This window comes from Pteropus medius, unplaced genomic scaffold (genome assembly GCF_902729225.1).
Source record: "Pteropus medius unplaced genomic scaffold, Ma_sr-lr_union100, whole genome shotgun sequence".
Taxonomy (NCBI): Eukaryota; Metazoa; Chordata; class Mammalia; order Chiroptera; family Pteropodidae; genus Pteropus; species Pteropus medius.
Window position 1 is genome coordinate 311,130 of NW_024349227.1, and position 72,089 is coordinate 383,218.

At 43.7% G+C, this 72,089-nt stretch overlaps 2 protein-coding genes across 6 annotated transcripts in view; one reads left to right on the forward strand and one right to left on the reverse strand.

The window, feature by feature from the left end:
• Positions 1-7,764: 7,764 nt before the first annotated feature.
• Positions 7,765-16,996, reverse strand: IL19 (interleukin 19). Of its 4 annotated transcripts, none has more exons than XM_039881722.1 (6): positions 16,865-16,996; positions 14,340-14,486; positions 14,134-14,199; positions 10,955-11,107; positions 9,906-9,980; positions 7,765-8,283 (listed from the first exon to the last, which is right to left on the reverse strand). In XM_039881722.1, the coding sequence occupies exons 2-6, from the start codon at positions 14,481-14,483 to the stop codon at positions 8,188-8,190; spliced, it is 534 nt and encodes a 177-aa protein (XP_039737656.1). In that variant the 5' UTR covers positions 14,484-14,486; positions 16,865-16,996; the 3' UTR covers positions 7,765-8,187. The 4 variants fall into 4 exon arrangements, with proteins under 4 accessions (XP_039737656.1, XP_039737655.1, XP_039737658.1 ...); XM_039881721.1 differs by lacking the exon at positions 16,865-16,996 and adding an exon at positions 16,749-16,787; XM_039881724.1 differs by lacking the exon at positions 16,865-16,996 and adding an exon at positions 14,573-14,740.
• A 52,859-nt stretch (positions 16,997-69,855) lies between these two features.
• Positions 69,856-72,089, forward strand: part of IL10 (interleukin 10) — a 4,627-nt gene continuing 2,393 nt past the window's right edge. The window contains exons 1-3 of one of the 2 annotated variants that reach the window (XM_039881888.1): positions 69,856-70,202; positions 71,009-71,068; positions 71,342-71,494. In XM_039881888.1, the coding sequence (XP_039737822.1) occupies positions 70,053-70,202; positions 71,009-71,068; positions 71,342-71,494 (363 nt within the window). In that variant the 5' untranslated portion in view covers positions 69,856-70,052. Of the gene's footprint in view, positions 70,218-71,008; positions 71,069-71,341; positions 71,495-72,089 lie in introns of both variants that reach the window. The other variant, XM_039881887.1, reaches the window with a different exon arrangement.

Consider the following 72,089-nt stretch of genomic DNA (forward strand, 5'->3'; position numbering starts at 1 on the left):
AGGTGTATCCCTTGGATGAGTTGTGTGTGACCTCCTGTTATAGTTGAACTTTCGTTGCTATTTGCAAATCAGTGGGAGGGATTAACCTTCAGGCTGATTTGTTATGAGAATCGGCCAGTGAGGGGCTGACCTTATAAAGCAGACTCACTTTAGCAGGACCCTGGTCCCTGCCCAGTCCACCCTCTGGGTGTGTCATTCTTGCTTGCAGCCCCAGGTGGTGCTCAAGCTCAGCCTAAGGCTGGCCACCAGGTGTGCTGGCCTAGGGGCCTCCTTGGAGAGACCCCATCACAAACCAAGTTCAGCAGCAGCCTGTGAAATTTCCAAGGGTCCCTGCCATGAGCCACCAAGCAACTGCATATAGGTGCCACTTGCATTGAGCTTAGAGTAGCCTAGAGAGGCCAAGCCATGAACAAAGGCCAGCTGCCACTAGCATGAGAGGTTCAGGACATGCTGAGGCCCGATCTTGCTTCTTTAGGTTTTGCAAACCTCTGAGACGTTTTAGGAAACTCCACAGCATGCGCCAAAGCAGGCCAATGGTCTGGAAAAGTTTCCAGAAGCAACTTGAGTGGGACCACAAGTTGGGGGAGTAGGGTCTCAGGTAATCACCTGGCTGAAGTAAATGGTGCAAGCCAGGTTGTTGGAGACTCAGTTATTGTGGTTGCCTGCTCCTGCATGCCAGAAGGGGCAAGCCTCCACAAAGAAATAATGAATTCTACCAGCACTCTGCCTGGGAGAAAGCTGCCCCTCCAGCCCTCTCCCTGAAACCAGGCAATTCAGTTTCTCCCTGTATGTTCCTGGCACCTTTCAAGCTGCTACTCCAGCACTGGAGCTCAGCACTGGAATTCCTTTTTAAGAGGAATTCCAGCCACCTTCTGTCTCGCTCAGCCACAATCTCTGATTGTTTTCACAGCCAGAGTTGTGGGTACCTCTCCTCCCAGAACTAGAATCCTGGGTTGGGGATCCTGGTGCAGGACTTGGACCCCTCGTTCTTCCAGGGGGACTGCCATAGCCGAGATATTCATCCTGATTTTTAACCACCAGTCAAGTGTTGAACCAGCCTATTCTATGTCTCCGCCCCTCCTACCAATCTCAAGACGACCTCTTTTATATGTCCTTAGTTGTAGAACTTCTGTTTAGCTAGACTTCACATGATTCTCAATGATGATTTTTCTGTATAGTTGTAATTTTGATGTGGTCATGAGAGACAGTAAGCATAGTTTTTACCTACTCTGCCATCTTGACCAGAAATCTCAATCCTTTCCTTTTAATTTCACAAATAAGCATGGAGATTCTCTGTGTGCAGGCACTGAGTTGAATGACCCAAGGAAGGGTACCAAAGTGGAAAAGACATGGTCTTTTGAGACCTCGGAGCATCATAGGAAAACAGACCCTCTAATGTAGGAATTCTTAACCTGGAAGAGGGTGAACGGGGGAAAAAAAATCCTTTTTCTTTTTTTTTTTACTAACCTCTAATCAAAATTTATCATTTTCTTCAATTATGATGATAGAGAACAAATACAAACCACAATAGTATTAGCAGTACCTGTGACTTTGTCACTGATAGAAATAAAATATTTTGTATCACATTACAGTTGTTTCAAACATCTCAAAATACCTTAATACTCATCACTACTTAGAAATGTCCATTGTTTGTAGGTCTGCTATTAGATCCCGTTAATTAATGTATTAATAAAGAATCAGTTAGTGTTATACTACCTTTTGTCATTTCCATATTTGATAGCTATATTTTAATAAAATTGGTTTCTTTTATAATTTTATGTATTTTATTTTATGCATTTAGAAACATTGTCCTGAGTAGGATCCATAGACCTTGCTGGTGTGCCAAAGGGGTCCATGGCACACAAGAGGTTAAGATTCCTGGCTCTAATGGCAGGCACAAAGGACCATGGGTCTGACACCATATCTTTCCAATTGTGACACAAGGCCTAAGGAGAATGAAGTTATTTATGAGGATGATGTGAGAGATTGTTTGTTATCAGGACTTTCTTAGAAAATTTAGAGTTTACATTCATCATAGATATGGTCGGGGGTGAGGTGTTGAGATTACTTCTGAGGGACAAGAAAGATATCTGGGCTGGTTTCTTGGAGAAAGTTTGGTCTGAGTAAGGCTTTGAAGAATTAATGGTTTTATGAGCTTTGGGGATAGAGAGACTATGGCAGGAGCAGAAGGACCCTTGCTCCTTACAGCCGAAAGAGCTAGAACAAAATTCCTGAGACCAGAGAGCATTTCTGAACCTGAGGGATGGTATCCCTATGCATGTTAGATGGGGCAGGGATGAAGAAGGTTGAAAAGGGTTAGTGCAGTGAACGGTGAACATCAATCTGAGGAAGCTGCACTCTGAGACTTTGTATTACTAAGAACCAATGACTGTTTTCCTTTGGTAACTTGCTCAGGATCTAGATCAACTTTGCATATGTCACAGGAGCTCAACAGACTTGCTTAAGGATATATTTCTCTAACCAAATTCAAAGCACTTTTTCATGTACTGTTTCCCTGAAGAGACTCCTATTAAACATCACTTCTAGCTACACAACATAATGCCATTGCCACAACACAACCACCCAGAGGTTACCACAGAGGGACGTTGTCTGCATTCTGCTTCAGGGGCATCTCATCTAGAGTTGCACTTCGCTCTTCTTGGGATAGGTGTGGGGGATGTTTTGGAGGTGTTGAGGAAGAGTAGATGAAATTGGTATTTCTTGCATTTTTTCTTCCCATGCATGAGGCTGCTGGATCACATTGTACCCAGGTGGGCTGGGCCCAGGTTAGCAAGATTGCCAAAGGGCTTTTAGCTCAGGAGAGGGGTGGGAGACACTGATCTTCAAGTTTCAGGATGTGGAGTTAAGGATTATAAGACAACAATCAGGAACCAAATCAAAACCAAAGCCAGAGGTGCCAGACAAAAGGGACAATATTTCTCACTATGGGCTAGAAAAAGAGACAGCAGCACAAGTGGTAGAGGATGCCAGTGGAGGATAAGAGGAAGCCCAAGAGATTCCTAAAGCCAAAAGACAAAGCCACAAGCTTCCTCCAAGAGGGTATTGCCTAGACAACTGGGATTGTCTTTGCTTCATTCATTTATTCATCCACTCATTTATTCAAGGAATATTTATTTGATGAGTGCAGACATTTACAAAGTAGCTGTCCCTAAGGAGCTCGATCTGGAAAGAAGAGATGAATGCCGAGATACTTCTGACTTGTTAAGAACTGGAAAACTACTCTGGGTCCCAGGGAGCTCCAACGGATGTGGGAATGAAGAGGAAGGAGCAGAAGGAAAACTGCTTTCTACCCTGGGAGTGAGGTGAAGATTCTGGGAAGTTAAATCTAGGCTGGGGTAAAGATAGGACAACAATAGAATATGACTACAGGCTTTTTTGTTGTTTGTAGCACCTACTGTGTGCCAGGCACTAAGTACTTCATAAAATATTAACTCATTCAATCCTCAGACAACCATATAAAATAGATTTGATTATTCTCTTCATTTTCCAAATAAGGAAACTAAGGCACAGAGTCTTCATTGAGTGTCTAGTGACCAGAAAGTGACCAGACAGAGGCATCCAAGCCAGGGGGATACTGAGTCACACTTATCTCTTGGAATGAAAGCTGGATTCTGAACCCTCTCCTGGGCCCAAGTACCTAGTTCAAACATAGAGCCTATGCAGAAGAGGCCTCTTCGCAACATTTTACTGACAGTGATTTCATACAGACGTCTGAGACTGAGGTAGTTGAGTGTCTTTCAGTAACAGAACTAGAAGAATGGATTATCTCTAGAACACACAAGAGCTCATAACAACTTTTTAAGATTTCATCATCCTCCAAACTCGTTGGCCAATTGTGATACACTGACCCTTGAACCTCCAGGAACAGTTTGCTTCTGCCACTTACTTTCAGCCATTCGTTCACAGCTGTGTGGGGGATATCAAGTGATTAGCGTGTGCCAGTGATTGGTAGGAATGAGTGAAGCAAGGTTTGGACAGAGTGAAGGCAAGAGTTCTACACTGGAATAAGTCTGTGACAAGTCTGTGAAAGGGGAAGAACAGATCTCAGGTGAGCCTCTCAGAGGGATGTTTGAATAGTGAGGAGAATTGGGAAGGCTGCCCAGAGTCTGGCTGACCACACAGAAATTGCAAGCACCATATCAGGGACTCAGCCGAGGGCCTCACAGAGATGCAGACCTAGAGGAAAGCGCCGTTGGCCTGGGCCACTGCCTTTTGCTTTGCCTCACTCACTAGTTTAAAAAATGTATAAGAGTAAGACTCTTATACATTTTAAAAAATGTATAAGAGTAAGACTTTCTCAAAATAACAGTGTTTTACAGGACATAAGATTAGAAAAGTTGAGAGTCTTCAAATAGTAGCAACCATCTATTTCAAAGAGCACCAACCATATATCTACTATAAATGGTATCTCGAATCGTCATAACAATTCCATGAAGCAGCTATCTCCTGCATCTGTACAGATGAAGATGCTGAGGCTCAGATTAAGTAAATGAACACAACTTCTGGGCAAGTGCTAAAAGGCAGCCCCCCTAGATATGTGTGGCTCAGCAATTTGCTCTAGAAGAAGGAAGGAAGACAGAGTGTCCACTAGGAGGAATTCAAACACAGCTGGGGCAGGAACGTCATGTAATGCACTCAGAAGCCAACTTCTATTTCTTTGCTTTGTGTTGGTCCATAAATTCCTGTGTAATTTCACAGGTTTGTTGCTAGTAAGTCCAGACCCCTTTCTGCTCACTTGGATTTAATTGCCTGCATTGCTGATTTCCAATGTAGTCACCTGGACCCTGGGGGTTATGTAGCCTAGGCCAGAGCAAAGTGAACTCTCCCAGCAGCAAGGGAAGAGACCACTGGAGCCAAGAAGATTGGACCTGGCCTCACTTTTAAGATCTGCAGTCCCTTATCCATGTGACCTTGGGCAAGTCCCCCCACCTCCCTGATCCTCAGATGCCTTGATGATCAAATGGAGATAAGACCTCCATCTCCCCCTCCCCTGGCCTCTGAGGCTTGAAGGAGATCATTTACATAAAGTGCTTGGCACAGTCCTGCACAAGCTATAGGTTCCCTCTTCTTGCACCCGTCTAGCTTCTGTGCACCCTTTTCGCACCTTCTTCTAGCAGTTGAAGGTGAGCGCTAAATTTCTCGAAGGGGCCTGCAAGGAGCTGATGGAGGACTGAGAAGGTATGGTTTGGGAGAAAATTTTAAACTTGGCTCCTTAGCAGCTATTTATTAAGCACCAGTTCTGTGAAAACAAAAACAGAAAACAACACCAACAAAAACAAAAACAAAAACAAAAACGCAACTCTATGGACTACAAAAGAGATAAGAAAGAGAGAGAGAAACTCCTTTTTCTTAAATATTTCCTCCTCCTCCTCTTCTACTGCTACATCTACAACCATTGATATAACAATATGTCTTTCATGCAAGTATAGCTCATTATGCCAGTAAGCCTCCCCTTCCAGTTTCCCATCATGCGAGATGTGCAGGCGACATTCCATCATGACTGAAGTCTCAGGCTTTGGAATAGGACACTCTGAGTTTGGAACTGTTAAAAGATAAACTAAGGCATATCAAAAATTTTATGAGTTTATTTGAGCAAAAATCAATTCGAATCAAGCAATGCCAAATCAGAAGGGGTTAGGAGTGCTCCACTAAAGGAGCCAGGGGAAAGACAGTCTCGAGAAGGCGCAGAAGCAGTGAAAGGATGTTATTTGGTTGGCTATAGCTTAAAGCCTCACTGATTGTTTGGGATTGGTTGTCCTTAGTGTTTCAATTTCATAACTTGAGGCATTTCCGAGCTTAGATTTTGGTTAGGCTGTCATGGCATTAGTCTCACTACAGTCTAATGACGTCCTTGTTTAATTAATTTAACTAATCCCCGTTCCACAACTAGGGCTGCATGACGCTAGGTGTGTCATTGAAACTTGCTAAGCTTTAGACTTCTTCATCTGTATAATTGGGTTGGTCAGTAGCCTTTACCTTAGAGGATTATTGTGAGGAGAGTAAAGGAGAAGGCAGAAGTAAAACTTTCACGTCAGTGCCTGGCACATAATGAGCGCTCAGCATGCACACATTGTCATCGACATTATGGATCATTCTGGAACCAGGTTGCCTCAATTGGAAGCCCCTGGCTCTGCTGCTTATGACCTGTGTGATTTCGGGTAGGTTACTTAACCTCTCTGTGGCCCTGTGTTCTCCCTAGGGTTTAATTATCTTATTGCCAGCATTCACTGAGGTGGCCTTTTTTACTTTATTTTACTGTCAGGACTTCTATAAAATTGTCATGAGATTTAAATGAAATATATGTATTCACATCATAATATATTATGCATAGTTCTTAGATTATTGTCCAGCACATAGAAAGCACTATATAAAAGTTTGCTATTATTATTGTTTTATTTTATTGAGGTCATTTTTTTCAAGAAATGTGATTTAACACCTACTAAGTGCCAGGCAGTGAGGAAACTAAACTATCCTCATCTTCATGGAGTTTACAGCGTGTGGAAACAGATAATAAACCAAATAGGATGCTGGGGAAGCAGGCGAGGGGTATAAGATGGGCTGAAGGTGGGAGTGCAGGTATTATAGTTAAACAGGATCTCTTCTGAGTAAGGCTTGAAGGAGATAGAGGTGTCTGTGGGAGGCACACCCCAAGGCAGTCATAAAAGACAGAAATGCTATGACAAACCTGGTTCTACCGTCATCCAGTTGGCTCAGGATGGATGTCCATCCAAGGTCATGCTGGAAAAGTTGAGTCCTCTGAATAGCCTATCAATCCCATTAAAGCATAACACTGGAGGGTTTTTTTTAAGCCTCGCCCCCTGCTGGGGTTACCAGCTGTGGGGAAGGAGTGCATGGAGGCACCTTCACCTTACCTGACACTCACAGCAACACTTTCAGACTGGTGTTATATCCCCTTTTTACAGAAGACACTGAGACTTAGAGACATAAGTAATTTGTTCAAAGCCACATAAGATTGGAACAAGGTCTGCCTGACTTCAGAGGTCCTACTCTGTCTACTAAAACACACTCTGTGAACTCTCTTGCTCAAGAAGGAATACAGGAAGGGTACTTCAGCCAGCCAGCCACAGTATAAAAATTGACTCAGGATAGTGCATATAAAGTGCTTATTTCAGCACCTGGTGTACAGCAGAGGCTGTGTCAATTGTTGTTGTCCTTAACCATCTGAGGAATGTCCATCCAGAATTTGGTACCCATTTTGGCATCTCTCCATTCTACCCAGGATACCCCGTGTCTGGGGCCGTACTCATTCAGCTTTGTCACATGACAACCATCCCTCTGTCAGAAACACCCTTCTCTAGCCCCACATATATACCCGTGGAGGATGAATTTAGGATCAGAGAAGATGTATGTAGAGTGGGAGCAGTAAGAAATAAATGACAGAAAGAAATAAAGACAGAGAAAGTCAGAGAGAGAGAAAAGGCAGAGATACAGAGAAAGGTGTTGGTGGTCAGAAGCCCTCTGTCCATCTTCCTGATCATTATATAAAGGACAGGGTGCTGGAGGGAGACCTTAGAGACCCAGTTCAAAACTCTTCTCTGCGTTATCTTGCTTTGGGACTCTGAATAAATTCTTCTCTCTCTCTAGACCTCAGTTTCCCCATCTATTTATATTCTTTAAGGCTCCATTCATTTCTAATAGTCGTCATTTAGGACTCCCTGACTAACCCTCCCTGAATCAGAAGACACTTCTGCTCATTGGAAAAACAGAGTTTATTCAGAAAAATCAGTACAATATGCACTACAGGATATCGCTCAGCTCATATCATAGACATGGGATAAACAAATTCACAATAAATTAGGGGGAAGCCAAACCTTTTTCTCCAGGATGGCCCACAGGCCCTTTCAATGGACATATTTCATTATAAATACGACAGTAGACTACTAGGTTTCTTTCAGGTATGATCAGACAGCCTGGGCCAAGCCAGTTGGACTTTTAGCTACAAGGCGAGATCTGCTCAAATATAGATTTTTCCCTACAATACCTCAGCTTCAGAGGAAAGAATTTCAAATCAACAGAGAGATGTCATCAAAAAGACCCTTATTTGCATAAAAATGGGCCTTCTCCATCTCTTTCCTCTTCAAAGTGGGCTGTCTCCTACTGGAAATCTCAGGGCTGTTTGCCCCTGGGTAATCAGGTTCGTTGTCATCAGGCAGTGGAAGCTCCTTGATGATTCTTGTGAACCCAGGCCAGAAAGACATCCAGCTCTCCCAGAGACTTGAGGGCAGCAGACTGGACTTCCAGCTGAAACCAGGGAAATTATCATAAGAACCTGTTTTTCTAGATTGCATAATCGTTTTCAAATCACTTTCCCCATGTTCCTGTCCCCATGAGGTGTTCTTTTTATTCATTGATTATATGTGCAGAGTGTACAAACCCCAAATTATTTTTTCAATGGGCAGCCCAAATTGTTTTTCATATACAAGTAGTTAAATCATGTCAGCCACTTATAAACAAAATTTTAAATTCTTCATTTTTTTGCCCTCTGTTTTTCTTTTTCTTAATTTTCACAGAAAAAAAAAAAACTTGCATTCCTGGAAAGTTCTTCTGCTTATTCTCCTTTTCACATTAGCTTTAACAGGGGTCCCCCAACCCCTAGGCTGCAGACCAGTACCAGCATAGCCTGTTAGGAACCAGGCCGCACAGCAGATGAGTGGCAGGCAAGGCCAGCAAGGGAAGCTTCATCTGTATTTACAGCCGCTCCCCAGCACTAGCATCACTGCCTCAGATCCACCTCAGATTATCAGGCATTAGATTCTCATAGAAGCACCAGTCCTTGGTGCCAAAAAAGGTTGGAGACCACTGCTTTAGAAGGTTTCGATCCCAGGGTAGGGAGAGAGTGTTGTCCCCATTTGACATATTGAAATATCAAAGCCCCTAAGGATCAGTGTCCTACCCAGTATCACATAGATGGTTGGCAACAAGGCTAGAATTAGAACCCAAGTCTCCCGCCTTACTCCACCTTTTCCTCAGCAGAGTAGAGGAGATGATAAGATTCAAAAGTCCTTTGGAACCAGACGGCATGGGATCAAGTCCCACCTTCACAACTTAGTTGCAGTATGAACTTAGTTAAGGTACTTAACCAGTTTGTCAAATGCAGATAATGGCTCATAGCAGTGTTGTGAAGAATAAATGTGTTAATACCTCTAGTGTGCTTAGAACAATACCTGGCTCATAGTAAGAACAATATGACTCTTGGCCATTGTTATAACAATATCCTGTAGAACCTCTCTACAAAGAAGCAGAGTTCTGAACAGACTCCCTACCTCCATGCTATTCAAAGAATTGGCATCATTTAGGAGTGTGGTCTAAATGAAGAATCACAGGCTTCATTCAGACCTTCTGACCCAGAATATGCATTTTAACAAAAATCTCCATGCAATGCATATAAGAAGCACTGTTTCTACCTCCACCTGTGTATGAGACGTGCATCTATGTCTACACGAGGAGCATGCTCTTCTGAACCACATAGAATGCTCATGACAATTACAGGCCACAGTGACATCTGGCAGGTAATGTGTTTCTTGCATAACCGCTTCTGAGTCACTGGAGATCTTTGCTCCTTCTGTATTACCCTCATCTGAAACAGTATGTGCTTTCCCTCGAAATTTAACACAGGTTAAGTCTAATATGCGAGGGCATTAGAAAATAGTGGAGGAATGATGGGGAAGAGGAACTCAGGAAGTCATCAAATGAGGTAAAACCAACACACTCTTTGCAGACACATGGAATTGGGAAGGTCTACAATAAATACCTGTTGAGTAAATGAGTGAATTTGAGTGGCAATGAGGCAGAAAGGCTGGCATATTCTCAATCAAGCTCCTACTTGTCATTTCCACCTTCCCCATCTTCTTCCCTGTCCTTACCTGATTATAGTTGTTGTGGATGATTCTGGTTGCATTGGTGGCTTCCTGCCCGCAATGACACAGTCTCTGCTCCTGCTGTGATAAAGTGAAGGCAGCACCGATCAGAGGACCTTTCCACCCTAGCCAGCACTTTCAACTACCTCTCTGCATTGAGTGACATTTCGCCTTCCTCCCAAGGTGAGAGTCAGGTGAATAAACTCAGACTGGAGCAGCAGGGGGACGTAGGGTCTGTTTGTAGAGTCACCCTGTGTTTGAGCAGGGCTTTTGCTTGTTCTAGGCTGACAGCCCACCAGACTGGAAGAGCCAGGAAAATACTGCCAAATCTGTCTTGTCACCACTCAGTGAATGTAGCACCCCGCAAGGTAGACACTCAACAAATATTTGTTAGGTTGTTAATTATATAATTGATTTGTGAATCTTAATGTAAGTGGGACAGGGATCATGACTTCTAACAATTTTAGAATTGGAGGCACAGAGAGGTAAAGTAACTTACCACAAAGTCACACAGGAAATCATTGGCAGGGATGGGGCTAGAGCCCAGGATTTCTCCTAGTCTAAGATTTCTTTGACTTATTTGAATTTGGTTTTATTTCTGATGTTTGATATTAATAGATAACAATGAATTCATAGGCTATCCTTAGGGATAGGCTATACCAGGGAACCACCCAGAGGTTGATTGGTATGGAAACCCCAAAGAGCCAGAAACAAAAAAACTAGGGGTGTGCCTATGGTAAGCCTGTAATCTTTGGCATACCCCTCTTACACGGCAGCCCTGGGATCACATAAGGAGTACTTTAACTAAGTGGTCACCCTAGGAGAATTATCCATGAGGAAACCTGGGTCTCGTGAGGTGTTGGTAGAGAGGAAGCCCTGGGCAGGGAATGACCACAGGAAGAGGTTCTTGACAGTTCTCCCTGTGGACAAGAAGGGCAGGGAATTTCCTTTGACTCCAGGAATGATTTCAGAAGGCCAACTGGGGCCAGCATATCCTGGGCTCTCCCTGGGGCAGACGGAGAACAGATGCTTGGAGTTTCAATATGGTGACTCACACATTGCTGCAGAGCCTTCTGCATGTAGAGGAAAGAGTTGGCAATGCTGCTGATTTTTCTCAAGATTTGGGGGTTCAGCTCCTGATGGTCCTTGAATACCCTGTCCACGTAAAATGCCAGAAGGTTCGTGGTCATGCAGCACACATCTAAGGGCTACAGACACAAATTAGAGAAAGACCCAAGACTCTTTTCTCTTATTATCTTAGAGACCAAAGCAGCCTATTTGCATAGAAGCAGGAAGAAGCGAGATAACTAAAAGTCACTTTTAAAATTCATATTGGTCTCAGAGTATTCATCTCCTCTTACCACATCAAAGCTACTTATGATGAAGACACTAAGGAGAGATTGCAGTTCACCCCTTTCTATTTATAGGGCCAGGAGATTAACAGTGGATGGAACCCAGTAGTAGACTAGAATTCTCTCTACAGCATCCCCAACATGTCATCACAAACTTCTGCTTTAACTCTTCTAGGAATCAATCATCTTCCTTTTGAAAGAACCAATGTCTGAGCAGCTTTCTTAAAAAGTACTCCCTTACATTATGCTGAAGTCTGCCTCTCTGTAATGTCTCCTATCCATCAACACGGATTTATTCAATGGCTATTTCATGTCAGGTGTGTGCTGGGCATATATTCTTTTTATTGCAATGACATTGTGTTTATCTTGGCCACCCTGCTTGGCTCTCCTCTAGGCTGTCCTTTTTAAACTGCAGGGAATCATTTAGATGGAGCTGAGATTAGTAGGAATGGAAACTGACAGCTGCGGAAATGCCTACATCTGGGCAACTCCACAGCTGGCAGAGTGTGGATCTCTCTAAGGGAGGGCTCCTGAATTCCCAGGGTAGAGCTCAGAGCAGCTGGCCAGGCTGAATTCCTTTCTAGCAGTTTGCACCCCACCCTGAGAGTCAGTGAGTTATCTTGCAGGAGACTTACAGCTTAGTTTGAAAGAGAAGGATATACGACAGGATAGTGCATTCATCTTTATTAGCATTAAAGCAGCAAAACCTCCTTGGCCCCATGGGTAGCTTTTCCTAGATAGCAAATTCTACTTGCAACACAAAAACCCTTCTCTTGTATTGTTCCTGCTGGTTATCTTAACCAAAAGGGCAAAAAATTGCACACCTTTGTTTTAATTGGGGAGAGAAGGAGGGAGGGGGGAATATAATAAAGACCTGCATCCTCATTGATTCCTTTCCTTATGCCACAGCTATTTCTAGACCTTGAAAGGACAAGAATCTGGAGACAGAGGAGTGAGATGTGACTAATCTTCACTCAACCTCTAACTAGTCATTCTCCCTCTCAAGGCATTAATTTGCTTATTTGAAAATGATGATTTTAGAATAAATGGTCATATACAGTTGGCTAGAACAGTATTTATTAAGAGGCTACATTGGTTTACCACAAATAAATCAGGTCCAATGCTACCTAGAAGAATTACCCTGTGCAGAGAAGCCCAAGGAAATACTGATATACCTTACACTCTGTCACATCAATACTTGAAAAACACTGAATCTTTCTAGAATTCTTACAGGGACTGGAGGAGCTCACTTTCAAAGGCAGTTCTCAGTTGCCCCCTCTATAAAGTGAATTGCCACCTCGTAAGCCAACTGTTTTGTAACACACATACTCTCATCAACTCTCATCAGGACAATTGGACTGATCTCCACAGCGGCTTCCCTGCCTTGAATTGTAAAGAACATCATCAGATTGTCTTTCTGAAAAGCATTGTGATCATACAGCCTTTGGCTCAAAAACCTACAGCGTTATTCACAGTGGCCAGGACATGGAAGCAACCAAGTGTCCTACAATAGATGATTGGATAAAGAAGCTGTGGTACATATATGCAATGGAATATTTCTCAGCCATAAGAAAAGATGAAATACTGCCATTTGCGACAACGTGGATGGACCTTGAGATAATCATGCTAAGCAAAATAAGCCAGACAGAAAAAGTTGAAAACCACATAATAGCAATTATATGTGGGATATAAACCTAAAAGCGACAAACAAACAAGACGAACAGAGACTCAAGGACATGGACTATAGACTAGTGGTTACCAGAGGGGAGGGAGAAATGGGGAGGGGAGGTACATGGGGTAGGGATCAATATGTGGTGACAGAAAAGAAATGGGCGGTGAACACACAATGCAATATATATATATATATATATATATATATATATATATAATATATATATATATATATATATATATATATATATATACATATATATATATATATATATATATATATATATATATATATATATATATATGCCTCACTGTTAAATTTATACCTGAAACTTACTAGATTGTGAACCAATGTCACCATAATAAAAATTAAAAAACAAAACAAAACAAAACAAACCCTGCAGGGACCCCCTGTTGGCTGTATAGAAGGCCAAGGCTCAGCCTGCCATTCAAGGTTCTTGGTAAAAAGATTCCAATGTATTTTTCTACCTCATCCTCTAACACCCACCTTCAGATCCCTCACACCACATTCATTATTTTATACACCCGTTATCCTATTCTCCTCAAACCTCTTTCTTTCTTTTATTCACTGACCTACAACCAACCCAGCTTTCAAGTCACTGCTCATTTTCTTGGCTTCCCCATGATTCCAAAATCACTCTAAGCCATAGAACATGTGGCACCTCAATCTCAAGGTAAATGATGCTTCTTTAATTTCTCCCAGGCACTTTTTTTTTTAAATTAAATGTATTGGGGCAACATTGGTTAATAACATTATATACATTTCAGGTGTACAACTTTATAGTACAACATCTGCATACTCTATTGAGTGCTCACCACTGGAAGTCTAGTGTCCTTCTGTCACCATATATTTGACCCCTTTAACCCTCTTTGCCTTCCCCTAACCCCCTTCCCATCTGATAACCACCATTCTGTTGTCTGTATCTATGGGGATATAAAACAAAAAGCAACAAACAAACAAAAAGAAAACCTCACAGATACAGACAACAGAATGGTGACTCCCAGAGGTTTCAAAGTCTCTGAGACACAGTGCACTCTAACACATCAGTTGATTAATGAGAGGGCAGGAGTGTTTAGAATACACTGGAGACTAGGAAAGAGAAGGGGACAGGGTGAGGATTTCTTTCTCAACCCAGGGCCACTTTATCATAAAAATAACAATACAGGAAAGAACAGACACAGCCCAGTACCTTAACGCTGCGCAGGATCTCCAATGTAGACAGGATGGTAACATTTTGGAAGATGTCCTTAGCTTGCTATGGAGGAAACATAAGTGATGAGTATTCCACGCCTTCCTGAGACATAAAGGATCATGAGAAGGAACTTGCTCTTTGGGTTAGGATGTAAGATGAGGCAAGCCCCCTTGCCTACACCTTCACCCAGAACCCATACTCACGATGGCTCCTTTGATTTCTCGGAAACTCTCTTCTATATGGTGCATGTCCATGGAAATCAGACATCTCCTGAGACCTCGGGTGTGCACTGAGCACAAGAAGAACATTGTGCCCAGGAACCAGAGGGAAACACGCTGTGCCTTCATGTTCTGCAGGAAAAGTGGAAGTCAGCTGCCCAGCCAAGAGTGGAGAGCAATGAAAGAGACCCCCGACTGAGCTCCCCTTTGGACCTCACAGGGCAGGCTGGGCAGCAACCAAGAGAACAGACTCAATGCCTGTGGAGTTCAGGGGTATGTGTCTCCTCCTCTGGTTTTCTTGAATCAATTATATGTGTCCTTTCCCCTCCCCCCATGTCCCCACCTCCACATAAGGAAGCACAATACTCTCAAGTCCCAGGGAGTATGTGTGTATATCACTCTATTATGACTCAACACAGCTCACTTTGTCAACGGGGGTTAAAAACATTGTTTTTAATCAATTAAATAAGAAAAACAGGGTTGGTAATCCACCCTAGGAATTAGGCAACAGATCTGAAAAACCATGAAAGCACGTTTGGCTTTTTCTATTTGCCCCTAAAATAGGCAACACCCTTTTATTACAAACCCCCACTGTGTATCTGCTTAAAATCATTTGTTTGAAGCCAATTATGAAGATGATGCCTTCTGGAGAAGATGAGAAAGGGAGGCACAAGACATCTCCTAATAACTAGCCACAGTGAAGAGGAAGAGGACGGCTACTCCTGCAGGGGGCAAGTTGGGGGCTTCCCCTGTGTCCTCCCACGGAGCCGAGGCGGGGGGAGGGGTTGGGGTGGGGTGGTGAGAAACATGTTTGCAGCTAGTCAGTCCCTGGGCAAGGCCAGACCCAGAGATCTTTGCTGTCTCTTCTAATTCTCTCACCCTTCCTGCTCGGTCCTTCTCTGCCTCCTTCATTTAAACACTTTAAACAGTAGCATAGAATACACATTGAGAAAAGTGCACAAAACGTAATTATGCAGCTCGTTGAGTCCTCTTTCTCTGACTTCTCCCGTCAGTAGCCCAAGTTTCACAAACAGGACTTACTTAGCCTTAAAGATAAGTCTTGTAATGTGCATAGACCAGCCCTCTGTCCAGCGTCCTCCGTGTGCCCACTGAGGACGTGTGTCCAGTGTGTGCATAGACCAGCCCTCTGTCCAGCGTCCTCCATGGTGCCCACTGAGCGCCCTCACCTCCAGCTGTGTGTGTGCTGAGGTTTGTGTAGTGTGCGTGGCAGTGGAGGAGAGGGAGGCACCGAATATAGGGTGTCAGCTGAGGAGGCTGCAGAGCACACGCACCCATACTTCCTACTTATAGTTCCAGTTGCTCTAACTATAATGCGTGTATGTGCAAGCGTGTGAGCCCCAACTGCCCCCTTTCTCACCACCACTCCCCAGATGTTTTGGGGGATCCTCAGGATCTTCTCCAGAAAACCAAGAAATAGCAAATCCTGTTTCATAAACCATTTTGCCTCATCTCTCTTTGACGCAGCATCACTCCCAGTGAGAGAGCAGGTGTATACTGGAACCTCAAGAACGTAGAGCCCACTGGCAGAAAAGTCTATAGAGTCCATCCAGAACTCTATCCTGCCTAAAGGCAACTGAGGAGCTTCTAGAAAGCCAAATGACTAGGAAGAGAGCACAGTTTTTCTTCTGACAAGATAACAGTTGGAAGCTTTGGGACATTGCCTGCTTGTCCTATGCCGGGACGAGACCGAGACATCTTGTGGAGGAGAAAGATGCCTTCCTTAGCTTGGTGAGGCGATTCCAGACATTTTGGCAGATTCAAATAACAGTAGTAGCTAACATTTATCACACATGCCACATGTGTCAGACACTGTGCCAAGAATTTTACATAATTATTTAATGCTCACAACTACCCTGTGATGTAACTTCTGTTTTTATCTCTACTTTACCAAAAAGGGAGCAGAGACTCATAGAAGTGAAGTAACCTGCCCACAGTTCATGGCCACCACATGGCAAAACCGGCGCTAGAAGGCAAGCAGGCTGGCCTTAGGCCTTCTCTCTTTACCTCCACACCATCCCACTGACAGCTCTACCCACTCTGGGATCTGAACTAGAGATCCAAGCTGATCCCCTTATATCACATGGAAAGGAATGCATTTCTGATTGGGTTGTCCGAATTGGTGGTGCTCAATTTAAAAAAAGATTTTTTAAAAGATATTTAACACTGCAAAGGATTTAAAAGAAGATAAATTATAAAGTGTCCTGCATAGTTCCTAGAATAAAAAGGTTATAGTCAATGTTACATTCTCTCCACTTCCTTTTCTTCTCTCCTTCCTTCTTTTCCATTCTCCGTCTCTTGTTATTGAGAATAAGGTACCAGAAAGTTCACCCTCTGTATGAAGCACCCCTCCGCATTTTACAAAATACCCAGTACCTGGGACATCATAGGCCATACACAATGGTGACAGGTCACCTCTCCGTAGCTGCGAAAGATGCAGGCTAGAATGAAGATGAATAAAAACCTCTGATGGAGGCTGGCATGAGGCTCACCTCTCCCTAGGTGCTTGAGTTGCTCCCGTGTCTTCTCTCTCGGTGCTCTTTCCACTTAGTAAGGGATGCAGGTCACTTTTATGCAGGTTGATGCATAAAAGAGGAAATGCTGTCAAGGACTACTGGGTGGGTTCACCTTTGGGAGATTGCTTTTCCCTTGTTTCCGTAGTATCTCATTTCTTTGTTTTCTTTTCTTTCTTGTGTGAGATATAGCTGATTAATCATTATTAAGAAATGCTTCTTTCTCTGGGTCTTGACATGCAGCTTCTAGGAAAAATAAACTCCCCATCATCATGCAAATGAGAATTTCTTGCAATTCTATATCCATACAAAAAAAATCCAAGTTAGGTCACTTTCCTAAGAGCTGTGGCATGCCACCAACTGTACCCGGAAGGCAGACTCAGGAAAGCACTCTCCTGACAGCCACACCCTGCAAGCAGCCAGGCCCATGAGACTCTCTGCAGGTGCCAGTGACTCCAGCATACTCTACCTGCCCAATGCCTCACACAGCAGTTGAGTACCTACCAGGTGTCAGGCACTAGCTAAATGCTTTACATGCATTATTTTGTATGACTTCATGGGAAACATTTTTTTTTTCTCAGAATGTAAGAATTTCTTTGGACATTATCTCATTCCTCTTTATCTTGTCCCTCGAGGGCCCTTTCATTCTCTATGAATGCAGAGAGAGAAAATGAGACTGGGAAGGAGAGGGGTTTGAGGACAGAGCTGGGAACAGAGCCTGGAATCCTTGTTCTTGGGCCAGAAGACCCATACCTAAATTACTTTTTTACACAAACTCTAAATCATTTCCTCCCCAAACACAAATTCTCAAAATAAACAGAGCTTGTTTTTAACAAATGAAGCAATTCTGGGATGGGATGCAATTACAAGAGATCCGACAGGCCCTTTGGGCAACAGGCTGGTCCAGGGGGCTGGAGAAGACTCTGCTCTGTAGCTACACTGGGGAGGCAGAGTCTCTCCTGGCAGGGAAGGAAAAACGGCAGGGAGGACTAGGGACTTTAAATGGAGGGAGGTGCAAAGGAAAGGAGCCCCAGGGTTTGGGGGGTCTAGCATCTTGAACAAAACGAAACAATTCATATTGAAGGAAGCAGTAGATCATAGTGGTCACAAGGTAGCTCTGGATTTAAACCCTGGCTCTCCTCCCTCTGTGAGACACCGGACAAGCTACTTAAGACCTTTCTGAAATGTCATAAAATAGGTAAAATAAAATGTGAGGATTTGAATGAGCTAATGGAGTTGATCCATAGTAAGTGCTCAATAAATATTATTTATTTGGATGTCGTGTGCCAGGCACCTGGAATGAGAGAGACATCTTGAGTTAAACATAAGCTCTCTATTCCTTCTGGGGACGGAAGAAAGAGCTACTCTTGAGTCCAGAAATACCTCCAGATCCCCACTCCTGCTTCCCCAGGGGAGCTGGGTGCTGTTTCCCCACCAGGGCCAGAGCTGCCTGGCTCATAGTTCACAGACTTTGGCCTAGCCCCACATGTGAGAGGATTGCATAATTGTCTGTGCTGACTCTCACCCCACCTCTATCCGCTTGAGCTCAGACTGTATGTTCTGACCCAGCTTTCGTTTCAGGGCAAAGATGTCATATTAAAAGGCTCGCAGAGGGAAGAAAAAATATGATGTGTTTATAGCTCCTATCCAGCATGCAGGGTATTGTGGTGGCTGGGACTATAGCTCTGGAGTCAGCCCAGCCTAGGCTGAATGCTTCTGCCCCCTATGGCTGTCAGGCTGAAAGCAAGTCAGTTTATCTGTGCCTCTGTTTATTCACCTGCAAAATGGTGCTAATCATGCTTACTGAATATTCACCAGGTAGGCATGATGTGTACATTAAATGATTAAGCCCTTAACACAGTGCCTGGCACGTAATGAGAGATTAGAAAGTGATAAACTTTGTTATTAATTTTACAGCCCCTAAATTGGGAAGAAAGGACAATAAAACGTGATTTCTCTTTATCTCAACTCTTGGTGCGTAACACTTACAATAAAAAATAAGAATAAAGATTGAGATAGAATGGCATCCTTTCCAGGACTGCAAACTATGGATTTGATCCTTACATGTTGGGTCATGTCTAACCTTAGAATTGGGTCTTCTAGAATCATTTGGCCCATCATTGGGATACCAGAGTTCTATTTTCCATTTGTTAAATGGGAAAGTAGAAAGAATATGAAGGAAGACCAGAGAGCCAGAATGAAGAAGGCTCTGAGTGACAGACATGTGCTGAACACAGTTCTCTCCCACTATCCACTCCAACATCATGAATCATTCATGGTGGTGCCAGGGCAATTTCCTCTCCATAAAAGAGTAGGGGCTGCCCACTCCTAAGTGCTAAGTCCTAGAGCTCAGACAAAAACTAAGCCAGGCATTGCACAACTCCAGAGGGCACCATGCCCACTGCTTTTTATGAGAATGAGACTCCATGGAATTGACTAAAGTGTGGCCCTACTGAGTGATCTGAATTAAGTAGATTAGTTCTATGTGAATAATTTCAGTTATATTAAAGGAAGAACCCATCATTGTGAGGATTATACAACACTAGAAAGTATCATAGAGAAAGGAGCTGTAAAAGAAAGAAATCTTCGTACTGATGGATGCCTATTTATTTGGGAAGTAAACAGGGACTTAAAAACAAACAAAAAAGTAATTATTTAAAGGTCTTGGTCAATATATCTGTATTGTAATTATATATTTGAAATTTTTATATAGCTTTGAAAATAAAGCAGAAAAAGGTAAATTTCCCAGTTTCGGGGAACCTTAAACCTAAAAAGTTTCTCCTCTATTTGAGATTCAGAAATGAGAGTCAGAAAAGAAAACAGAGAGAACCCAATTCAAAATTCTCATTACAGGAGTGGACAAGTGGTCCTGTGAACCACCCCTACCATCACGTAGTGAGGAAGTAGCGTGCTCTTCCCTAACCCCAACCTCCTGACTTCCAGCCCACTGCCCTTTCTCACCCCACACTGCCTTCTCATCTCAGGATCAGGTGGCGTGGAATGGAACATAAAGCTGTGGGGAACCTTAAGCCTGTTTAGCAGGGCGGGTGATGTAACTCTCCCAAGCCAAGCTGTTCTGACTTGCCTTCACCGAGGAAGTCAATGATCTGAGGAAATACAAACTGGCCGCTCCTGTACTGGTGGGGAGGGAAGGACAAACCCACCTGGAGTGCCTGTGCTACATCAACCTGGACTTCCCTTCTCTTTTTTCTCCCACGGGGCTCTCAGTCAAGGCCTGCTCAACTAGGGCCACAAATGCTCTTTGACAATCTTATGTCAATGGGTTCTGTGGCTCAAATGCCATAAAACAGCCCCTGGAGAGACAGGGGAAGGGGAGCTGGAGATAAGTAATGGAAAGAGTCCAAGCATTTGCCTGCCTCTCCTGGATCACTGACCCGGTCTCAGTTCCAAAGACCCATCCTCTCCCAGGCAGCCAGACTTCCTAAAATGCCAACCCAGTTTTGGTGCTCCCCAGCCTAAACTCCCAGCATGGCTCCCAGGGGCCTCCAGGATGAAGGCTAAGCCCCTTCCCATGGGAGTTCTAAACCCATCATAATCCAGACCTTGTCCATATCTCCAACCTCATCTCTCTTGACAAGCTCCCCACACCTAGAAAGAGCTGCCCTTCCTTTCCTGCCTTGCAAACACTTACCCAACTTTCAAGACTTAGCTGCAATGTGACTTCCTTTGTGAAGTCTCTCTTCCCTTCCCTCTGCCCCCCTCCCCTGTTTGAGGTGACTGCTGTTCCCTTTATATTCCCATCAGATGAATACAAGATACCCAATTGACTTCAAATTTCAGATAAACACATTTCAGTGCTTACCCATCTGGAATTCAAAGTAGATTGGTTATTCTGTATTTTTGTTTGTTAAGTCTGCCAACTCTACCCTAAACCCTCTACAGACTTTAATATCAGCCAGGGCCAGACCCAGCTTGTTTGTATGGCACCTATAGCTCATGGGTTGCTTCTTAAGAAAAGAAATTTTAAAATAGAAGTACAAATTTAAGGACAAAAGTGAGTATTTACTTAGAATGAGAAATAAATCACAACAAATTGCAAATTTTTCAAGGCTGACAAATATCACAAACATCACAAAATCCAGAAAAATAACTCAACATCTTTATAAATTAACTGCCTGGCACCTCTGTGTTTGCTCCTTCAATGACAGTGATTTTTTAACTAGTATTTTCTATAAAGAGAGTTTAAAAAATAATAAGTCAGTCTTTCCTCTGACATGGGTGTTCAAAATTGGGTTTTTGTTAGAATTCATAAATTATGCTACAGGTTTGCAGTCTACAAACACAGAAACTGATAAATTCTGATTCACAAGATTCTCATCAAAAGAGAAAATAGCATATGATTCATTTCTAATCATATATATTACATTAAGTAATCTTTCCATTTTGACTAGATTTTAATAAAAACCGAATCTGTGGCTTCCAATTTTTCATGTCTAATGCCTGGAAGAATCTTCGATGCACTTCCGTCCGGTTTCATACATTACGAACCTTGCTTTACTTCCACTGCCCACACACTTCCAGTAATCAGAGTCAGCACAGCACATAGAAGGAGTGTTTCTGGGTGCCATTCTTACACTAGATGAGTACCAAGATCCTAACCACACGCAGATGTGATTATAGTCCATGTAAATATAGTTCTCTAAAAGCCAAATGCATTCCAAGTCAACTATTCCTTAGCCAGATTCCCTAGATGCTGTGGCCTCTCTAATGTCACCTGACTTGAGAGCAAATGTGACAGAGGGGAGGTCAGAGTGAAAAAGGACACTAATCTTAATTGATTAAGGCTAACATACTTTACTTTTGTGAATTTTACAAGGACATATGACATGTCCAGGGACTTGAAAGGAGCCCACACTGGCGAGGGGCCCCAAATTTAAACTTTCTTAGCTAAACAGCAAATCCCCCCTGACCACAGACCCTACAATAATATATTGTATTTATTTGTATTTTCTAATTTAATTTTTATTTTTAATCAAAGATTTCCACGTGTATAATTTTAGAAGGCATATATAAGATGAAACACTGAGTTCAGTTGCTTCGGTCTGCCCTACCCTTCTATCCTATGACTTGTAAGCGATATTCAGCTTTCTCTTCTGCTATTAGCCCCATAACTCTAAAGAATCAGAAAAATGGAATCGGGTCCAAATGTTTTATGTTACCTTTCATTCCATTATCTTATGTTTCTCATGGGCACACACTCAAAATTCATAGGCAGAAGAAGCTGGACTAACGGCAAAGCTAAGAAGTATTGAGCACATATATCCACCCGGGTACTAAATGAAGAAGCACCTATATTCATTATCTCTTTTAATCTTCACACCTGCTCCAATAGGAAGACATGATTTTGTGTCTATTGTTGTAGACAAGGAAGCTGAGATGTAGAGCTGTCAAGTAGCTTGCCCAAGGGCACCCAGGGAGGATAGGATGCGATCTTGGTAGCCTGACTCCAGCACCATTATTTTTTACTCTATCAGACACAAGAGAGCGTCCAATCCAGCCTCCTCATTTCCAGGTCAGGAAACAGCAGAGAAGCAGAGAGAAATATCTTGCCCAAAGCCACACAACTGAATAGTGGTGGATCGAGGACCAGAAACCATATCTCTGAACTCTCAGTCTAGTGTTCTTTCCATCTGCACACACTTTGTCACCTCCTCAGACTTCAAACCTTCTTCCCACAAAAATAAAGACATTTCTTCCCTTCAAGCAAAGAAAAAGCAGAGCAGAAAATGGCATAGAGTATGGCTTGAAAGCACCCTTCCCAAACAACAAATCCAGGCACGTCAGCAGAAACTGTGATTCTTTGGAAATCGGATATGGTTTTTCCCTTATTGTTAAATGAACCATGACACTTGAAAAAGAGCTGCTCCCATGGGCACGAGGAACCTGGGAGAGCTCCACCGCAGGAGACCAGGGAGGAGCAGGAGGTCAGGCCGAAGGCTGCCAGCTTACTGTGTCATTATAGTAAGTGAGCAGCAGAGCAACAAGATGATGAAACCATCTTGCATCCAAGGTTTCCTAGAGGAAACCCCAACCAGTAGCAGTCTCTACTGGGGTGGCACCACCCCAGCTCTTGGGGTCTTGTCCATTTAGAAAGCTAGAGGCTTCACTGAGACTTCCTTTTCTGGACTTCTTTTTCTGGACTTTCTCCCCCTGGGTTGGCTAAGCCTCCCTCCTCTTCCGGGTACAGGTTCACTCAATCTGGCGTGCTGAGTAGGAGCCAGCTGTCGGCTTCTCTCAGTAATGAGCTAGAATTTTCAGCTTAGGGCTCAAACTTGAAGAAGTAGTAGTTCTTCCGGGGACGCTTCTCTGCCAGCCCCGCGGCATTCTTTGCCCCTCAGTCACCCCTCGACACTTGTGGACGTATTTGCGCTCTGTTCACTTTCACTTTGTGCCAGTTGGGGCATTCTGAAATCTCTCTCCCACCACGTTTGAAGCTTAAGGAGGACTGAGACTATGCCTTCCCCATTCCGACTAGTGACCAGATGGCTCCTTTGTGAAATCAACCTTTTAGTTTGAGAATCTAAGGTCAAGTTCTTGCCTGGATAGAAACTCCATGATGGCAAGGATCTTGCATATCATGTTAATAATTTTACTTCCAAAATGAAGTACATAGAAGGACTCCATAAATGTTTATTGAGTGGATAAAGGAATGACAGGGAATGAGACCTCCCAAAGGCATAAACAATTTCATAGTTCTTTAATGTTTCCACACACCCACCTGTACAGGGTTTTGGTGAGTTCAGCATGAACAGTTTGCCTGCTAAAATAGGTGCCTGGTTCTTTAGTTCCCCTTAGGTGAAGCCCTTCCATAGAAAAATCAGAGAGTTCAGACCCAGAGGGTTTGCATGCTTCTCTCCCAGTGTCCAAATCAATCAGATCCCAAGAAGGATTAGAGGCAGGCAACCCTGGCTGCTGAAGAGTTGAATTATATAGGCCTTTTTCTTTCAGTGTGTGCGCCTGTGTTGAGGATTAAACAAAATATGGTACCAAAAGGAAAAAAAATTTCTAAACATGACATTTTATTAATATTGAAGATTTATCACACAGAAAGAGAGAAAAAAATCAATTAGGCCAGTTATATCAAAGTAAAATTAATTATTTGCCTAATGCTCTTGAAACACAGTAACACTCGGGTACACTTTACATGCCACAGTAACTTGCTGTCCCTGAAGCTTTTCTTGTAACATGATTAATGTTTAAACACAGAAAAAAGTTAATCATACACAGCCTACGGATCCAAGAAGTCTGATTCATTCCTTTGAGAAACTGATGAAACATATAGAATGGCCCCCAAAAGTGCAAATATACAAAACCTTTCCTTCTGATGTTCATCTGTGGACCTTTAGGAGTCCATGAGTTCCAAACTAAAAACCTTAAAAGACTTGGACTTGGGCCTAATTTTGGCACTTGCTGGCTGTATATCTTTGGACAGGTCAACCTCTCTGTACCTCAGTTTCCTCATCTGGGGAAATACGGGTGATAATTCTTGCCCTGCCCTCCTGGGTGAAAAATGTGATGGGACTAAGAAGTACAAATTGATAGTTACAAAATAGTCACAAGGATGTCAAGTATAGCATGGGAAATATGGTCAATAATATTATAATAAATATGTAGATAGTGTCAGGTGGGTACCAGACTGACTAATCAGGGGATCCCGTCATAAATTACATAAATGTCTAACCATTATGCTGTACATCTGAAACTTATAAAATACTGAATGTCAACTGTAGTCGAAAAATAAAAATTTTTTTCAAAATTCTGTCTACATATGTGAGGGATGATTAAAATACAGGGAGGGGCATTCATCTAGAAATGAAGAGTTGCCTTTTTTCTCTACCTATTTACCTAAGAGCAGGTTACAGCACGCTCAGCGATGGAAGTCACAATGGAAGACACAGAAACAACAAAAAGGATCTGAAGCCAGAAGGGAGCTGCTCGCCTGGTCTTTCCGTTGTTTGTTCAGCCTAGTCCTGCCTGTAGAAGTGTCTTCTCAGGGCTGTGGGCGTCAATCATTCTTCCATAGGAAGAAGCAGGGGTGAATGTTTCCTGGCTCCCGTAGATCTACAGCCCCACAGTGACTGGCAAAGCCAAGTGATGCTGAGTTAGGGAATGAGCACTAGGCTTAGGGTGACCAAGTGTCCCGGGTGGCCCGGGATGGAGGAGTTTCCTAGGACATAGGACTTTCAGTACTAAAGATGGAAGAGTCCTGGGCAAACAGAGACAAGTTGGTCACTTCAAGTTGGACTGAGAAAGACGATCTGGGTTTTAGTCCTGGCTCTGCCACTTTAGTTGTGTAACCTTGGGCAAGTCTCATAAGGCTATCTTCTATTAGCCTCAGTTTTCTCATCTAGAACGTGGGGCAAAAGAAAATGAGATGATATGATATAGAGAACACCTTCTAGTTGAAGGGGGAAATTCAATAAATATTCTTTAACCTGAGAATATTCTTTAACTTGAGGCTGGCAGAGAAGCATCAGGAACACAACTCACTGAGAAGAGACTGTGCTTCCCTCTCCTCCCTCAATCCTCCTCACATTCACGAATACCATCTGTCCATCATTTCATACTCTTCAAACACTTTCACACATGGTATTGCTTTATACTCAAAATTCCACCTAAATAGGGAAGATGTTCTTATCTCCTTTTTCCAGATGGGAAACTGAGACTCGATGATTAGAGAATCATCATGCCGCCAGGAAGGGCTAAAACTCTAACCTAAGCACCTTAGCTCTTAGTCCAGGCCTCTTCCACCAAGACCACTCTCCTTTCCTCCCCCGTGGGACGGCTGCTAGAGCTCCTTCAACATGGGGGCCCAGGCTTCCGGAGATATCAAGTGGCAGTGACAGAGCGAGGACCAGGGGAAGACATCCCACCCTCAGCACACGTACTCGTGATCACTTCTCAGCACCACGAGATTCAGAGCTGAGCATATTCTTTCCTTCTCCTTTTACAGCTCTAACTACTTCATTCGGATGCTTCTTTTTATGAAAACATTTTTATTTAAGTATACTTAATATGCAATATTATATTAGTTAGTTTCAGGTGTACAATACAGTGATCTGACATTTTTATGCCTTACAATGTGATCTCCTCACTAATTATAGCGATCACCTGTCACCATGTAAACTTAGCACAACATCATTGACTATATTCTCCTTCGCCTTTGTCCCCCATCCCCCACCCTCTCCCCTCTGGCAGCCATCCCTTCGGTCTCTGTTTCCATGAGTCTGTTTTTATTTTGTTTTGTTTGTTCACTTTTACGTTTTTTTAGACTCTACGTATCAGTGAAACCATGCAATGTTTGTCCTTCTCTATCTGGTTTATTTCACTTAGCGCAATACCCTCTAGGTCTATCCGTGTTGTCACAAATGGCAAGATTTCATTCTTTTTTATTATTGCTATGTAATATTCCATAGTGTGTGTGTGTGTGTGTGTGTGTGTGTGTGTGTGTGTGTGTGTGTGTGTCACATCTTATTTATCCGTTCATTTATTGATGGACACCTAGGTCGCTCCCATATCTTGGCTTTTGTAAATAATGCTGCAATAAAAATGGGGGTGCACATATCTCTTCAAATTAGTGTTTTTGTTTTCTTTGGATAAACACCCAGCAGTAGAATTGCTGGGTTGGATTCTTCTTAAGTGAAGAAAAGCAGGGGCTTCATCCCCATGACTCGTGCTTTGAGAATTCTCTTTTAGGAAGCAGCCTGTGAGAACTTCAGGGCCCTGGGGGGCGGAGAAGGGGGTAGTAAGAAGAGCTGAAGCGCAGGCCACGCCCTCCATTCTTGTCCCTTGTCCTTCAGTTACATCTTCTCCCTTCCAGACAATGTATAGTGTTGTGTCTGTTTAATAATGCTTTCTCTTTTTTAACCATTGGAAAAGTAATCCTTTTTTTTTTGGTATAGAAAAATTATGGAGACTACAGAAAAATAGAAAGTAAGAAAAATGGTCACTCATAGTCATTCTATCCAGGAATAACCTTGGTGTCTTTTTTAACTCAGGATCACCTAAAGAAAAATGTTTAGAGGGTACACACAGTGACTTATAATCCTAGGCCCTAAACCCCACAAGGGTATTAATTCAAGCCCACTTTCGTCACATGTATTCAGTCAGCAAACACTCAACTAGGTGGTGCTGTGCTAGATTCTGGGGATATAATGTTGGGCAACGCAAGCAGTCTTGGTCCCCGACAGGCCTCACAGCAGTAGGGGAGGCATCGTTAACCAGCAGCTGTCCTCACATCACATCGAGATCTGGCCTCTGTGCTAACACTTCTACCACATTCTTTTATTTCATCTTTACAACTCTGCGAGGAAGTATTATTTTCAGCCACAGTACACAGATTGAGGGAACTTAGGTAAAAAGAGCTTAAATACTTTGACAAAACCGCAGCACTAATAAGGGAGGAACTGAGTCTGGACCCCCAGAGTCTGACTCTGGAGTGGGGTGAGGGTTATGACAGTGCTGCCCTCAGGAGCCCGTGTAGGATGACCTCACCTGGTCCACGGGTCAGGGAAAACCTCCCAAAGAAAGTGAGGTTTAACTAGAAACATGAAAGGGGTACTGGAAAAAAATCTGAATTTTCTTCCCCCAGACCAGCAACTAGACTCCAGCATCCACCCCAGGATTCTTGATGATATTTTCCCCCAGCTGTAGTTCTTCAAGGCCCTACATCTGCTGCCCTCACATGTCTTGCTCTTCAGCCCTTCTATTTGGGGGTGTTTCCCATTAACGCTTCTCAGTTCTCGTTTCACTCAAGCCTGGGACCCTGCCTTGTCTCCATCTCTCGGGGACATCTTGGAAATTCCCCCTCCCCCTTCGCCCCTCAAACTTTCAAGCTTAGTGCAGAACCCTGCTTTTCCCAGAACCAAATATCAATCACAGTTCAAGCTAAAAATGATTAAGTTCCCCCAAATTCCAGGTGGGGTGGGGCCAGAACATGATGAGGAGAAATCTGGGACTTTTCAGCTCCAGGCCACCTCAGAAAGGCAGGGCAAGAGCAAGGCCTGAGGGAACTTGAGGAACCTCCAAATTAAGGTGCAAACCAAGCCTCTACCCAAGGAGGATTAGCTTTTGTTCTAGTGGGTGTAATTTCCCTCCAGCTTTCCTTCAAATGACCCCAGGTTCAAAGGGAATAGGGAAGGTGGATGCTGATCCCAGGGTGGCAGATACCAGAGAAGTCTGTCACTGACTCGCTTCTGCCTCTCCTTAGCTCTGCCAGGCCTGGGAAAGCTCAGAAACACCTGGCAGGTAGCAATACCTGCATCCACCTGCTGCAGTGGAAGCCAATAGGAGAGAAGCTGATGGTGCCAGAGCAGGAAATAAGCTTTGTCAGAAGACACACCCAGACTCTGTTAGCCAGGAACACACTTCCTCTTCCAGAGGATTCCTCTTTCGGGAATTCTAACTTCAGGGAACTCCCAGAGCCGGAGGAAGGGGAGTAGCATCTGGGAGGGTGCCAAGGTTGTTCAATGTCCCATTCAATGGAAAAGGCTAGTGCAAAAGTAAAAATAATTTTTGACAAGGGCAGCTTTACCTCTGAAAACTGCAGAAGTCATCATTATCAAAGTACTAACAGCAGCAGCAAACATTTATAGTGTGCTCACTATGTGTAAGGCACTGTCTAAAATGCTTTATATACTTGAACTCATCTGATCTTGGGTCCAAGAGAAACTGCTTCACTGTGGCCCTTTACAGGTGCTGGGTCCTGCTTCTAATCTGGTATTTTGGTAGCATCATTTTAACTTACAAAATCTGTTTTATCATCACATCTATCATTGACTCAACATTACTGAGCATCTACTATGTACCCCACACTGGGAATACAAAAACACAACAGTCCCTTCCCTTAAAGAGCTAAGAATCTAGTGAGAAAGAGAGGCAAATAAGAAGGACAAATTATTACAGAGTGATAAGTGCTTTGAAGAAGAGAAATATGCAAGCTGTGGGGACACAGAGGAGAGGTAATTAATGCAAACTAAAGTTTGCAGGGATAAGGGATATCAGAGAAGGCTTCCAATTGGAGGTGACCTCTTGACTGAGTCTTCAAGGCTGCATAGGAGTCAAGGATAGGGAAGGAAAAGCATGCTAGATGGAGGCCTGGAGATGGCTGAGATGGCAAGACCTGGGAAACACATGTTGCTTAACGCAGGTAGAGTTTGGAAGCGGGGTGCAGGGGAGGGCGGCAGGAAAGTATGAAGCAAGATCATGAGATCCTCAGAGTTTGTGTCAGAGGAGCTTCACAGCGCCAGGCCCCAGCTGTCCTTCAAGCTACCCCAGATGATGTCATGTAGGATAAAGGCAAACTGTTCTTTCTAGGTCGAACCCAAATTTCAAATTCATGAGTGATTAAATGATTGTAATTATTTGAAGCCACTGTTTTGAGATGGTTTGTTTTTGATAACAGTTAATCAAAACCATCACTTTAAACATGGGGGCAGCTGAGGAGGAAGAGGAAGGCTAAGTGGAAAATAAGCATCAATGATGGGTGCCAATACTGTGATCTTCCCACACCCCATGTTTGGTTAGAAGTATACATTGCTTGGCTAACATCTAGAAGCTAATTATATCAGCGAATTACTATCACTATATGATTCTAGATGGTGCTAAAGGGCCTTTATGCTCCAAATACAGGGCACATTTCCAGAATCTGAATATAAGGAGAGGAATGGGGTAGGATACTAGTAACGCAAAGGGTAGAGACTAATAAAGTAATATCAACCTAAAGCAGGGGTTTCTAATACCTGGCCATAGACCTCCACCCTTTCCCGTGTCCTATCAATTATTTTAATCAATCACCTGGTTGAATAAAGTTTAGGATGCCATGTTCATCAAACTTGTTAAAGACATGGAACCTGGAAGGCTCGTGGGTATGTGGAATGACAGAAGGAATATCCTAAAATATTTTGACAACGTGGAACAATAAGCTTAATCCAACAAGATAAAATTTAGGAGGGATAAATATAAGACTTAATGTTCAAAAAAAAATTTACAAATATAGAAGGAAAACGACGTAGTCTAGCTACAGGATAAATGAGAATCACCTAAAAGTCCAGGTCTTGAGCTTAGATAGATGTAAGTTTACATTTTAGATACACCACTTAGTAACTGTGAGATTTGGAAAATTAATTAAAACTCTCTGAGCCTAGTCTTTCCTTGTAAGAGTTAGAGATAATTCATTTAATGGGTAGTTTCTGGCACAAACTAATGGCTCAATAAATGGCCAGCAAAAGATCTAAGTTGCTTGTAAAGGTATTGCCGAAACTATGGCAACCTCCAATTCTCTAGGAAAGAGCTGTCCAAGAGAACTTTCTCTGATGGCAGAAATGTTCTATCATCGGTGGCCACTAACCACATATGGCTATCGAGCTCTTGCAAGTGCTGCAACTGAGGAACTGAATTTTTAATTGTAATTGTAAATAATTTAAATTTAAATGACCACATGTGACTAGTGGTGACCATATTGGACAACCCGAGTTTAGATCGTATTTTTAAAAATGCTAAACTCTAAATCTAATTAGGATCTGGAGCAAAGGGACAATTTTCACTTGTTTTCTTTGTAAACTTCTGATTTGGTCGACTTTTTATTATAACTAAAGTCTTTAATTTGAAAAGATTTCACATATAAACCCACAAATTCTGTCAACATTATAAACATATCTGACGCTCCCAATGGTTTTCTCCTGCTCCACTGTAACCCTTCTCTCCTGTCCCTCTCCCTCATGTCCCTCCTCCCACATATGCTTTGGAAATATTTTCTCCCATTCTGTGGCTTGTCTTTACATTCTCTTAGCAGTTCCTTCCGAAGAGCAGAAGTTTTTAATTTTGGCGAAGTCTAATTCATCAACTTGTTCTTTTATGGATTGTACTTTTGGTGTCATATCTGTGGAATCTTTGCTTCAGCCAAGGTCACAAAAGATTTTTCCCTATGTTTTCCTTTAGAAGTTGTATAATTTTAAGTTGTACATTTAAGTCTATGATTCATTTTTGTATATGGTGTATGGTAAGGATCAAAGTTCACTTTTTAAAAGGGATATCCAATTTTTACAGCACAATTTGCTGAAAAAGACTATCTTTTCTTCACTGAATGCCTTTACATCTTTATCAATTATCCAAATGTGTGTAGGTCTATTTCTGGACTCCCTATCATGTTTCACTGACTTATTTATCTTTACACACTGTCTTGATTACTATAGCTTTGTAATATGTCTTGAAATCAGGAAGTGTTAACCCGGAAAATTTATTCTTTTTCGAAGTTGTTTTGGCCATTATTAGCCCTTTTAATTTCTATGAATTTTAAAATAAGCTTTTCTATTTCTACAAAAAGTGTCTTTTGGTATGATTGGTATTTGTTGAATCTATTATCAATTTTGGGATAATTGCTATATTAACAACACTGAGTCTTCTGACCCATGAACAAGGTATATTTCTTCACATATTTAGGTTTTGTTTAATTTCTCTCAGCAACGTTTTATAGTTTTTACTGCACCGTTTTTCATATATTTTATCAAACTTAAACATGTATTTCACATTTTTATTATAATTGTAAATAATTTAAATATCGTAAATAGTATTTGCTCAATTTCAGTTTCTGATTGCTTGTTGCTAGTATATAGAAACACAATTAATTTCGTATATTTAGAAATACAATCAATTTATTGTGTATTAATCTGGTATTTTGCAACCTTGCTTGACACACTTACTAGTTCATAGCCTTTTTGTAGATTCCCTAAAATTTTCTATGTAGACTATGAATAAAGACAGCTTTATTTCTTCCTTTACAATCTAGATGCGTTTTATTTCATTTATTTATTTAAAAAAAACTTTTTTTGCATTATTGCAGCTAATGCTGCAATCTAAAATCTCAAACACAATGTTAAACACAAGTAGTAAGAGTGAATATCCTTGTATTATTTTCGATATTAGGGAAAAAGTATTCGGTCTTTCTTTGTCAAGTATGACATTAGTTATAGGTTTTCCATAGATGCCCTTTAGCAGATTGAGGAAATTATTTTCTATTACAGTCATTAGGTGCTATAAACGTCCCCCTAAGTATTACTTTAGTAGCATTCCACAAATTCTGACACGTGGTGATTTTGTATTCATTTGGTTGGAAATATTTTCTAATGTCTCTTTTGATTTCTTCTTTGATCCGAGGGTTATTTAGAAGTGTATTATTTAATTTCCAAATACTTGGGGGTTTCCAAATAACTTTCTCCTACTGATTTCTTATTTAACTCCATTGTGATAAGAAAATGCGCACGCGCACGCACATGTGTGTGCGTGTGCGTGCGCGTGCGTGTGCGTGTGTATGAAATCTCCGTTTTACTTTTGACTGGTGTCAGTATAGCATATCTTTTGGCATTTTTTTGCATTCTTTTATTTTTAACTTATTTTTGTCTTTCAAGTGTATTTCTTATAGACAGCATATAGTTAGGTCTTATTTTTTTTAATCCAATCTGATAAACTCTGCTTTTTAATTGGGGCATTTAGGCCGTTTGCATTTGATGCGATTATTGGCATGATTAGCTTTAAGTCTACCCTTTGGCTATTTGTTTTCTATTTGTACCATCTGTTTTTTAATACTCTCCTCTTTTTCTGCCTTCTTTTGAATTCATTGAATTTGTTATTGTCATTATTATTATTATTATTCTATTTTATCTCCTCATTTGTCTTATTACATATAACTCTTTGTCTTTTTATTTCAGTGGTTGCCTTAGGGTCTAGTATACATCTTTAACTTATTACAGTCTACTTTCAAATTATATTATATTATTTCATATAAAGTGTAAAAGCTTACAGTAGTGTACTTCCATTTCTTCCCTCCCAGCCTTTATGCTGCTGTTACCATATTTTACCTAGATGTATGTTATCGCCTTCAAAATACATTACTGCTGTTTTTTAAAGTCATTTATTGTTTAAAGAGATTCTTTTTTTAAAAAAAAAACCAATACATTTACTTATATAATGCCATTTCCAGTGTTCTTTAATCCTTTGTGCACATTCAGATTTCTATCTGGTATCATTTTTCTTCTTCCAAAGAACTTTCTTTAACATGTTACATAGTGTGGGTCTGCTGGCAATGAATTCCTTCAACTTTTGCACATCTGAAAAAGTCTTTTTTACCTTGTTTTTTGAAAAATATTTTTTACTGCATATAAAATGCTCGACTGAGAGATTCTTTTCTTTCGGTAATTTAAAAATAGTATTCCACTGTCTTCTCACTCGCTTTGTTTCCAATGAGAAAATCCGCACTCAGCTTTATCTTTGTCCCTTTGCTCATGTGTCTTTTTTATCTGGCTGCTTCTAAGCCATGTTTGATTATATTTTGCATTGGTGTTTTCTTGCTAAGACTATGTATTACATAGGATTGTGCTACTCCCATTTGGCTGATTCTCATCCCAAAATCATGTTGATAATAGGTAGAATTGACCTAACCAAGAAAGCCACATATTTATAACAATGAAGAAAAGGGTACAGGCATCCCATATTTTCCAAAAGTCTGTGTTCTTATATTTGTACCTGTTTTTGCTAATTAAAAGAAAGCCAAAGAGGATGTTCACTTTTATGAAAAGACTGTTAAGTATGATATAGGTCTTTCACAAAAGCATTTCAGTAAGCAGGACATGCACTTCACTTTACGCCATTTCAGCTTACAAAAGGTTTCACGGGAATATTTTACTTTCAGAAAGCGAGGAAACCGCTACTTTAACTCAGGATTTCAAAAGGACTTGTGTGACTGAACCCACCCAATGGAAAGAGAACTCTTACCAGTTCACTTTGTCAGCAAGTTCACATTTTTATTCTTGAAAAGTTCACGTTTTTATTCTTGAAAATGTGGCAAAGTTCACGTTTTTATTCTTGAAAATGTGACAAAGTTCACATTTTCAAGAATAAAATTTTGATTGCTTCTTTTCACATTTCTTCTGTGGCAGTTTTAAAACATAGTCTCCAAAATTCTTTGACATTCTTCACACGGAGAAGTGAGATCTATGTCTTCTGCCCTTGAATCTGGATTTTGGGACCACTTGACTAATGGGATGCAGCAGAAGCAACACCTTGCCAGTTTCTGGGCCCAGACTTTAAGACACTGCCAGTTTCTATATTCTCTCTCTTAGGTCTCTTGTTCTTTGATCCCAGCCACCATGCCATAAGGTTCCTGGAGGCAGGCCCATATGGTGAGGAGGCTCACATTCCACTGCCATGGCTGAGCTCCCGGAGAGCCAGCCCTAGCCATAGAGTGACACATTTTGAAAGTGGATCTGCCAGCCCCAGTCTAGCTGTTTCAGCTAACATTGTATGGAACAAAAATGATCTGTCTACCATGAGCCTTACCCAAACTGCAGATCTGTGAGCAAAATGAATGGTTGCTGTTGTTTTATGCTTCTATGTTTTAGATGATTTTTTACATAGGAATAGACAAACAGAACATCCTCCCTAAAGAATTGGACCCTAAACCAATATCTCAAGCAAGTAGCTTCTGCTTGGATCCACTGTGGTTTCTTCTCTTCCAACTTTTAATCTTTCATATGACACAGGTGGTTTTTTTCTTCCAACAAGGATAAACTTATCCTTCTGGAGGGCTCATAGTTATTTGTAAAAAGCACTGTTCTTCAGATCTGTATATGTTCAAGGTATATTCTAATTATATATTTATTAACTGGTTTCTTCTGAAACTCTGATTCTCTCCATTATGCTCTAAAGATTGCTGCTTACCTGCTGTCTGTGTTAATCATTGTCTCTTGCTAGTCTTCTAATTCAGTCTACTTTGATATCTGTTTTCTCTGCCTAACTGATGCAACCTAAACTAAACTCACATTTAGTATGGGAATGTTTATTAAAAACTTCCACCAATTATGCCTCACTGAATCAGTTAGAGTTCAATCAGGAGATCAAAAACTCCACCAGCTATTTGACTAGAGAGAGTTTAATATATGTTAATATATGTAAAAAGATCCTAACTAGGTAACTGTATCAGTCAGGGATCTCCAGAAAAAAGAACCAAATCTCTTAATATATATAAATAGATTTATTTCAAAGAATTGACTTACACAGTTGCGGGGGCTAGCGAGTCTGAAATCTGCTGGGCAAGGCAGCAGGCTGGAAATTCTCAAGTAACAGCTAATGTTGCAGTCTTGAGGCACCATTTCTTCTTCTTCCAGGAATGCTCAGGTTTGCTCTTAAGGTCTTTGAACTGATCGGATGAGGACCACTCAGATATATATAAAATAAGCAAGTAACCGATTAGGAGGCCATAATTGATATATATAACTTCCTTCTTTCACTATTCATTTCATATTTCCTTTGCTTTCATCCAGTAATCAAATGGCTGGGGATTTTTTTATATGGTATGGTAATCCACTCTGCCTGAAGGGTCTGAATTATCACTGGTTATAGCTTTGGAGGGGGCTAGAAAAATTGTCATCCTCTATTATTTTACTGTTGGACATGAAAATACTAAAAGCCATTCCAGAGAATACCCTGGGTTTCAGATACAGTCCTCCTTGCCCCCAATGAATAGCAGTAATCCGATTATCCTTTGGTAATCAATATCAATTACCCTCTTCTTTGCCTGTTGGTTCAGTAGCAAAAGGAGCCCAAAAGGGCCAGGTGGCAATATCATCTTCCAAATTAAGGCGATATTGTTGTTTGTCCTGGTAGAAGTATTTGTGTGTGTGTGTGTGTGTGTGTGTGTGTGTGTGTGTGTGTGTGTGTGTGTGTGATGAGGGGTAGAAGGGTGGCAGCCAGGAATCAAGACTTCAAACTAGCAGTGCTCAAAGTTACAGTGATTGAAAGCAAAAAACCTGTGGGTGGCCTGTGAGCTTTAATAGTGAGAGAAGCCAGTCTACTTCCACCTCTGATTCCCAAGCCCACATAGTTTGGCCATGGGAAACCTGGAACTGTATATTTGTCCATTATTCAAACTATAATCATGTCCTTGGAGGAAGAACTTATGTCTTTTCAGGGTATAATCTCCCAACTGGTACCATACCTTCAATAAGCTAGCTTCTTAATCTTTCTATTAGGCCAGCTGTTTCTAGATGATGGGGTATGTGTTTGTGCCAGTTAATTCCATTGCTGCAGTTACTTGAAATGACTTTCTTGATCGAAAGCACTATTGTGTGCAGTACACCATATTTTGTAATCACAGGTGGTGCTGGCAGAAGATTCTTGGGCAGAAAAACAAATATGTCCTGCTCAGAATACATGTCTCCTCCAGTGAGGAAGATCTTTTGCTCCCCTCCATGATGGAAGGAGTTCAGTGTAATGAACTTGCCCCTAAGGGCTGACTGAGCCCCTTAGGGAATGGTATCATATCAGCAGCTTAGTTCATTTGGCAAGTGAAACATTCAGCAGCATTGATTTAAAAAAAAAAAAAGGCTTGATAAGGGCAAGTTCATGTTGTTGGGCCCACACATAGCCCCCATTCCTACTATTGCTACCACTTTATATGCAGGTTCATTAAGCAAACACTGGAATAGCTGGGAAAGAGGCTAACTGAAATCCACAGGATGGGTCATTTTGTCCCCCTCGAATCAAGGAATTCTACATCTGGAACCTGTTCAGGTCTATAAATTGGATGAGAGGCCACTCAAGTCAGGTTTTTGGCCACTGGACTTTTTATATAGATCAAACAACATTTTAGTAGGCTGTCAATCTTTTTTGTTCCTAGGTACACTATGCTCAATTAGTCCACTAAATATCCTTAGGTGCGTTTTATTTTTATTTTCTCACTACAATTGACATACCATATTATATTAGTTTCAGTTGTACAACACAGTGATTAGACATCTATATATTTTAAGACCTCTAGATTTTGGTTTGATTGTCACTAGTCCCTGTTATCTTTTATAGTAAATGTGATCTCCTTGTCTCTGGCAGTTAAGTTTTGTCATTTGGCTTCTGCTGTAAGGAAATGCCATCAAGCCCATTGAAATCAGGGACCAAATGGAGGCATCTTTCACCACTATAACATCCACCAGTGAATTTTTCAGAGATGCAAGTGTGACCACCAACAATGTATTTCTCAATGTCTTAATGAGGTGTCCTCTGGTCCCTTTGGTTGATATATTTGGGGGGTAGGTGTGCAGATCTCTTGTGATAGTCATTTCATCATTCCTTTCTCCCTAAGTCTTTAATGCCTTCCTCTACATCATGTCGAAGAAGTTTTAGCATCTCTGCCTTATTAAACATATGCCACCATTGAGTCCCAGGTTTGGTCGGCCAACCAAGAAACTTTTAGAGCCACTTTCAGTTGTAGGATTTAACACATTAAACCCAGAATATCTAACATGTGCACCCAATAAATGTGATCTGATACAGTGCTATAGTCTATCATCCTTGGTCTAGCACCATTCGAATATACTCCTACATATATTCCCTAGGTTTCTGCCAATACATATTACAAAATCTTGCACTTATTTTAGCATACAAGCTATTTCCTCCTGAGTCAGATTTTGTACGTGTTTCCCCTAGAGAAAGCTGTGATCTGGCCCTAATTATGAGTCTAATGGCAATAAAGAATGGTTGAGACGGGTCTGGAGAAGAATGGGCATCCCCTTAAAGGCAACTGTCCCCAGATGAAGTTGCTGTAAGGTTTTCAAAAACATCGATGGGATGGATAATTCCATATCTGGCAATTGCTGAGTCACAACATGCCATCCACTATTTAATCTGAGGAAATTCCCATCAGCCTCTTTAGAAATGAAGGAAAGTATTTTGCAAGTGATTTAATGAAAATGTATCCTTCTCACTGCCTCCAGCACACTCCCACAGCTACCATATTTCTTGTCTGAAGCAGTTCTCATCGGAACTGCCCGGCCTGCTATGGCGCCATCTAGTGGTGGTTGCTCTTTGAATCTTATTTTCTCAAATGCTTCTTTTAAAGTCTCTACCAGAGCTGAGGACTGGACTGAGAATTGTTTTGCTCAGCTGGCCAGCAGTCTTTCTTTGAGGCTGAGTAAAGTGAGGACCTGGAAGGAAAAGCCAGTAGAGGTCAGACTCACAGATGGTATTTCCAGAAACTCACACCCACCAACCACCCACACCATTCGAGACCCAGTATAACTGATGTTACAGATTACAAAGCCTATTACATGTGGAGATCACACATAGGGATGTGGGATCTTTAATTACTATCCCCTCTTTTCAGTGAGAGTGGCCTGAAAATATTGAACTAGTCGAGGTTACATAGATATGAAATGGTAGAGACAGGTAGGCCAACCCAGATCTTCTGCCTAAGAATGCTACATCTGCCTCTCTTCACTGTTCCTTAAGGTGCTCCCTCTTCAGATAGCAACTCTCATGGGAGCCACCTCAAGGGACACCATTATCAGCATACAGATTGTCTTCCTGGACTAGAGAGCAGCTTTGCTCGCTCCCCCGAAACAAGACCTACTCCTAAATTCATGAGGAGTCATGCGAGTTTCTTTCCAGAGCCTTCTGCCTTTCCTTTCTGTCACCCAGGATCCTCACGCACCCTTTCACTCGCGGAGGCCCCGCCCCCAGGCCTTCCTTTCTGGAATAGCACCTCTAGTGTCGAAGTCTCTGTTACATCTTTCTTGCCCCTTCCTTATTGTGCCACAAGGTGTCCTTGTTGTCCATGGACCAAAAGTCCTAGGGCTGCTGCAGGCATGCATGCAGACCACCAAGCCCCTCTAAGCAGAAAGCTTTATCCTCATGGCAGCATTTTCTGGCATTCCTCTGAATGTTAACCCACTGTGAGTCCCGTGAGTCCTGTGGTACGTGGAAGGCTCGCTGTGCTCCTCACCTCCCACCTCACCACTCTTACTCTATCTTAATTCTAGACCTCTGACTACTTAGTCTTTTCCTACCTTACTCCTGCACACACACACACGCACACACACACACACGCTCACACACACACAAAACGCCCTTCTTACCTCTCCCTGATTCACTGAATCTTACCTATCCTTCCTTCAAGATCATAATCACTCCACATGCACAGCTAATTCTGCTCTGAGTTTCTGCATTACATCGGTCTATAGCAATTTTTATGGAGCTAAATCAGAACTAAATGAGGAACTGAAAACACTGTATACTAGATTCGTTCATTTAATCTAGAACTTTAAAATCTTCCCCTACTCCATTTTTAAACACTTGTAGTTCACCTCTTTCACAGAAAAAAAAAAAGTGTGCCATCGTCTTAGAAATTATAGTTAAATCGGTTACTGCAACTTCTTCTATACATGTATATTTCTCTATATAGTTACCTCATTTTAATGTTCCATCTCTCCTTCCTCTTAAAAATATATATTATATACCATTCCTGTGTCCCACATAGAAATGCAGTGGTAAACAAAATATATATGGGCCCTGCCTTCATGGGGTTCACACGCTAGGGCAAGACAGTTATAATACAAGTAAACATGGTAAACATATAATTATAGGTTGTGATCAGTGGTTTGAGATGAGGACGCCAAGAAAAAAGGAAGAAATCTTATTTTTAGATCGTGAGACCAGAGGATATCTGAGGAAATGGTATAAGTAAGGAGAGGTATAATAAAAGAAAGGGAGCCAGCCCAAGGAAGAATCGGGAAAAGAGAGCTCCCAGTAGAGGGAACACCATGTGCGAAGGCCCTGACAGAGGGAGGAGCTTGGCACATTCACAGAAAGAACTGATAGGTAGCTCTGTGACTGTGGGGCGAGCAACAGAGGATAATGTGATTGGGGATAATGGGCAGAGGCTGAATCAGGCAAGGTCTCAAAAGCCATGGTAAGGAGCTCAAATTTATTCTACATGCCCTACAAAGCCATAAATTGTTTTAAGCATACCATTGGATAACGTGTGAGGGATGACTTAGATGGGTCAAGAGTAGAAGAGAAAGCCAAATTAAGAAACTATGGCAACGGTCCAGATGAGAGATGATGGTGGCTTGGACTAGGGCAGTAATAGAAGTGATGGCAGCAAAGGGACCGATTTCGGAGGTAGAATCACAGGACTTAGTGATGTGTACCCACTTTTAACTTATCCTTATTTTTCTGGAACACATTTTTTTACAAGTTTGCTCAAGCAGAGTCCTGGGAAATATATTTTCTGAGTGCATATGTTAGGAGTGACAATTTGCACACATATAGAATTCTTGGGTCACACGACCTCTTTCCTTCACAATTCAAAACACTGTTTTTATGTCTTCTAGCACTTAGAGTTATGAGAGAAAAAATCTGAGGCACATGCGGCTTCTTTTTATTCTTGCTGTATCTTTACTTATACCATTTTAGTAATCTTTTAGATTTGAACATTCTTCATGAATAGGCCTGAGAGTAGTTCTTTTATTAATCTGCCAAACATGATATTATTTAGCTTACCCAGCATCCATTCCCCTTTCTTCTGCAGTCAGCACCCACATTATCTTGTGGGAAAGTGTTTCTCCCTTACTTGCAGTCAATGAAGACACTGGATAGAGCTGACCAGGAGGGAGTGTGTTGCCAGTGGAGCTAATGCGACAACCCTTCTCCGCTGCCTGGGCTGATTCAAGATGAGTACATGACCCAAGCCAGGTCAATCAGAGTCAATAAGGATTAACCCAAGATGAATCCAGAAGTATTAGAAAAGAGGAACTCTTTCCTTCCATTGGACTTGGAAAGCTAGAAAACTAAGCCTGGAGTGACTACGTGCCACCTCATGGGAGCCACCTACCCAAGAATGAAGCCAATCCAGAAGAAAACCAGAGCCTAAGAGGATTCCTGGTGAACCTGTGGACTTCATTGTGTGAGCCAGTCAAAAATCTTTTTTTTCTTTAAGGCAGTTTGAGCTGGGATTCTGGTACAACCCAAAGATTCCAAATTAATACAGTAAGCACACCTGATTTTTAAAACAAGATTTTACTTAAAGTCAATAAATGTTCTACCTATGGCTTCTGCTCCAAATGATTCTGTTCATTATTTTAGAAGCTCCTATTATTTGTGGGTTGGCTCTTTGATATCTGTCTTTCGCAATTATTCTATTCTTTCATTTTCATTTCTTTATCTTTTGCTTTTGTGTTCTAGGAAATTTATCTTCAGTTTATCTTTTACTCACTAATTTAGTTTCCTGCAGTGTCCATTAGCAAGTCATAGCTTCCATTTTAGAATTTAATTCAATAACCATGGTTTCTAGACTGGTAACATTCTTTTTCCACTCAGACGTAAATATTTTTTAGCATCTAGCATATAGTATTCTTTGATAATTAAGAAAAAAAAGAAAGGAGTTGTCATTCATTTTCCTTATCGACAATTTCCCTTAGCCTACTTTTTCTTTATAGCAACCACCGCTTGGGGTAGATGCTAGCTAGCTAAATGATAGATAGATAGATAGATAGATAGATAGATAGATAGATAGATAGACAGACAGACAGACAGACATCTCCCAGGTCCTAGAACAATGCCTGGCACAAGTTGGCACTCAAAAACTATTTGTTGGACATGTAAATAGATAATGTAAATGCATTCGTTTGCTCAGGGTATCTTTGAGAAGGCAAAACTAGCACCAAAAAAAAAAGATAAATAACAATCCAAGGCAGCTAATTGAGAGCTATCAGAAACACATACATGATAAAGAGCCAAATGACTTGTACAGATACAGGTGTACTCTAGAATCAGAATCAGGTGTGGGCAGGGGACAATAATTTAGTGCTTCAGAATAGAGTCCACCAAGGAGCCAAGGATTGAGTAGAACTTTGAAGAAGGGGCATGATTTGGAAAGGAAGGGGGCCAGTGAATTCTTTTTCCAAAGAGCTTTCCTCTGGGCTTCTGGTCTTTCTACCTATGGGAGTTAGCATCTATTCACTTTTTCAAAGGCACAGCTCCTTTTCTTATAATGTAATGGAATTTCAGGGCCACGAACAAATAAAGAACTTCAAATTGAAAAAATCTCAGTCCATCTTCTACTTCTCCACCCCAAAGGAAGGTGCAGAAAGCAGTCAAGGAAACGGGTCGAGGGGAGTTTCTTTGGCAGGTTTCTCTTGTGTCTGTGTTTGACTCCTGGGTCGTTGTGCCAGACATTTTCGGTAAGGAACACTTTTAAGCACCAAATCTCCTTCCTACTGGGTTTGGACTGTGCCTGAAAAGATACTGACATGAATAAAAGCTTGTTATTGAGAGTTAAGATGCAGCCTATGACTCAAATGATGCACACTTGGGGAGACTTCATACACCCTAGTTCCTTCCATCTCTAGTCACTTTCAGCTTCTCACTACCCATATGATTTTAATGTGCCCAACCTGAAGGTAATCCCCAGGCAGGGAATCTAAGGAGGCATGGAAAAAAGATGAAAATCAAGAAAAAAAAAAACAAGTTGAAATGGTTTACAGTGAGGCCAGAGAATGCCTGTGTTGGAAAGGACTTCAGTTAATTGACCCCAAGTCTCCTAGTGAAGGATCCTCTGTGCCATTGGAGAAATGACATCCAACTCAGTTTCATGATTTCCAGATGCTAGCCCTTAGAGCAAGGCCAGGCTAGCTGCACCAGAATCTTTATCCTGAAACCAGGAACTTTTACGGACTCCCAGGTCCCACCCTTGAAAGTCTGAATTTTATAGATCTGGGTGAGGCCTGGGCATCTCTATGTTTTAAAGCTTCAGACTATTTTGAAGCGCATTCAGGTTGAAATTCACTTCTTTAGAGAGCTCTGACCTAGATTGCCCCATCCCTGATGATAAAAAAACAAAAACAAAAACAAAAACAAAAATGTTAGAATCCCCAAAACTCATTGCAAGCAAATAGCGCTTACAGTGTTTTCTGTAATCATATTTTTGTGCTACTGACGGCAGGTTGATTAATGCTTTCCTGCTCTCCTCAAACCCAGCCATGACCTAAAGCATCACCTGAGGTCTGTATCTGGGCCTCGCTATCTCAGTTTGAGCTCTTTGTTGCGGGCCAGCCAAGATGCTGACAGGAACAAAAATGACTTGTTTTCGAGAGTAAAGATACAACCTATGACTGAGATGACGCACACAAGTTCACGGAGGGAGACTCTCACATCCGACCTACCTTCTTCCGTCCACAGAAAGTCACGTTGCTACTCTAACCACATCACTAATTCCGAAAGATGGGGACTCCTACACTCGGCCTCTAGGTCAATGCTTCTGATTGGGGCAGGGAACTGGAAGGCATCCAGCCCCAAGTTCCTGGCACCTAAAGCTCTCTCAGCACCCACAGCTAAAGCTATGGGTGTAACTGCACTACCGAAGGCAGTGTTTTCGATTTGTAGAATTTCTGGGGTGCTTGTTTAAAAAGACAGACTCGGGCTCCACAGGAAAAAACACCTCTGAATATCTGGTGTGGAGCCGGGAAAACTGCCTTTTGAACAAGCAGGCCCAAGTAATCCTGAGCCTGGCTGATTTTGAATTTCCCCCTTTTGGGACTCAGTCCCTATAAGGAAAAGTACTCAGAAAGCCGGACAACTTTCTCTCTGCCTTCCCAGGGCCACTGCTCCACTCTCCTTGAGATCTTGGCCATGTCACCTCCATTTTTATATTCACCCGCACCTTCTACCCATTCTCTTCCTCAAGAAAAGTTCTTATCTGCCAGAAGACTGGTCTTTTCTAAGGCTAGTAGTTAACATTTACAGGGGTCCAGTTCTATCCATTTGAGCAGAAGGTACAGGGAAAGTGGGCAGAACTGTACGGGGAGGACAGTGTTGAAGACAAACCCAGCAGTGGAACTCACCTACGTCAAAAAATAAAAAATAAAGATTCATACATCTATTCAGTCATTCAGAATTGAATTATTAAGTGATGGTTCACCCACTAAGTTCTCTTCCAATGAGCCCGGGTTGCGGGGAAAAAAAGGTCTGGATTTGGTCATGGTTCCATCACTTATTGGCTATGGAACCTTGGGTGAAGTATTGAAATTCTCTGAGATTTAGTTTCTTTATCTATAAAATGAGGGTGATCACCTAATAGGGCTCTTGTTAGTTTTAATTAGGTAACATATTTAAATGCCTAGCAAAGGTTTTTGGCACATAACAGGCAGTCAGGAAACACTAGATATTAATGATGTGACTCTGTAATGTACATATTTCTTCACTTCCCTTTTCACTTACTCTAAGCTCCAGCCAACTTGAATTACTGTTCTCAGAGGCCCTGATAAGCCATGGGCTTTAGAATCTAACAGCATTGGTTTAATCCTGTCTCCATTACCAACTCATGAGCTGTATGACCTTTCTGGGCCTCAGTCTCCTCTAGGAATAAGAGATACCTCGCCAAGTCTTCGTAAAAGCCTAGTACAACAGTGTACGTAAGAAGTCCGGCACTATACCTGGCACTTGATATGCTCCATCCTTCCTTCCGCCTCTCTTTCCTTGCAGGCTCCCATATCTGTCCATGATCTCCCAACTTGGTGCCTTTGCTCATACTGCTTTTTCCACTTGGAATGCTCCTTCTCCATTTCCTATTTGTTGGAATTTTTCCCGAAGCTATCTTCATATTACCCAACCCGAACAGACAAATGCCCAGATAAACCACCCTTCGTTAACAAATAGAGTATTTATTGATAGTCTATTATATGTCATAGTGCTAGTGCCAAGGGATACAGAGATGATCAAGGTCTAGTTCCTGACCTCAACAAATTCAGTTGACTTAACATAAGAACAAATAAGTGTAATAATAGGGGGTAAGAATAGCAGCAGAAGTTTAAGTCTAAACTGCTGGAAGAGTACAGAAGAGGGAGCTCTTGGGTCACATGGGTAGGGGAAGACATCAAAGAGACAAAGACCTTTGGGTGGGCCTGGAGGATGAGTGGTGTTTCACAAGCGAGAAGAGGGAAAAGGCTGTCTAAGACTACTCCAGACCCCAAACATCTGAGACTGATGGGAGCACCAGCATGGATGAAGGCGAACCTGGAGTAGGGAGGAGATGAAGACAGCTGGAAAGGTAGGAGAGGATAGGGCATCAACGGTGTTTGCTTTAATCAGGGAGAGGTCCCAAGAAGTTGGCTCCATTCCACTCCTGCCCAGGCATACTGAGGGAGAGGAGAGACCTGCCTCCCACAAGGGACACACCATTCCAGGTCAGGAGCAATCTCTAGAAGTCGTTTATCTCTAGTCCTCATCATATCATTAGTTAAGGGGCCATGGGCTGCAGAATTGTAACTCAAAGGGCATGCGAGTATGGAGGCCCCCTTCTGCTGACCTTTTCTTTTTTTTTCTAACTAAAAATAAACTTTTCTTTCGATTTCTTAAATTCAATTGCAAAATTTAGAAAATCCCGCTTCACTCTTGAGGGAGTAAAAGTTGAAAGATTTGGTACTTTCTGAGGAAGGTCGCAATTCGAGAGTGAAAATTTTATCTCACCATCCAGCCATCTCCCTCTATGAGCCAAAAGTCAACAACCACAGGGCCAGTGCAATGCCTCGTTTTAGGGCCTTCTACAAGATGTTCCTAGCTGGTCTCCAGGCTCTACCTGGCTGGTCTCCAGGCTCTACCTGGCCCCATGACTAAAGCAGCTAACATTATGGCCTTTCAGATACAAGGGCAGCTGGCTGTCAATTCTTACTCATCACCTCCCAGGCTCAGCCCACAAGGGTAGGAAAAGTCGCAGCCACTTTCACCATTCTTTGCCGCCATGTTCCTTGTACTCCAGACACACTGAATGTCTCACCATGCTCCAAACAGAGCAGCCCTTTCACAGTGCTTGAAATCTCCTTTGCATGTGCCTGTCTGGGAAGGTCTGATCACCATCACTCCTGGTTCCTTTCCCCTGGCCCCTACCCCCAAACACACAGACACTCACATACCCAACTCACTCTTTCCCTGGTAAACTACTAACTCTTTAATTTAGTCACACATCACAGTTCTCAGTGAAACCTCTCTCAGCTACCCCCTTCTTCTCCAGGTAGTAAATCACTCTCTCTTTGAAGTCTTACAGTATTTCACTCCCCTCCTTTAATAGCGCTGTCCTATTGTGCAATGACATCTGTGATGATGTGCCTGTGACGCCTGGGGAAACTGAGCTCCTTCAGGGTAGTGCTGGAGACTGACACATCTCTAGCTTTAGCACCCAGCATAAAGTCTAGTTCACAGTGAACACTGTTTATTGATGGTCTTCATCACTAAGTCAGAAGCTCAATGGGGTAAAGAATTTCTTTGTCTTGTTTAATATTGTAGCCTTTGCATAGCCAGGGCAGTGCCTGGTATGTGGAAGGCACTCAATAAAAATTGGCTGAATTAATTAATTGGTTGAATTAATTGAATTTCATCAACTCAAGAGAATGTGATAAAATGAAAGACTTGGCCAAGTTGTTTAATTTCCTAAAAATTAATTCATTCGGGGAGTATCACAACTTCAAATATTTATTGAGCACATGCTCCATGTTATTGCACAAGCTGTAAGATATATGAAGATAAACAAAGAAGAAGATTATAGAAATGTGAGAAGGAGGATAAGATGTTTGTAAAAGCAATATGAACACAAGGAAGGAAGCAATGAGTGCCACGAAAGAAGGGCAGATAAAGCGCTATGGGTGCTCAGGAGAGGGGCTGCTTCTTCCGTAGCATTGGTCAATGTCTTCCTATAGGACAAACCATTTATGATTTTTTTTTCCAGTCTGACCCTGGTAGCCTCATGACCCTGGTCCCTGGGTGTAGCTGATTGGAGGGGTGACACCTGACTGGGCTTGAGCCATTAGTCTCCCAGGAATTGGGATTAGATACTTCAGATCACTAATCTGCTTTTGCTGGTCCCTTGAATGAAAGACAAATGACCTCTGAAGCTGTGTTGTTGTGGCTTTTTGCAAACTGCTCAGAGATGCAGACAGTGCTAGTCTGGGGAGAGAGCAGGATGCAGGGGTACAAAAAGGGCAAAAAAAAAAAAAATGTAGCCGTGTGGCCTCAGCGAGTGAGAGGCAAATGGCTGGCTTTCTGATGACTTCCGCTTCTTGTTCTAGCCCCTCAGTGACCTGCAACAGCTTCTGCCCATAGATCTTCTGAGACACACAGGCTCCTTACAATAAATACCTCCTTTTTCCTTCAGCTCACTAGGACCAGTCTTACAAACATCCCTGGTCTCAGAGAACGACTTTACAGCCAAGGTCCCTGTAACAAAAGCAATTCACCCATGGAAAAGAGTTCAAAAGTGTTTGCATCCATGTGTGCTTCAATATGTCCACACCTGTGGGTGGTGAGGAACACACAAATTTATAAGTAAATGCTCCCTCTCTGTATCCTCTTGGAATCATGTCAGTGCATGTGAGCATCTATCTATGGAGAAAAATCATAGAGAGTCACCATTACAAAGAAAGTCATGATCGCTAAACTCGCACCTTCTGATGGTGGCTTTGAGGTCTGCAAAAGTGCACATGTGGCAACCTCTTTACAAAAACTTAACCCAACTACTCTGAGCCAAATCACACCTTCAATCAAGGCTTGTACTGTGTGGGAGGGCCCAGAAGGAGAGGTGGGGTGTGTTTCTCAGGGGTTTGTGAGACTGATATTTGGATGATTGGGTGGGAAAGGGGCACAGCCAGATGTGGTGGGCCCTGAGACACATACAGTTGAAGGGAGAGCTCTCTTTAAACTATATATGTAACTACTAACATAATACCAGTTTCAGGCCTTTGGAACGGGCCGATGCAAGTGAGAGACCCTGAGGCTTTAGGGTTATTATTTTCCCAGGAAATTGATTTGGGGCTGGGTGTACAGAGCTCGAACTTAAACTTCACTTTTCATCTTCTGTCCTTGTCGTTTCCATAAAAATTGAAGTCCCCAGAGGATTGTGGTTCTACAAAAGTACACTTTGCTCATAGAGATGATGCAGTATGGGCTTCTATAAGGCTAGAGAGGGCAAGTTGGTTGAAACACTTGGCCTAGAGAAGAACATGAGCTCGGCTGCTTGAGAGGGAGAGAAATGAGTTTTCCCCCCATTCTTGCCACTCCTTTAATCCAGCAGGTCCCAAATTTTTTAATCTTGATCCCTTTACTTCTATGTCTCACAGATCATCCCCTTTCACAGTCCCCCAGGTCACACAGTCCCTTCTTTTGAGGGAGACTCAAAATGCATCTTGCAATATCACCTCGAGCTGGGGTCTAGGGAGAGAACGTAGCTCAGAACGTGAGCTTGGAGTCTGGCTACCTGGGTTAGAAGCCCAGTTCTGCCATCTCGTAGCTGAGGAAACTTAGGCAAGTTATTTCAGCTTTCTCTCTGACTCTCATTTTCTTCTCTGCAAACCTAAGGTAAAATTAGGCCTTACCTCACAGGGTTATGGTGCAAATAATTCAAGAAAAATGTCTAACACAGTACATGCTCGTAAGACGGACGTCCCTGTGTCATAACTCACCAGCACTGCATGCCAATAGTTGTTGGATTTTAACGCTTGGGTCTCCCCACATTCGTGAGGATCATGCCTTCTTCTTGTTGAAGTCTCCTTCCTTGCCCCTCTCTCTGAGGAATTCAAAGCATTTGCAGCAGTAGACAAGGAAGTTGGGATGATTCTCCTCATTTTATGGCTGACCAAGGCAGGTCTCAGAGCTGTTAAAGGCAAGGCCAAATCTTCAGAAGAAGCAAGGCCTGTCTACAAGAGAGATCAAAGCCCCGTGGCCTCTCAGTACAGTGCTCTGGACTGGGGAGCAGAGTAGGTTTGTCTCAGTGGAAGCCTCGACTCTGCCTGGGACTCTGTTGGTGAGGGAGAAGTAGACAGCAAATGGTCCGGAGAAAGTTACCTGTCCCTACAACTTACAGCAGGTGTGTTTTTCTTCCTCCTTCAACTCCAACTCGGCACTACCAAACAGCGAAGATTCTGCTGGGTTCCCTAAGCTGTCAGGAGGTCTGTGGTCCTGATCCTCTGTTCTGCCACTAGCTGGCTCTGAAATCCTGTTCATTTGTCTCTAAAATCAGAGATTGGGCTTGATGACATCCAAGGTTCTTATCTTGACCTCTTCAGAAATTGCTTCCTCTCAAAGTCACTTGGAGAAAGAGCTAGAGCCAATATCTCAGAATGTTATGCTTCCTACAAACCACTACATCCTCCCCGGGCAACTTTCATCACGTCCCAGAGTCCTGATCCCTGAGAGGACAGGGCCTGAAATGACCATCTGCTGTCATCGTTGGCATCCTTCGGAACTGCTAGTGTTTGTGAGTGAGAGGAGCTGGTCTGGAGGTAGCAGCGGAAGCTTGGTTGGGCCTTAAGCAAGAAAAAAAATTAGGGAACTTACGTGCTTCAATTTGGAGAACAATTTTTCAAGATTATATATATACATACACCTTCTTATTTCTATACTGGCAGCTAAAACAGTGAGGAGCTCAGTATCAAATTTCTGTAGCATACATTTAGACATTTGCAAGAATAGCTAAACTTTCTGAGGTGTGGGACGCTGAAATGGGTGACCAAAGATGAAGGAGAAACACTTCGGTGCCTCTGACTTCCATGTGTTCTACTTAGGAGGAGATATAGCCTGACCCTCCCCCCTCCCCCCACCACCACATGGATTCCCTTCCTTCCTGAGAATTCTAGAATTCTGCTCTGCTTGAGCAAGAAAGTACAGAGAAAGACTGACTTGACAAAAGAAATAGGTTTGGCAATGAATGTGTCACAATGTGACCCCAGAAAAGTTACTTAAAATCAAGGATGTTCACAAGGCCTCTGCACTGCAGGGCGTGAACCCTGATTCTCAGAGGCTGACCCTGGCATGGGAATCAGGAAAGGGCCTTCTTCCTCAAAGTCTTACCCCAGCCTCACCCTCAGCACAGAGACTTCATGACCTGGGTCATCAGGCAATGTTACCCACCTCCTGGACTGTAAGCATCTCTGAGTTTATAGCCCTGAGTTGGACTAAGATGCAGAGGAAGATGGTGGCCTTCAGGGGCTCCTAGAATGATGGGGGAAGCAAGCTTATGGACTCTACCTCCAGGAGCTGCCAGACTAATGGGGATGACAAAGGGCACATTAAAATAATCCTACAGGAGCTCATGGAGGAAAAAAACAATATAAGTGAAAATTAACATAGCTCAATAAAGGATGAAGAATGAACTGAATTAATAAGAGAAGGTGAGTTTAAGACTGGTAGTAGAAAGAAGAAGAGAGTCATTGATCCAGACACAATTGATAGAACAAGAGTGGGTTGTGGAAAATAACCTGAGGGCAGGCTCAGATCCCTGGGTAGACAAGTACACAGCTGTCCATGTGTAGAGGTCATATGAGGTCACAGCAAGTTATTCCTAAGCCCTGGGTCTGTCTCCCCATCCTTAGAATGAGGAAGACGGTAAACTAGCTAGTCCCTACAGTTCTTTCAGGAATTCTACATTTTACAATTCTAAAGTGTAGGGAAGAATCTGAGGGCGAGTTGGCTTGGGTAGAGTAGAAAATAAGTGGTGAGTGGAAAGTGATAGGCCAAGCTCCTGAGGCATCTAATCTCAGAGTAATCTAGGTATATCAGTTTGGGCTGAGCAAAGTCAGAGCCCCGCCCTGACCAAGCATCATCCAGAACTGGTCACTATAAAGCAGCCCCAGAGCAGAAGGCAACCTGTGTACGTGACAGAATAAGCCCACTGAATGCAAAGAAACTAAAACATGTCGGGAAGATAGAGCTAGGTCTAGAAAGGTACGACAGCTTTAAAATGACTCATCCATCCCCTCTAACAACAGACCACTGTCCTAGATTGTTGCCGGCTCAACAATACCCCTTGACTGCTAGGTGTTACTCTAATTTTCAAATCATTCAGTTGGCCCATGTTTCCAGATCTAGACTGGCCCTTAGGTCTTAGTTGCTTGCACAGAGAAAAGAGATCCCCCCTAAGAGAGAGGTCTGGTTCAGACAGCCAGGATTGCTTCAGGGAGGCACAGGGAGATGGGAGTGGGGTTTGGGAGACTTGGCATGGTCTGCAGAGCACAAGATTTCGGCGGCCCCTCATCCTGCCATGAAGGATGCACTCACTAGCTTTTGCCCTGAGATTGCTGACATTTTCCATCCCATAGCACCTTTGCCAATTCAGACAGGTGTCATGGGAAGAAAGTAGGGAGTGTCACAGGATTACAGCTTAACAAAGCAAGGGGCTTGGTACAGGTCAGGAAACATGGTCCAGGGAAATCCCCAAACAGAAGTGCCCCAGCTGGTTTCCCCATCAGTTTGGGTAACTTTCCATTGCCACACACCTACCCCCACCCCCTAGGTCTCTTCTAAAGAACTTATTGCTTGCCTAGTGACCTATTGAACATAGGAATCAAAAGAAATAATGAACCTGGTTCCTGAACTTGAGAAACTGTGATCTACATGGGAAGACAAAGAGTGCATTTGTGCCACAAGTAGGGAGGATCCAAGACGGAAACAACGATCAAAGGCCAAACTGAAATATAAGGGACTCAGAGAAGGGCATGTCAGTGAGAGCTGGAGCAGTGGGAAGGAGCCTTGTGTAGGAGGGGCATCCAGAGCACAATAGCACGGCAATCAGTGAGTGCATGGGAGGTAGGAAGGCAGGGTGAGTACTTCAGGGAACAGAGGCCAGAAATTGGAGTATATGATGGGACAGACCATAGAGAGAAACTGGAGTGAAATAAACTACCATTTGTTGAGTGCCTACTGTAAGCCGCTCACTGTGCCAGGCACTTTCTATCTGTCATTTCATTTTTATCCTCCCGACAAGAATGTTAGTATCTTTATTTCTATTTTGTATGTGGGGAAAGTCAGGTATTTATATGAATTTAGACTTGACTTGGCAGCCAATGAGAAGTCTCTGCCAGTGGCCAAACTGGGAGTAGCTTGCCGGTAACATTGAAGGAGTAAGAGTGACCTGGATGTGGCATGCAGGATGCTGAAGAATATTGTCCAACTTCCACTTAAGGGATCGAGAGGAGACATGACCCAAGGGCCCTCTAGATATCTTTGAGAAACTGAGCGATGCTCTCTGACCTGGGAATTCACCCTCATGACTCAGGTGCACTAAAATTAGCCTTTGCCCCAAGGGCCTTTACCCACACCTGGTGTCGGCCCTGTTGCACTCTCCCCCTGCCGCTCAGCTTCTCCATGTTGTCAGCAGGAACGGTCCTTCCTGGTCAGGCATTTGGATGAGCTAATCACCACCTGTTACGGAGGCCAACAAGGTGTTACCATCACAGCTACCCAAACTGCGGCTATGACTAATCGAGTGGTGTCAGAGATTCAGAAAACATCGATAATTATTATAATTACTTTTTCCAGCCTTCGTGTTGTTCCTATTTTTGAGGTTCCAGATATGAGATGAAGAATTAAAGGAAGGCTCAACGTTTCCCAGAATTGAGAGCGTATGCTATTTCGATCAGCTGCCAGCCCAGCCTTGTGGTAGGTGATGGGGGTGTCCGCTGGGGTCCTATTTGACTCTCCAAGAAGCACCTTGATGAAGGTCTGAGCAATCTAGGGGCTGGGGTGAGTCAGGCCAGATGGGGGAATCGGAGGCATCTACCAGAGTGTGTCCCCAGGGCACGCAGTCGGGGAATCCCTCAAAGGAACCGGGACCTTGCTGACCAAAGCCGGCCTGAAGGAAAACCCTGTCTTGCTTCATGACTCCTGATTCATGGCTTTCCCCTCCTGGAACTTGGCTCATATGCTGCCCTTGAAGCAGCCATCACCAGCTGCCTGGCATTATTTTTAAAATAGTTGCCCCCAAATCCCTCAGACAGCAAAAAGTCACCTGCAGATGCCTGGTCAGGATCCACCTCCAGGACCACCCTTGGTGACTGCCAGTGGCCTGCCTGGGTACAACACATCTACAACACTATCTTTCTAATCTACGCTATAATAGATCCTGAAAGCCCTTCATTTCACTGTTATTATAAGGCAAACCATCCCCGACAGAGGGACAGAAAAGAGGACAAGAAAACTAACAACCATGGGGTACTCTCCACGTGCTGGGCGCCATCTTGTGAACTTTAAATTCTTCATTTCAGCTCATCTTCACACAGCCCTATGAAATGTACTATTGTGACTCTGGATTGGAGAGAAACCCGAGGCTTAGTGGTTCCCATTTGTCCAAGGCCACTCAGGAGAAAACTTCGGGGCCAGAATTAGGACAAAAATGTTTTTGAATCCAAAGCCCATGGTTTTTCTAATATGCCAGCTGGCTTCCCCATAACTCTGTCTATTAAGAGACAACAGAGTGTGGCCTCTGCAGCTGCACTGCATGGGTTCAAATCCTGGTTCTGACACTTACTAAGCTGTGTGTGCTCAGATTGGGCACCTCAACTCAGTTCCCCAACTGTAAGTTGAGCTAATAGAAAAGGTGGCATCGATTACACAGATCTATATTAGGACTGTTGTGAGGATTAAAGAGGTTAGTATATGTACACCATTCAGAACAGTGCTTGATATATTCCAAGGGTTAACCCTTGTGTTGTTTCTATTATTTATTTTAATGAACACATGATACTTACATCAGGCTCAGTCTTGAAAACAGCTCTTCAAAAGGGAGGAAATGTGAATGAGCCGAACCTCAAAGAGACAACCAGGGCCATCACGTTTCTGACATTACCCAATTTTTCCTAAGATGGCCCTAAGAGCTTACAGACCTGCTAACCAAATACAGCCTTTAATGTGGGAGGAGGGGGCTGAGGCCACAGCCAGCTGAGATTGGGGAAGGAAAAGATGATTTGAGAAACTCAGACCTGCCTCCAGGCTCAGGAATACTCAGCCACATTTCTTGAGAAGTGAGTGGAGGTGGGAGCTGGGTTGTATATTATTTCCAGGGTAGACTTTTTCTGCTCTTTCCCAGGCTTTCTCAGAAATTTAGAACAAAGGGAAGGCATTTCAAATTCTGTCCTTAAAGGCCACAGATATTACCAGGATGGAGCAATTGCAGAAAAGCGGGTACGTGCCCATGACTGGCACTATTCATCTTTCATAATGAGAAGGGCAAATAAGATGATACATCCAACCAGTGTGGGAAGGCCCAGGGCCTACCCACACTCTTAGGCCCACACTCTGCCCTCAAAGGCACTCTCTCACACACACACATGCACACACACACACACACACACACACGCGAATATTCTAGGTTACTTAGACACTCCATCTGCAATATTACAGTTTTCACTGTAGGAGTTTTCCTAGGAGGGTTAGAAACTGCAGTTATAACCAATTTTTAGTGTTCAGTTGACCAGTTACCTTTAAGAAAATGCGGTTTTTGCAGGAAGCGGGGAAGAAAGCAACTGGCAAGGGTAAAGCTGTTGGTGGAAGAAACCACACTGAAGCTTTAGAAACCAAGAGAGCTGATGAGAGGGCACAGGGTGGCTGTGCAAGAAGCACAGACATATATGGGGCTGAGTACAGTGTGAGAGAACCGAAGTCGAAACGTGGGGACTCCCTGGACACCGCTAGCAGCAGGGCCACTGGGAATATGCCCAGCATTGCCCTCATAACCAACAAATCATGTTCCTCGATTAGTTCTCTCTATCCAGTCCTACAGCCATCCCAGGAAACAGTCTCTTTCCCAAGGAAGAAGTGGAAGAGGTCACGCCCTTTAATTGGAATCTTATTAATGGTGGATGTGACAAGCACTGTTCATCTTTCATATGGCAATCAGCAGATGAGATAATAAATCTGACTAGACCTGGGAAAGCCCTCTGGCTCACAAATGTCTCATGCACACAAGCAGCAAACAACAGAGAAAAACTTAGCAAAAAGGAAGGAGGAAGAATATCAGATGTCATCTATCAAGTCATCCTAAACTTTCTGGAATGTGTTCTAAGAAGAACCCCCTGTGGAATCTAGGATCTTGCCTCCCTCTTGCCTGCCCTGCCTTCAGGCTGTAGGCATCTGCTAAGGGAATTCTGGAGGTGACAAATACCTAACTCCTTTTCAGCACCTCCAACTTCTGCCTCAGCTGGTATCAGGGAGGGAAGGGAGGTGGGCCAATGGGATGAGGTGTCAGAGGACTGAGTGAACCTTCAGACACCTGCCAGAGCCCTAAACCTGCGTCAGAGTCTGTCTCCATCGACAGGAAAGAAAGCAAGTGTGCCACAACCAAATCACAGTAGCTAGAGTGGAAAATACAGCTCTGACACGGGCCGTTGGCTCTGGGGAAAATTCTGCCGATGAACCATATTGAGACAGTGTTGTTTATCGTCTATGGTTGCCAAGCTTGGGTTTCTTTTTTTCCTCTTTCCTATTTGGGAGGTGGCAGGTATTTGCATTTCAATGCAGGGGAAGAGGCTGCTGTTGTCTGTCCTTAGGCCAACACTCAGAAAAAGATGCTGAATATCAGCAGTGAGGGAATTTCATGGGGCTTCTGTTATCTTCTGAGACACTGAGAGGAAGAGGAGTGGGGAGGACCACACCCTTATGGCTTTTTTAGATGTAATTGATATATAACATATTACTTTCAGGTATAATGACATCTTTTAACCTGTTGAAAATTACTGAAGCCACATTGTTCATCTCAGTATGGTGCTATGGGTAAAGAAATAAACTGGTTAGCAGGAGACCAAAGTTCTAATTCCTACTCTGCCACTCAGGCCAGTTCTTTAAAGGCTTTGGACTTCAATTTTCTCGTCTGTAAAAAGAGAGAGTTAATTTGGAAATAAACTGGAAAATAAACTCCAAAATTCTCTTAAGCTCTACTAGCTCTAAGCACTTACCTCTATGCACTCTGGCTATCTGACTTTGGGCAAATCATCTAATCTCTCTGAGTCTCAATATCTTCATCTGTAAAATATAATAAGAGTCCTGGCTTGCCGACCTCCTAGGGTGGCAAGGAGGACTGAATGATACAGGTGAGGGCATTTCGTAAACCTTGACACCCCGGACACACGGAGATATTTACCACTTACCAGGGTTTTGATTATCTAGCACCCCTGGTATTCCGTGAAGCTAGCAACAGGCTTATAATAAAACAGAAGAGGGTTTTTGCTGGATCGAAGAAAATTTTCTGACCACTAAGATCATTAGACACTGTGAAATCTTTTGTAAAGGGCTTCAAGAAAAAAATAGACAAGGATTGGTGCCGGGTTGTTTAGTCATGTCTTGAAAGCAAGGACCTAGACCAAGTGACTCCTATTTCACTTCTAGTTTAAGCATTTTTTAAGTCTCCTATGTAAGGGTTAGAGTGGGAAAATAATCTACATGGATAACAGTCCTTCGAATTTAATCTGGACCATTTCTGAGGTCTAAGGCTTATTGGAATCTGAGAGTGGCTTCCCAGAAGATGCTTTTAGAGGATGTGAGCACATAAGCAATGTTTTCTGAAATGACGGATTGAAAAGATGGGCAGGGTGGGGAAGCAAATGAGGTTTTGAAGGAATGTAGAGTAGTTTTGTAGTTTCCAAAAAGGGAAGTTCAATGAGCAAGTATGGCAGCCTTGAGAAAATTCTTGCTCTTATAAAAGGCTACACATATAGTTTTTTAAATATCTAAGTTTTAGAGACAAATCTGGGTTCACAATTCTGCTTCAACCACTAATAACTGTATGCCTAGGGTGAGTTACTTGAGCTTCACTTTACTCTTCTGTAAAATAGAATTAATAATTGGATAAACTCTTGAGGTTATTTAATATAAATAATATAAAGTGGCTGGCACGCAGTAAGAAATCAAAGTGATAAAGGAAAACTAACTAAGCCAAGTAGTAGTTGGCTATAGACATGAGCAGGGGTCCATGGGCTCTGGACTTGGGTCAGACTGTGTCATGACCATGGCACATAGTAAGCACACACTATACGGCAGCAGACAGCTGGCAGCAGTTAGTCATAGAAGAGCTGTAAAGAGTCACATACACCCCCACGCACACAAGCACACACTCACACTCAACAGATCATTGCTTAAGCTTATAATCTTTGAGTTGGGAAGATGAATAAGAGGTCTGAAGACCAGCGTGTTTCCCCAGCCATTGTCACAGGAAGAAAGGTCCACAGAGTCCCATGAACCCCAGGCAGAGGGGGATTTTAGAAGGAAACTTTCTGAAAAGCGCAGATTCCCATGGCTATAATATGGTTGATAGAAAGGAAAATGAGTCCTGACAGACTGCACTGCATAGGACAACGGGGCGGACGGAGCCCAGGAAGAGGATGTGTGATTTACCGGTTTGCGGCATGGCTAGTGAGGAGAAGCTCCTGATCCCACTCCTGCTGCTGGTTCTAGGAAAAGATACCAGGGCCTCTCGCCTCAAGTCAAGGACAAGACCACAAAAGAACTAACTCTTTCATGCCTTTAATTGTTTTGTGGTCTTAAAATAGCTCAGCTATTGAAAAGCCTTTTTCATCTTCTGCAAGGGAGGGGGGGAAAAAAAAAACAAGTAGTCTCCACATTTCACAGAGACAGAAAACTGAGGCTCCCTGAAGTTGGAAGACATCTTCATAGTTGCACAGATTTAAAACTAAAACTAAAACAGGTCTCCTTTCCCTGGGCCTAGGTCTTTACCATTTGAGAATCTTAAACCGGTATGTTAGCGAAAATATTCACACCAAGCTAGCCTCTGCCTCCTCTCTATCTCTGGCATATCCAGGCCCTAAGGACAAAATATACACATACACACATGCACATATAAACAAAAATACATTCAAATGCATATACAGAAAAAGACACTTCACAACTCTAGGTGCAGTACGCCAACTGTGGCCAAGAACAGTTGTAAGCACTGGAGAATTTAAAAAAAGAAAAAAAGAAAGGAAAGGAAAGGAAAGGAGAGGGGAGGAGGAAGGAGGGGAGGAGGAGGAGGAGGTGAGGGGAGGGGAGAAAAGAGAAAAGAAAAGAAAAGAAAGCTCGCTGAGATCATATTAGTAAAGAAAGGCTCGTGGTTGAGGTGGCACTGAAGGATTCCGTTGGGTAGAAGGGGTGGGCAGTGCAGTCACTGCAGGCCAAAAAAGCCAAGTGGAGGCGGGGAGTGGGAAGAGCACAGGGCATCTTCTGACAGCAGATAAGAGTCCTCATTTTGGCCAGAAAACTTGGGCAGAAAATTTGTGGCCAAGAAGACTGCAAAGGCACTTGGGAGTATGAATGCCACGCTCAGATGGTTGGGTTGTGTTCTGAAGGCACCACGCAGCCACTGAAATTTCATGCAAATGGGAGTTTGATGATAAAATTGGTTCATTAGGAAGATGAGCCTGTGGTCTGGAGAAATTCAAAATGACTTAAAGAGTGCATTCTGTTCTATAGCTACCTGGGGTTGAAAGAAACAATTCACATAAAGAATTCACTTGGTTTTTCTTAGAATGGAAATGGCAGTAACTACTGGCTGTGGCCAAACCTCCTTTGGCTTTTAGCTTGGCTAGGGTGAAGTCAATGGGAAGATCTTAGCACACTCCGCACCATTTCTGCAGCCCTAGATCTCTGTTGCATCAACCCCACCAGGCTCAACTTCAACTTTCCTGTCACTACAACCTATACAGGAGCAAGCTCTGGCTCCATGTGACCTCCTGCTACAACATAGCTCTTCCTCCTCACCTCCAGTTTACCCTAAAGCCCTCTGATTTTATATGAAATGAAACAGAAGCCCCAGTTGCGGTCATAATGACCAGAAGCTCCTGTGTGCTGTTCCCCAGCTCATCTGCCTCCATCAAAGGCCCTGCCTAATCGGTCCCCTGCAGACCCCACCCCCTCAAGGAGGATATCAAGTCTTCCTTCACTTGCACCGCCCCTTGGACTTTCAGAGTCATTTCAGGAGGCCAAGAAGGGAAAGCAAGATTGTAGTAGTATCAACAGTCATAGCTGTTCCAATAGTAGTGGCCCTGGTAGTTGTAGCAGTCATAGAGTAATTAGACAGTAGCCATAGTACAAGTAAAAGATAGCCAAGTATTAGACATTGAGGACTCACTATGTGCTAAGCACTATGGCAAGCATTTATCCTCTTTTCTGCTCATAACTAGGACATGAATTTTAATACTTCTTCCATCTTATAGGTACGGTCAGGTTTTCTTGATGGAGGTGTATATGGGATTCTGTATTCCAGTGGCAGAGCTACAAGGCCAGTTTAACCATGGCACCTTCTAAGGATGCCCTATTCTCCCTCTCCTATCACTTCCCCAGCCTCAAGGCCCATCACCACCCCTTCCCAACACACAGCCGAATCTGGCAGCCCCTTCGACCAGGAACAAGTTTGTATACTTCAGTGCAGAGAGCTTTCGACTCAAGTACAGATATTTGTGTCACTTTTTTGGAACCAGAAACAATGTCTTCATAGAAATTCATTTTATAAATGCTGATATGTTCCTATCCTACAATGCAACTAAGTTATACTACAAATAGCACCAAGCTCAGTTCAGGTTCTTGGGAACCAAGATCTACAAGATTTATAAAAGAAAGCTGCTTTCTTCTACTGGACATATGACCAGCCCTAGGCAACATTTGAAATGGGCAAAGTTGTCTTGGTCACCACCCATAACACTTTACTCCCTCTTCCTGAGACCCCTTTTTGGGAGGTTTCTTTCCACTTTCCCTGTTGAGGGGTCCCTCACTTGAAACCCCCCATCGAAACCCCTTGGTTTAAACACCCGCTTTCTACCTGGCTTGACTAAGACCTCCCAGATGATCCACTCTCCTTCTCGCCTGTCCCAGCTCATGACCAGCCCTCCATGGAACTCATCCTCAGGGGGTCAGCACACCTGAGGGGCTGCTGCTTCTTCTGCAACTCTGAGTCTGAGCCAAGTGTCTCTCTAGAAGTTACCGGTTGCTTCATCGAGGATTTCTCAGAAGCAGAACCTTGAAGGAAGGGGTTCCTTAACTCAGAAGGGTAAGAAAGAACCAATAGTTGCCCTTCACATCTGTAGAAAACAGGCATTTCTAAATTGGAGGTGGCCCGTGCGTTCTTTTGCACTATCTGTGTGTTTCTATTGCGTGGGTCTTCAGTCTACTTGCCCTGTGGAGCTTTCTTCAATGGATCCTTGAATCTGCTTCATTGGAGCCTGCGTGAGGTGAGTGCTCCCCCACAATGGTTGTACCACAGTGGTCACATATCTTGTTTCCAGCCCTGGTCATTCCTTCCTGCCTTCTCTACTTCTCCTTGTGAGATACAACTGAGGGACTGAGGAACTTCATTCACTGCTTCAAAACAATTGCAGCTGGCACCCCTGGGACTAAAGCAGCACTCTCACTGGCCTCATTGTGCTTTGCCATGTGAATCCAGCATCCCATGGTCCCCTCCACCAAGAAAACCTATTATCTGAGACCCCTATCGTAAGCCAACCCCACGAAGAACATTTCCTCCTTTGCACTAGCCCGACTCGCAGCAGACATGAAAAATGACACAGACATTTTACCACATGGTAAAAATAATTTCTAAAGAACGCGAAGGCCCTTCTGAAAGAGATGTAAAGCGATCTCTAGGGCTTTCCAGTAATATTCTTCCCTCTCAGAGACAGTCAATATGAGAAATCCACTTCCGGAAGGTGATCACCTCCCTCCCACGCCCCCACCACCTCCTGCCCCCAACCGTGCTCTTGAGGAAAAGGCAGAATCACGTCCTCCCCTCCCCGATGGGGCGAGCGGAGGCCCCTCTGATTTCCACTGCTCTCAGCAGGCCTGACTCACAACGAAACTGCAACCTCAAGAACACAGGGGGCCAGGATTGCGAGAAGGAAATACAGGTGAACACACGCAAAAGCTGCCTGAGGAAAAGGTTTTGTTTCTCTTACAGAATGGCACTTCCAGAGCTGTGAACTGGAAGTGGGTGAAGGGGCCTGCAGTCACGCTGACCTAGGGGATTTGGCAGAGAGGGAAAGCATGCATCAGAATCACATGTGACAACTAACTCATGCGAGGAAGGTAGACAGAACAGAGTGGGGAGGAGAAATAGGGGAATCACAAAAGTCTAGGAAGTAGGATTTAGAAAGCGCCTTAGAAAAGCAACACTGTCAAGGCTCCCGCTTATAGATGCAGAAAGCAAGGCAGAGGGATGAAAAGGGACGTGTCTGGGATTCCACAGTGGAAGGCCCAGGGCAGGTAACCATTCTCCTAGGCACTTGAGCTAGAACTCTTTCTACTGTGGGGTTGACTTCTCTGTCCCCCTGTAGCATCCTCAGAATATTGGGCTTAAGAACTTGTTGTGTTTCAAGTCTTCAGATCCACAAAGGGATGCATCTAGCTATAGCAGCTGAGCATTCCCATGGAAAAGCACTAGCAATCAGGTGTCCTGACGGCTTGTTATGTGCCGGGCACTCACCTAAGCCCTTATGGATATAAGCTGCTCCTTTCAGCTCTTACGATAGCCTTACAGTGCCAGTCAACATCTCCATTTGTAGATACTACAGCACAGGAGAGCTGTTACTTACCCAAGTTCACACCAGTGAGAGGCAGAGCTGAACTGCCAATTCAGTCTCACTCCAGGGCCCATACACTTAACCACCACACTCTACTGCAAAGACCAGCCCAAAGGCAGGGCACATCATGTGATCTGCAGTAACCAAATACTTGGACCCAAGGGGTGGAGGTGGCAAAGTGGGAAAGATGGGTGCTTTGCTGTCGAAGGTATATGGGGTCTACCATGAAAGAGAGGCTTCAGTGCACAATCCTTAGCCATTCTTTCATGAAAACAATCAATGGACTCCTTGATCCAATTTATATCCAAACTCCTGCTTGAGGTTCCTGATTTTATTACTACTAAGAACAGTCCCAGATCACCCAGAAACCAAGGAACAAACAGATTTTCTTTAATTTGGGGTGGGGGGGAAATATATATATATATTTAAAACATTGATGTAATCTTCACAAGTCTCAAGACCTTGTTGGACTTCCTTAAATTTATCTTATAGTTTAGTGGTGTGTTATTTTGAACTATGTTTGAAGTTTGAAGCATCTTAGAGCTTCGGGCGTTCCTAGTCCATCTCTAGAAAAAGAAGACATTCTGTTTCCACCCATTCTACAGAGAGTCACCCACAGTTGGATAGGCAGTCAGGGATCAAGCTTTAATTTCAACACTCAAAGTCTGACCCAGTTCATAAAGTGGTGCCGACCTTATCAGTGATTTCCAAATTAGCCAGACCAGTCAAAGCCACCTGACTGCATTGCCACTCCACTTTTCATGAGATGTGAAGAGAATGGAAAGCAATTGTATTGATCTAACTGGATAAATCTTGACCAGTTGGACTGAGAAATGTTTGACTTTATTTTCTAGGTTGATCTAAAAACTTAGAAAGTACAAGTTTAACCAAAGAGAAACAGAGAAAGCAGGGTATTTTAACTGCCTCTCAGAATTGGAGACTGGGGCGGGCTGGCGGTGGGGGAGGGGGGGCGAGACTCACAACAGAAGGAAAGAGCAAGAGAGAGAATTAAAAGTGGAAGTAAAAAGTCGAACCCAAAATAAGCCTGCAACAGCATCCCTTCAATAGCCTTGTGCTGCCTGAGTGCACACAGCCCCTACAACCTGGTCCTAGGCTCAGGGCCCCTTGGAGAAGGGGATTTACAGTAATAGGTAAAGTACTGCAAATCAGCCCCAAAACTCCCATGGTTTCTGACTTGAAACCACGAACACTATGTGTATGAAGCCCTTCAGCTTCCATGACATACGTGATGCTCACAGGAGCATCTAAAGGATCTCACTAGCTATTTGGAAACTCTGAATAAAGAAGACAGCAGTGAAGTAATGGGCTTCTCCCTTCTCCATCCAGGTCATGTGCCCTGTGAGCATGGCCCCTGCCCCTTCCTCTGAAGCCGAACTGTGATCAAACTCCTCCCACTCATCTTCACCCAGAGATTTTTGTTAAACACTTAAGCCAGCAGTCCTCAAAGGGTGGTTCAAGGACCTCTGGGGAGGTTTTCTCTTTTCTAACTATATATTTGTGTGACGCTGGATTTTCTTTATATACTTCAACCAAAACAATGTATCACAATAATTTGAATGTAGGAGCAGATGTAAGAATACAAGGACTTCTATTGAGGCAGATACTTAAAGAGATTTGGAATGAATGTCAAACAATGCCGCTCAATGTGTTCTGACTTGGAATATATGGTTATTTCTCATAAAAATTGTTATTTATGTTAACATGTAATAGTTTTTATTTTTATTACTTTAAAATGTCATAAATAGAAATCTTTTTAATTTCTCAGTTTTAGCTTTTGGTAAAACTGTTGATAGATAAAACTCACATAAGCAAAAGCTCTTTGTGGTCTTTGACAATATTTAAGAATGAAAAGGGATCCAAACTCAAATAGTTTGAGAAGAGACAACTTAGAGAATCCACACTGGACACAGTTGCACATGCCCACTCCATCTTTTGGAGAGTTTACAACCCAACGCTGGCATTTAAATACCACAGTCACAATAGAAGTTGTATGAATCCAGGACAGAGGGAGCACCTGGTTCTTCCCATGAAATGCATATGTGCGTCTAAAGCACACATTAAAAACACATGGAGTGTGGTTGAAGATTTAGAGTCAGGGGTAGTTTGAGTCGAGAAATTAAGTACTGATTTGAGAAGACTAATGCAAAGACAATTGAGTTCAGATTCTGCCTTTGCCATTAACTATCTCTAGTGCCTAGGAAAGTCACTTTCTTCTCTGGGACTCAGTTTACCCATCTGTAAAATGAGTGATATGGATTAGATAATGTCCAAGGTCCTTCCTCTTCTGACATCTTATGACATAGGATATTTTTATCACACCAATAACCATGGAGGATTTGGTTAACATCAGCCTGGAAGAGTGCTGGTTAGTAATTGAGACTGATTTTTTTTTTTTTAATAGAAAAGCTAATTGGGAATAGGCATATACTTTGTGAAGGTAACTGTTTCCCTAAGTGAATTCATCCTCTATCTATATGAGGTAGAAGACAAACATATAGCCAGTTACAGTTACAAAAAGTTTAGAAAGCATACATTCAATCATTCAGTCAGTCAACAAATATTCAGTGAGAAACTCGAATGTGCCCAGAATTGTACTAAGTACTAGGCAAACAATGATGATCAAAAACTGACATGGGCCCCGCCATCGTGAGACAGTCTAATGGGAGAGATGAAGATCAATGAAGTGACCACGTGCCCACATGTATAATCACAAATTGACATAAGTACTAGAAAAGGAAGGAGCAAAGTGTTCTGAGAAGACGTACCCAGAAGACATGACCTAGACTGGAGAATAGAAAAAAACTCATTAGAGGGAGTAACATCTCAGCTGAGAACTGATGGATGCAGAGAAGGAAAAGAACAATCCCCGAAGGGGGAACTACATGGGTAAAAAAGAGAGGGCATGGATCATGGAAGAAGGAAAAAAACGAAAAAGGAACGCCGATGACGCTGGAGTGCAAGGGGAAGTGGTAAGTGCTGAGAGCCAACGCAGGAGAAATAGACAGAGTCAGATGATACGGGGAGTTATAGATGATATTACGAATATTAAGAATATGGGATTTCGAGTCAGGGGCACATTTTAGAGAGAATAAGGAGATGGCGCTTTCAGGGAATTGTGGTGAAAGGGCCTGCCAGACTATACCTTCTAACACTGCTGCAGTCATGGCTCAGACACAAATGCAATAGAAATCCTTTTCTGTCTGCAAATATTCTAATATCTGAAAGGGAACTCAACCCAGAAAGAGAAAGTGGCGGCCGCTGAAGGGCTTATGCAGGTTGATGTTCGAAAGAAATCACTCTGGCTACAAAGTGGAGAACAATTTGGAGAATGGGTGTTAGAACATCAATTAGGCATTTATTTTGGAGTCCAGAAGAGATAAGATAGTAGTTTGAACCAGAAAATTGTTGCTTCTGAAGATGGAAATGGAGAGAAGTAAGCAGATTAGAAAGATGTTTGCGAAGAAAAATCTGGAGGACATGGTAATAGATTGGACATTGGTTGGCAAAGGAGAGGGAGAAATCAACAAGCTATTTTGAGGTTTCTGGCTTGTACGGTGCCATTTACTGATCAGGGAGGACTGGATGAAGGTGAGACCAGAAAAGGATGATGAGTTCAGTCTCATATACAGAATCAACTACATAAATTAGGGGCCCAGTGCAAACTAAAAACACGAGGCTTCTTGTTCCACAAATCTTAAGAATTTCAAGCCAGTGACAGCAGAGCAGGGCAGGACTCTTCTAAGCATGGAACCCTGTGTGACTACACAAGTCACAGGGCCACAAAGCCAGCCCTGTTGAGACATGCTCGGTTTGAGGTGTTAGCCATCCAGAGGAGATTTGAGTAAACTAAATCCCATCAGAGGGACAGCCCTAGAGCTGAAAGAATCTCTGTATGCCCCAGGCTCTGGAACTAGTTATTCTAAATACTCATGCAGACAGAACAGGAACAGCTGTATTCTCTGGGTAATAAGAGTTCCAACACCTGGTATCTTGCCCCCGTAAGCCAAATGTCTCATATAAAAATTACAGATCACAGTGCTTGTCCCCTAAGGAAAATCCAAATTGCTTGATTTGGAGCCTCATTGCACAAAGGGAAATTCCACAGTGGCTGTCCAAAATCAGCCCTTCCGCTGTGGTTTACACTGTCTGCCTGCCACGATCCTCAGAAGAGCACCCAGTTGGGTTTGCATAACCGTTGCTTTATTTGGTCAAGGGGCCAGCTCCAACCTGGCTCCTAAAAAATTCTGGCCCAAAGGCCTTTGGTCTGAAGCAGCCCAGCCACAAGACCAAAGTCAGAGGAGCCCAGAGAAGGACAATGGAACAGAACCCTGTCCTCTTGGGCCACCACTAAACCACACTTGGGGATGTGATGCCAGCCTCTGCTGTTGACCAGGCCTGTTGTAGTATAGCTGCTGAGTAAACCATCCAGGGAGCTGAGGAGGTTATTTCAAGCTGGGGAAATTATTGTACGCACTAGATGTCCAGGATAAGAAGAAATGAAACTCTCATTATCAGCCTTGAAATAATAACTACTAGTGGGTGAGTAGGACTCAAAACGCAAGAGGATTCTTCATCTGGATAGTCATCCACCTTTCCCCAGTCGGCCGCCATCCCACTTTCTCTGCCTGAATCACAAACCTTCCTTTCCTGTTCCCTCCCGAGTGGCCCCCTTAGCCCGAGCTGGCTGAACCTGGAGTCCAGCAAACCAGGATTCCTTAGCCTTCCTTTTGCAGCTCCGGTGCAGCCCCACAGGACTCTTCCACACTCTTGGGTCTGAGCTACAGAATTGCCGCAAGGCGCAGGGCAATTATACCAAGAAGGTTGCCATTTTGCCGAGCCTGAGGGTAGCTGGGAGATGACTCCTTATAATATCTAGTGCACTGTAAATAGGACCCACCAGACTCTATTCCCCAATGTGCACACACACACACACGTGCGCATGCACACACACAGGCAGTTCTTTTTTGCCTGGATACCTCTGCAGCTAAAGTGATGAAACTCAGTGAGTGGAAATAAGGCAGAAAAAGCAAGCTGTGGATGATATACAGGTGCTGTTCCAGCTTCGGACTGCCTGCCTCTGAACTGAATGGAAGAGACCAAAAAAAAATAGCATCCCTTTCTTTTTCAAGACGTGCTTAGCCAGATTTTCTTTTATTTCCATCTGATTCCAGAAATTAGGAAATATTCCAGAGCAGAGGTGGAAGAGAGGTATTTTCCCTCCCACTGGGAAAATTCACTTCAATTCAATTTAATTAGCGTTTATTAGACATCCACTATGCACCTGGACCTGACGGAAAATTGGACTCAGGCCACTTGACCTTGAGGAGCTCACAGTCTGCCAGGTGCCATCTGTGTCCTCTTGAAATCCTCAGGAGCAAACAGTGGCCAGACTGACGCTCCCTCCACACGTGCTGCGCTCCCGCTTCCTGCTCCACGCGGCTCTTCCCTGACACGGAAACCCAAACTCAAGTCTTCTAACACGCAGATGGTTGACATGTACGATACAGATGTGACCTGTAAGTTTGGGACTTTTCCTAATGGACCCTAGTGACTTTTTAGATAAACAGATTATCTCCACAGCCTTGAGAAATAGGATGACTCCCATTTATGCTGTTCTCATTTTGTCAATATAAAAGCAAAGGGTCTTAACTTTTTCCGAAATGTTCATCCTTATTCTCTTGTACCAAGATGACGTGAGTCCTATGAGATATGTCGATAGGGATGATAGTGTTATCTTTATTTGTTAATTAAGATATTACATCAAGAAATTTGCCTATTGTTACCTCTCTGACCATTTAGATTCTGAAATTTTGAGGTGAGAGAAGACAGTGATTTCAAATCAATGGGGAAAGGATCAACTATATAAACCTCTTGTGGATTTAGAAAAGATAGAAATGGCTTTTGCCCACCTCCCTTCTCCCTGCCGCCTCGTGCATGCGAGTATGCGTGCATGTGTGTATGTATGTGTGCGTATGTATATGTATATATACTTACACACATATCGCAAATTATAGGAAGGAAGTGGAAGAGATGTTTCCTGCCTCCCTGAGCTTCCCTCCCTAGCCCTCTGAGTCCTTGCCTGTGCCCAGACCAGCCTCCTTAGCATTGCTTCCTCCAGCCCTGGCCAAGGTTCTCAGGACACTCTGCTGTGTCCATCCTAATATAGGAAAGAGGAAGCTTTGCACCTGACTTTGCAGCTCCGGTGGGTCAGTCCCTGTGCCCAGCTCCAGGGACACAAAGGATAATAGAACAACGTCCTGCTTCAGGGACTTCGCAGCTGACTGGGGGAGGCAACATAGGACATGGATGACAGCTCTAGGGTTGCAGGTTAGTAGTGGGCGAAAGCACAGGGCATGGTGGCAAACAAAGGCAAGAGGGGTCCATGCTGCCTGGGTCAAGGAGCAGAGCCTCAGAGCCTCGCCCGGGGTTCGGGTACTCTGAGCTAACTGTTCTGCCACATTAAGCCTGCACCTGGAACACCCAGCGTAGAGGAGGGTCAGCCCTATGGACTAGAGCAGACGCTTCCAGAAAGCCCAGGAGCCAAGAGCAAAGGGGAAGGGTGGAAGGGATGCAAAGCCCAGCTCCTGGCTCCTCTGTGCTTCCCGATGGCAAGACCCAGCACTCCGAACCCGGGGGAGTCTGGCAGGTGCAGCAGTTGTGAGTTATCTCCACGCCCCCACCCCCGTTTCCAAAAGGCTCTTTCTCCCCCCGCGATTCTTACGCTTCTACATTAACAGTCCCCAGAGGGTTGAGGGGAGAGGCCACAGTCTCCTGATTCTGGCCCAGAAGGTGCATCCGCAGGGTGGGCCTGGACTCCCCACTCCTCCCTCCCACTCACTCCAGACTGGCCTGGCCCAGTGTGTCCACCTCGCCTACTGTGACACGGTGACCTTCTCCAATGGGGCAGGCTCAGAACCCGGTGCCATCCAACGTGTCCCAGTGCTGATACCGGAGGGCAAGGAAGTAACGAAACACCAGGAGATTCCTGCGTGTGGGCCCACTTGTTACTTTTCCAAGTCCCAGCCCATGGGAAGCCCAAGGCCCCTGGCAGTCAAGAGGCAGGTACTGTTGCCCGCTTGAGGCAGATGGAAAACAGACAGGGGGAGGCCGATGCTGCCCTGGCTTTAGAGAGTGGCAGAGGCAGGACAGAGCCCAGCCTCCTGCCCCGTCCCCAGGTCAGCGCTCCTCCCAGTTACTGTCTTCTCTGCAGCGCTGGGGCAGCCCCTGTGGAAGGGAGAGGGCAAGGCACGGGACCCCGGGGACTGTCCAGATACCCGAAGCGATGTCACCACCCCCGTCTTTCCCAGCTAGAGGTGGAGCAACATGCCTCCCACATCTGGCTGCTCTGCCCCTCCCCCACGCATTCACACACTCACTCGTATGCACACGCTCGCAGTCCCAAACACATTTACACACCATACACACACTTACACACACACTCATGCACACGCTCGCAGCCTGAGCACAGTTACACACCCATGCACACACCTTACACACACACTCATTGCAAGCTCGCGGCCTGACCACAAACACACAGTTACACACCCAGCCACACACGCCACACACACACTCATGCACGCTCATGACCACAAACCTGCAGTTACACACACCATACACACACTTACACACACACACTCATGCACCGGCTAAGCCCTAAACCTGATTACACCCATACCTGCATTTACACCTCATGCACTGCAGCTGTAGCCATGACATTTACACACTCACACGCTCATATGTACACACATTCACATGTGCAAATCCAGGACAAGACAACTAAGGCTTCTCGGAGCAGGGAGAGGAGAAGGTGGGAGGAGGAGGTGAGAGGGGGGAGAGGGGCCTGCCGTCCAGCTGGCGAGGGATCCTGACTCACTTTCCGGGTTATTTCTACTTTTCTTCCCCATTTTTCAGGCTTAAGTCTCCAGCCATAGAAACTCATGACTAAAAGAAACCCCAAGGACTGTTTAACCCAGTCTTTTCCTCCCACATACTGGGGACGGTGTGGAGCCAGGTAAGGAGCGCGGTGTCGGCGTCAGGCCGGCCCGGGTGCGAATTCTGGCTCCCTCACTCAGCACCCACGGAACCTCGTGCCGGTTCCGTAACGTCCCTGGGCCTCGGTTCGCTCACTGTAACGTGGAGATGGTAAGAGACACAGTGACTGGCAGGTTTCAAGCTTTGAGTACGTGTGGCGACTCTCACTAACTTCCCTCCTCCTGGTGCTGGGACAGCCGAGGGGGTGAAGACACCAGCCATCGTGTCTCTCTGACCCCGGAGCCTAAGAAGGAGCCTGGAGCGCACCGCGTGCCCGCCCTGCGGGAAGCGGGCCTCTCCGAGGGGGCAGTCTCCCAGCAGAACATGAAAGAAGCAGAAGGCAGCTTTGAGGATGTTTAGCTCACCCTCGTGTTTCTCTCGGGGAAACTGAGGCCCAGAGAGTTGAGGTGACTTCCTGATTCAGCAAGGAGAAGCCTTGGGTATTCAACCCAGGTTGGGAAGGGGATCCAATTATTTCTCAATCCCAGTGTACTCTGGAATGACCGATTTGTTCACGTCACTGTGACCTAGGAACACGTGAATGGAACCCACAACTGTGGGCCTCTGCGCACGGAGCAGCCGTTCACCCCAGGAAATCAACTTTTTTTTTATTAAGAGAAGCTGAAATTTTATTTTAAAAGAGAGAGAGGTAGCTCATTCTAAAAATAGCCTTATTGCAGAAGTTAGTTTTCAACCTCCCCTTTTGCTTACGTTGCAAAAATTAAATCTTAAAGAAGTTCAACAAAATGCAAAGTTGGAGAGGTCTAGGGAAGGGTGGAGCTATAATCAGAAGAAATGTTTGCCAGGAACCTGTCACTCTGTGGCTTTATGAATGGGAGGCCTCATTGAACCCACAATATAAAAGGGGGACACAGTAGGTGAGGTCTACACATCAGGGGCTTGCTCTCGCTCAACCAAACCACATAGCAACTCGTAGGAGAAGACAGAGCTCCACCATGCCCAGCTCAGCACTGCTCTGTTGCCTGGTCTTCCTGGCCGGGGTGGGGGCCAGCCGAGACCAGCGCACCCCGTCTGAGAACAGCTGCACCCACTTCCCAGCCAGCCTGCCCAGCATGCTTCACGAGCTCCGAGCTGCCTTCGACAAGGTGAAGGCTTTCTTTGTGAGTATGATGCCTTCCCGTCTGTTTTTCCTGAGACCACCTGAACTAGGTGCCCTGCCAGAGCTCTAAGAACCCTGCTTTTAGCTTGCCTCCATCACCAGCACCTATTCTCCCCAAACTTAAATTCTTAAGAGAGTCCCCCTGTCAAGCCAGGGCTTCAATGAAGGTGCAGGAAAAGCTGCCTAAAAGATAAAAGCACTCTCTCTCCTATGCTCAGAAACTTTTTATAAGATTCTGCTGGAGCCAGAGACATTATTGGCTGGGAGTAATCACAAATGGGGTCATTAAGGTGCAGACGCCCCAGCCCTGTGGCAGGGAAGCGGTGAAGGCCTCTGCTTAGAGCATTCCAGAACCTGAAAGACTGACAGTTTGGGGAAGCACCATGCAGGGGGAAACCTGCGTGAGCGGCTGCCTCCCATTTCCAGAGAGCCTTCAGACCTGCCGGGGGTGTCTGCAGGAGGAAGGAAGACAGGCAGAGAGCACTGAGGGGCTGACACGGGCGGCCCCTTCAAACCTGATGAGTCTCTGTAGGAAGAAGACCAGGACTGAGTCAGGCTTCTGCCCTGGCTTCCAAATCGGGCAGAATGTTTTAAATAACTTGATCCCGAAAAGGAGGAGGACCTGATTTGACTGAGTTTCAGCAACAGTGAATGTCTCATTTTGAAAACTCTCCTTTCCATTTTTGGGCCAGGGCTGCAGTGATTAAAAATCAAAAACTCTATAAATAAAGGACATTCACTTTAAGTATTTCCCCAAACCTTGGATTCATTCTCCTTTTGTTCTTCTTGCAGCAAATGAAGGACCAGCTGGACAACATATTGCTGAACGGGTCCTTGCTGGAGGACTTTAAGGTGAGAGCCAGGTGGGTGGGTGGGGGAGTATGCACTGTGACTAGGAGAAGGGAGGTTCTGCTTCACGCCTGCAAGGAGTTGGGTCCTCTTCGTTCACTTTGAAAAGGAGAAGTGGGAAGATCTTAACTCAGCACATAGCCAGCCAGAGGGTTACCAAGGTCTCAGTTGTGGGGGAAGGAGTCTGGCGAGGAAAGGTTCCCGGGGACTAAGTTATCCTGTCGAGCTAGCGGCAGCCCTTCCTACCGGTCACCACCCCTCTGCTCCTTCCCTTAGGGTTACCTGGGTTGCCAAGCCTTGTCGGAGATGATCCAATTTTACCTGGAGGAGGTGATGCCCCAGGCTGAGAGCCAGGGCCCAGACATCAAGAAACACGTGAACTCCCTTGGGGAAAAGCTGAAGACACTCAGGCTGAGGCTTCGGCGCTGCGTGAGTAACAGCCCCGTTCTCTCCCTCGTAGCTTTTCTGCTCTTCCCGAAACACCATCCCACACCCAGACACACAGACACAGAGTGGCAGGAGCCCTCTCATTTCTCTCTGAGCAGGAGTGGGGGTGGCTGCTAGGCATTTACATGTGAAGGTTTGCAAATAGCTTTCCTGTTATTTGTGAGTCATTTGTGGGTTATTAACTATTCGCCTCTCTCTTTATGAAAGGGGCCCAGAGCTTCAGTCAGGGCTCCCTTGTCCCTTGGGACCTAAGCCCTGGGCCCGGCAGGAGGAGCCGGGAGGTGAAGGTCCCTGGAGAGAGGAAACTCCACTTACCTCTTAATCTTGGACTTTAGGTGGGCCCAAAATGACTGACAGAATTTTCCCCGGTATTCTAGAATGGCCCCGAGGCTCGTGTCTACAAACGATTCCCCAGGATAATTTATTTCTTCAACAGAAATGACACCCTCACTTCTGGTTTCCTTTGTTCTGTCGCGGATAATGGGAAATGGGTTGATTTGGGTCTCTATTTGTGGGATGGGACAATGCAAAGAACTTGGTCCGCAGAGTTGAGACTGTGTCAGTTCCTTGGGGACTT

Coding starts and splice junctions, on each gene's coding strand:
- IL19 (XM_039881721.1), bottom strand. Junction 14,200..14,339: donor GAGAAATCAAAGGAGCCATC/GTGAGTATGGGT, acceptor TTTCCTCCATAG/CAAGCTAAGGACATCTTCCA. Junction 8,284..9,905: donor TCCACAACAACTATAATCAG/GTAAGGACAGGG, acceptor CCCTGGTTTCAG/CTGGAAGTCCAGTCTGCTGC.